Genomic DNA, 72,089 nt, shown 5'->3' on the forward strand with positions numbered 1-72,089 from the left:
TACCATCTGGTGAGCAAGATGTATGAAACAGGCGAAATACCCTCAGACTTCAAGAAGAATATAATAATTCCAATCCCAAAGAAAGCAGGTGTTGACATATGTGAAAATTACCGAACTATCAGTTTAATAAGTCACAGCTACAAAATACTAACACTAATTGTTTACAGACGAATGGAAAAACTAATAGAAGCCAACCTCGGGGAAGATCAGTTTGGATTCCGTAGAAACATTGGAACATGTGAGGCAATACTGACCTTACGACTTATCTTAGAAGAAAGATTAAGGAAAGGCAAACCTACGTTTCTAGCATTTGTAGACTTAGAGAAAGCTTTTGACAATGTTGACTGGAATACTCTCTTTCAAATTCTAAAGGTGGCAGGGGTAAAATACAGGGAGCGAAAGGCTATTTACAATTTGTACAGAAACCAGATGGCAGTTATAAGAGTCGAGGGACATGAAAGTGAAGCTGTGGTTGGGAAGGGAGTAAGACAGGGTTGTAGCCTTTCCCCGATGTTATTCAATCTGTATATTGAACAAGCAGTAAAGGAAACAAAAGAAAAATTCGGAGTAGGTATTAAAATCCATGGAGAAGAAATAAAAACTTTGAGGTTCGCCGATGACATTGTAATTCTGTCAGAGACAGCAAAGGACCTGGAAGAGCAGTTGAATGGAATGGACAGTGTCTTGAAAGGAGGATATAAGATGAACATCAACAAAAGCAAAACGAGGATAATGGAATGTAGTCGAATTAAGTCGGGTGATGCTGATGGAATTAGATTAGGAAATGAGACACTTAAAGTAGTAAAGGAGTTTTGCTATTTGGGGAGCAAAATAACTGATGATGGTCGAAGCAGAGAGGATATAAAATGTAGACTGGCAATGGCAAGGAAAGCGTTTCTGAAGAAGAGGAATTTGTTAACATCGAGTATAGATTTAAGTGTCAGGAAGTCATTTCTGAAAGTATTTGTATGGAGTGTAGCCATGTATGGAAGTGAAACATGGACGATAAATAGTTTGGACAAGTAGAGAATAGAAGCTTTCGAAATGTGGTGCTACAGAAGAATGCTGAAGATTAGATGGGTAGATCACATAACTAATGAGGAAGTACTGAATAGGATTGGGGAGAAGAGAAGTTTGTGGCACAACTTGACCAGAAGACGGGATCGGTTGGTAGGACATGTTCTGAGGCATCAAGGGATCACCAATTTAGTATTGGAGGGCAGCGTGGAGGGTAAAAATCGTAGAGGGAGACCAAGAGATGTATACACTAAGCAGATTCAGAAGGATGTATGTTGCAGTAGGTACTGGGAGATGAAGAAGCTTGCACAGGATAGAGTAGCATGGAGAGCTGCATCAAACCAGTCTCAGGAGTGAAGACCACAACAACAACAACGGATTATGGCTCGAAGGAACCCTGACAGCAACGCCACCATGTTGAATAATGATTTTCGTGCAGCCACAGGACGTCGCGTTACGACTCAAACTGTGCATAATTTTGTGGACAGGCAAGACAGCCAATCCACGAGGACGGGAGACCGAAGGGCACGCCTTTAAGCCCACGCAGGATGGCGTGAGGTCTGGAAAATGACAAGGAATTGAGACTAGCAAAAAAGGTACATAGCTGCTGGAATACTTAACTTCAATCCATAATTGGTGAACATCAGTCTGACGGTACATGCATCACAAGATAAATAGCAAATGATAATGGCGCCTTGCTAGGTCGTAGCAAATGACGTAGCTGAAGGCTATGCTAACTACCGTCTCGGCAAATAAGAGCGTAATTTGTCAGTGAACCATCGCTAGCAAAGTCGGCTGTACAACTGCGGCGAGTGCTAGGAAGTATCTCTAGACCTGCCGTGTGGCGGCGCTCGGTCTGCAATCATTGACAGTGGCGACACGCGGGTCCGACGTATACTAACGGACCGCGGCCGATTTGAAGGCTACCACCTAGCAAGTGTGGTGTCTGGCGGTGACACCACATTCCTCCCCCGAAAATCGGCGTACGGTTGTGCTATAAGGCTTCCGCCCGTCGTGGGGAGGACCCCATGTTGACGTATGCGACGAGGTGGGGAGCCTAACAACAGGCGAGGTTGTGCCACCCGCACCCTGCCATTCGGCCCGAGGGGAGCTAGGAAACGCCTGAAAACCTAGTCCAGGGTGCACGCCAACACGCGGTGTACGCGTCCGTAGAGAGACAGGAGGGGCCGAAGGGTCGACCTCCATCGGGTCGGGGCACCCGACGGACGAAGACGCCATGTGGTCCGGAGCGGGCAAGAGTTCCATGTCTGAAGACAACGGGTCACGGGAAGCTATCGGCGGCGCGTGACCCAGGGAGGCGCCCGGCGGTTGCAGCGACGCGTCCACTGCGGGCGTCGCCGGCGGGAGAACAGGCGGCGACGGCGGTGGCGGCGCGTCGCCATGGGGCAAAATGGAAGGCATCGTCGGTAACACCTGGGGATGAGCCAGTAGATGGGTCCCCAGGGCGCTGACCGAACGGCACCGTCGCTGAAAGCAGACGGGGAGCGGCAGATCTCATGCGACGACAGAGGCGCAGCTGATTGAGATGCCGACGCACCTCACCAGAGGCTCCCAAAACCAGATACATAGCGCGGCCGAGGCAGCGAAGAATGCGCCCATCGAGCCATCGCCGTGAACCTCGATAGTTGCGGTAGTAGACAACGTCGCCCGGAGCAAAAGCAGGCGTCTGCCGCTGCACAGGAACCTGATGCGGCGGATGTAGCAAAGACATCAAGGTTCGATGAGGACGACCGTGGAGCAACTCAGCCGGCGAGCGACCATCTCGGGGCTGAGAGCGATACGAAGACAAAAAGAGCAATAACGCGGCCTCCAGAGAATGCGACTCTCGCAACTTCAACATCTGGGACTTGAAAGTCCTGACCAATCGTTCAGCGGCACCGTTTGACTGCGGCGAAAACGGCGCGGACGTCAGATGTTGAATACCATTGGCCTTTCAGAATGACTGAAATTCTGCGGACATGAATTGTGGGCCATTGTCGGAAACAATAGTCTGTGGAAGACCTTCAATGCAAAAGATAGCGGATAACGCTTGGATGGTGGCAGATGACGTCGTGGAAGACATCCGGACAACAAAAGGAAAATTACTGAATGAATCTACCACAACCAACCATCGAGCATTCCAGAATGGACCAGCAAAATCGATGTGTAAGCGTTGCCAAGGGGTAGTGGCTTTCGGCCATGCAAAGAATTTCCGCGGTGGTGCGGATTGTTGTTCGGCACACGCCATGCAATAAGAGCACATATTCGTAATCGCAGCATCGATTCCGAACCAAGTACAGTGCTGACGAGCAAGTTGTTTCGTTCGCACTATACTCCAATGTCCTTGGTGGAGAAGCCGTAAGACAGAGGACTGTAACGAACGTGGGACCATGACCCTGGACTGATCATTATCAGAACGCAACAGCAAAACACCACGTCGAACAAAAAGTCTCTCCTTGTGAGCAAAAAATCGGCGAACCAACGGATCCTCGATCCGTGTCTTTGACAGGGGCCATTGCGTAGCAACAAAACGCAAAACGGTAGCAAGGACAGGGTCAGCAGCTGTGGCTGTAGCTACACGACGAAAATCAATCGGAAACGATTCGACCACGTCATCGGTTTCCGAATCAATGAACATGCAAGCAAGTTCGGAGGAATCGTATACACTATCCTCAGAAACAGGCAAACGGGACAACGCATCGGCGTTTCCGTGCTTAGCAGCGGACCGATACAAGATATCGTAGCGGTACTGCGAGAGGAAAATAGACCAGCGAATGAATTTCTGCGCTGTACGTGGAGGTACAGGCTTGTTCGGATGAAAAAGCGATGTCAAAGGTTTGTGGTCTTTGATGATGGTAAAGTGACGACCATACAAGAAATCATGAAACTTAGTAACACCAAATACGAGAGCAAACGCTTCTTTCTCGATCTGTGAATAATGTCTTTGCGCAGACGAGAGCAATTTGGACGCAAAGGCAATAGGGCGATCGTGCGAACCATCTTTGTGCGCAAGCACAGCACCAATCCCGAAATCCGATGCATCCACCATCAACAAAAGGGGCTTCCGGGGATCGAATGGCGTAAGGCAAGTAGTGGAAAGCAACGCCGATTTCAACTGGCGAAAGGCGCGTTCGCATTCCGTCGTCCAGACGAACGGAACACCTTTACGGCGTAAGCGATGAAGCGGAGCTGAAATGGAAGAGGCGTGGCGCACATAGCGATGATAATAATTTGTTTTTCCCAGCACACTCTGTAGCTGCTTCAAATTATGCGGCGAAGGCAAGTCTTGTATGGCACGGAGGTGCTCTGGACTGGGATGTATGCCTTGGGCATTGAGGACATGTCCCAGATAGGGTAAGTCCCGAGCAAAAAACACACATTTGTCCTTCCGCAAGCGAAGACCATTTTGTCGCAAGACCTGAAATAACGTTCTGAGATTGGCTAAATGTTCCTCTTCCGTCTTTCCGGAGATCACAATATCGTCCAGATAGTTTGCTGCAGTAGGGACCGATGCACAAACAGTTTGTAGATATTGCTGAAACAATGCAGGGGCGGATGCACACCCGAATGGCAGTCGTTTGATTCGGTACAAACCAAGATGCGTGTTAACCACTAAAACGCGCTGGGATTCTTCGTCCATTGGTATTTGCAAGTACGCATCGGCTAAGTCCAACTTCGAAAAATATTTACCTGGGCACAGTTTGTCAAAAAGATCCTCCAGGCGGGGTAAAGGAAAAGTCGCAATCACTGGTTGTCGATTCACTGTTCCCTTGAAGTCCACACAAAGGCTCAATTTTCCGGAAGGTTTTTGCAAAATTACTAAGGGTGACGCCCAGAGAGAAGCCTGCACACGTTCAATGACACCTTGTGATGCCAAGTCGTGTAATGTTTTTGCAACCTCATCACGCAATGCGTGGGGAACATTGCGCGCTCTGAAAAATTTCGGTTGCGCGTTTACCTTCAGTTCCAAATGTGCGGTATAGTTCTTAGCGCAACCAAGGCCCGGTGCAAAAATGTCTGCAAACTCTTCACATACACGAGAAACACTGTCTGAAGGCACAGTCTGGTTCACTGATAGGACCTGATTGACTATAGACAAGTTAAACAACTGAAATAAATATAAACCAAACAAGTTCACTGCAGAAGAAGAACGAAGGACGTACAATGACACAAATTTTGTTTGTCCCTTGTATGTTGCAAGAAGGCTGCACTGTCCTAACACAGGGATTGCTTGTCCTGAATAACTACTGAGCTTAACATTTGTGGCACGCAACGGATGTGTGCCCAGCTGTATGTACGTGTCGTGACTGATCAGTGAAACTGCAGCTTCGGTATCGAGCTGGAATGGGATCACTTTGCCGTTAATGTCCAAATCTACAAAAAGTTTATTGTCCTGCTGACGACAAGAGCGACTGTCTTGTGCAACGTGAACTGACACTGGTACAGAAGCACTTGCGTCGTGACGTGATTTCCGGCGACGTCGACGCACACTATTCGTGGTACGAACACAGTCACTGTTAGAGAGAGTGGCACTGGGCGGAGTGGACTGAACTACATGAATACCCATGGGCGAAGGTTCACGAGCCTGAGTATTCTTGGTTCGATTCCAGCGCGAAGCAAAGGGCCTGGAATGGTTGTGAGTGTCCGATCAGAGCTTTTTCTGGCAAACACTCTGAACATGTCCTCGTTTATTACAGAAAAAGCAAATAGCTTGGCGTGACGGGCAATTCTCATGCGAATGTCTAGTAGCACACCGCGGGCATGATTTTAGTACTGCATTTGCTTGCTTGCGTGGCACACGTGGCTGAGAGCTTGGCGGCAGCTGCACAGACGGGCGCGAGGGCTGTTTACTGTTCCGTGCAGCGCACCCGGCGGGCCGGTTAATGTGACACACGGCCGGTGAAGTTACAAATGATTCCTGAACAAAGTCAAGTGTGTCCTGCCGATCCAATATGTCTATCACTTGTTGAAGGGAGGGACTGACTAGTTTCAAAATCTGTTCCCTTATACGAACATCAGAAACGGTCTGTGCAATTCCATCACGTACCATAGTATTGGAATAAGGGAGGCCACATTGACACTCAAAAGCACAATCTCTAGTAAGGCCTTGCAAGGTTGCAACCCACTCCCTATTAGTCTGATCGGCCGTACGTTTTGTACGAAAGAAGGTATACCTTTTTGCAACTACATTGACTGATTCTTTGAAATATGCATCTAACGCAGACAAAATTTCTTTGTAGGACAGAGTTGCTATGTCGCGTCGGGGAAATAATTTCACTATCACACGGTACGTCTGGACGCCTACGGATGCTAACAAAAAAGGCTGCCGCTCATTACCTTGAATTCTGTAGGCGGCGAGATGGAATCCAAATTGGCGTGACCACTCCGTCCAGCTTTCCAGTGCCGCTTCAAAAGGACTAAAAGGTGGTGCAACAGCGTGTTGTGGCTGCCGTAGCGGTGGAGCGGCGGCTGCCGCATCGTTTTGCATTGCACGTTGACCCTGGACGAGCTGTCCAAGGGCATCCAATAAGGCCTGCGTCTGCTGATTCTGCAAGCGATAAAATTCGGACAGTACATCTGGAGATTGTGGCGAAGCCATTACACAAGTAAATCAGGGTAACAGCAAGATGAACGCAAAATCCTCGTCGCCAACTTTTGTGGACTGGCAAGACAGCCAATCCACGAGGACGGGAGGCCGAAGGGCACTCGTTTAAGCTCACGCAGGATGGCGTGAGGTCTGGAAAATGACAAGGAATTGAGACTAGCAAAAAAGGTACATAGCTGCTGGAATACTTAACTTTAATCCATAATTGGTGAACATCGGTCTGACGGTACATGCATCACAAGATAAATAGCAAATGATAATGGCGCCTTGCTAGGTCGTAGCAAATGACGTAGCTGAAGGCTATGCTAACTATCGTCTCGGCAAATAAGAGCGTAATTTGTCAGTGAACCATCGCTAGGAAAGTCGGCTGTACAACTGGGGCGAGTGCTAGGAAGTCTCCCTAGACCTGCCGTGTAGCGGCGCTCGGTCTGCAGTCACTGGCCTCGGGCATGGATGTGTGTGATGTCCTTAGGTTAGTTAGGTTTAATTAGTTCTAAGTTCTAGGCGACTGATGACCTCAGACGTTAAGTCGCATAGTGCTCAGAGCCATTTTTTTGCAATCACTGACAGTGGCGACACGCGGGTCCGACGTATACTAACGGACTGCGGCCGATTTAAAGGCTACCATCTAGCAAGTGTGGTGTCTGGCGGTGACACCACACATAATAGGCTGCATGATGCGCAACTTCACTCCCGACGTCCATGGCGAGGTCCATCTGTGCAACTACGACACCATGCAGCGCGGTCCAGATGGGCCCAACAACATGCCGAATGGACTGCTCAGAATTAGCATCACGTTGTCTTCACCGATAAGTGTCGCATATGCCTTCAACCAGACAGTCGTCGGAGACGTGTTTGGAGGCAACCTGGTCAGGCTGAACGCCTACACACACTATCCAGCGAGTGCAACAAGGTGGAAGTTCCCTGCTGTGGCATTATGCAGGGCAGACATATGCCGCTGGAGGTCATGGAAGGGACTGTAACGGCTGCACGATACGTGAATGCCATCCTCCGACCGATAGTGCAACCATATCGGCAGCATATTGGCGAGGTATTCGTCTTCATGGATGACAATTCGCGCTCCCATCGTGCACATCTTGTGAATGACTTCCTTGAATATACCGATGTCGGTCGACTAGAGTGGCCAGCATATTCTCCAGACAGAAACCCTACCGAACATGACTGGGATAGATTGAAAAGGGCTGTTGATGGACGGCGTAACCCACTAACCACTCTGAGGGATCTACGCCGAATCGCCGTTGAGGAGTGAGACAATCTGGACCAAAGCGCCTTGATGAACTTGTGTATAGTATGCCACGACGAATACAGGTATGCATCAATGCAAGAGGACGTGCTACTGGGTATTAGAGGTATCGGTGTGTACAGCAATCTGGACCGCCACCTCTGAAGGTCTCGCTGTATGGTGGTACAACATGCAGTGTGTGGTTTTCATTAGCAATAAAAAGGGCGAAAATGATGTTTATGTTGATCTCTATTCCAATTTTCTGCACAGGTTCCGGAACTCTCAAAACCTAGGTGATGCAAAATTTTTTTGATGCGTGTACGTGCATATGATAAACCCTTTCCCTTGAAAATTTCTCTCATTCATACGTTCTCTGTGTTACCACAGGTAACGTGTCACTGATCTCATTTGTACTAAGATTGCACGCGAAGCGCCTATTTTCTTCCACTGCCCTGAGTGGAACACTTAAGTTCTAATCAATGTCACCAACCTGTAGTCTTCTATAGTTGTCTCCTGCGCAGAAAACAGCACGTAGGTCGTGAATTCATTATGTTGAGGCTGTAGTAATCCCTTAGTGAGGAAATGATATTGTATAAATAATTAAATCTTCAATTAGTTTGTTTATACTGGATGCAACTTTTTTTTGTTAGCAGAACACGAGAAACTGCACAATTATATCCACTTTATGAATCACAAATTATCTCCATTCTTCACATTTTCATAGAAAACAAACAAATTAATGAACAGCGTATTTGCGTAGTAACACTCAAATTCTTCTCAATTACGTGTCCAGATAACCTGAGATTGCTAATTATGTTCTTCACCGGTGGCGACCGCGGCTGACAACAAGTCTGTCTTCCGTGGCTGCCGAACCAGTTCTGATCTTACAGCCGAACCGCTTCGCCCGCCATCCAAGTTAGGCGCGACTCGACCATCTCCGAAGTGGTTCGCCTGCCTTTTCGTTTAGCTATTGTTTATTATTTTGCTGGTTCTTAACACTTTTGAAGTGATAGAATAATAGCCTACAGTTAAGAGATGCTTTTATATAAAATGCAAGTAAATTCATTTTTTAGTTTTTCTAATATTAATAACAGAGGTTTATCACTTTTGCGCGCTACTTCCGAACGCAGCAGCCAATCGAGGAAAAGGACTACAACGTAGGTGGTCTCCCTAACGATACTCGCACCGAACAACCATCTGTCATCGTTACCTCACACCACATTACGTCATCTTTCCACTCCCTGCCTTCTGAGCTGCTCTAACAAGAGAACCTCCCCATCGCACCCCCCTCAGATTTAGTTATAAGCTGGCACAGTGGATAGGCCTTGAAAAACTGAACACAGATCAATCGAGAAAACAGGAAGAAATTGTGTAGAACTATGAAAAAAATAAGCAAATTTACAAACTGAGTAGTCCATGCGCAAGATAGGCAACATCAAGGAGAACAGATAGCGCACGAGCGCCGTGGTCCCGTGGTTAGCGTGTGCAGCTGCGGAACGTGAGGTCCTTGGTTAAAGTCCTTCCTCGAGTGAAATGTTTAATTTTTTTATTTTCATCACTTTTTTGGGAGTGATTATCACATCCACAAGAAAACCTAAATCGGACAAGGTAGAAGAATCTTTTTACCCATTCGCCAAGTGTACAAGTTAGGTGGGTCGACAACATATTCCTGTCATGTGACGCACATGCCGTCACCAGTGTCTTATAGAATATATCAGACGTGTTTTCCTGTGGAGGAATCGGTTGACCTATGACCTTGCGATCAAATGTTTTCGGTTCCCATTGGAGAGGCACGTCCTTTCGTCTACTAATCGCACGGTTTTGCGGTGCGGTCGCAAAACACAGACACTAAACTTATTACAGTGAACATAGACGTCAATGAACGAACGGACAGATCATAACTTTGCGAAAATGAAGAAGATAAAACTTTCACTCGAGGGAAGATTTGAACCAAGGACTTCTCGTTCCGTAGCTGCTCACGCTAACCACGAGACCACGGCGCTCCTGAGCTCTAAGTTCTCCTTGATGTTGCCTATGTTGCACATGGACTACTCAGTTTGTATATTTTGCTTATTTTTTCATAGTTCCACACAACTTTTTCCTGTTTCCTCGATTGATCTGTGTTCAGTTTTTCAAGGCCTATCCACGGTGCCAACTTATAACTAAATCTGAGGGGGGTGCGATGGGGAGGTTACCTTGTAAGAAGAGCTTCTTGTAGCTGAATATGATGGCTCTAAAGCCGAAAGTATTACATCACGTCGAACTACAATACTGTACAGTTTAGGGGCTCCTCCTTATAGAAACAGCTGATCGGCTCTAGTAGCCGTCTTGTTGTGGGAGATGGTCGGTCGCATGCAGGACTGCCGAACGTATCACCCGACGCCGTTGCGTGTTGCTGAAGGGTCGCGTATCCAGACGTCGCTCTCTTTCGGTCGCCTATGACGCTTACGTAGGATGTGGCCTATAACGGCCGCAGCAGTAACGCGGCGAGAGAACCAGACCTGTTTGGAAGTCTGTGTGTGGTAATTTTCTGAAAATGGCGTTGTAAGTTTGCGAGGAGGTTTACAAAATTTCTGCAGGTGAGCGAATATTAACGTACTAATTGAGTATATCGCGTTCAATGTAGAATCGTGTTACGAGAAGAGCATCGGGTTACACATATACACGTTTAAAGCAGACTGTACTTTCTGCAAGAATACTCGACTGAATAAAGACACTTGTTATCAACGGCAGGCGACTCGGCTGTAAGATCAGAGCTGGTTCGGCAGTCTCGGGAGAACACGCATGTTCTCTGTCTTGGTCGGTATCGGTTAAGACTTAATTAGCAATCTCTTGTTATATAGACACATAACTGAGAACAATTTGATGGTAAATACGCTGTTCATTAATTTGTTTATTTTCTACGGAACCGTGAAGAATGGAGATTATTGGTTATTGATAAAGTGGATTATAATCGTGCAATCTCTCATGTTCTGTTAATAAAAAAGCGATTGGCATCGCTTATAAACAAACTAATTGGAGATGTAGTTACATTACTGGCCATTAAAATTGCTACACCAAGAAGAAATGCAGATGATAAACGGGTAATCATTGGACAAATATATTATACTAGAACTGACATGTGATTACATTTTCACGCAATTCGGGTGCATAGATCCTGAGAAATCAGTACCCAGAGCAACCACCTTTGGCCGTAATAACGGCCTTGATACGCCTGGGCATTGAGTCAAACAGAGCTTGGATTGGCGCGTACAGGTACAGCGGCCCATGCAGCTTCAACACGATACCACAGTTCATCAAGAGTAGTGACTGGCGTATTGTGACGAGCCAGTTGCTCGGCCACCATTGACCACACGTTTTCAATTGGTGAGACATCTGGAGAATGTGCTGGCCAGGGCAGCAGTCGAACATTTTCTGTATCCAGAAAGGCCCGTACAGGACCTGCAACACGCGGTCGAGCATTATCCTGCTGAAATGTAGGGTTTCGCAGGGATCGAATGAAGGGTAGAGCCACAGGTCGTAACACATCTGAAATGTAACGTCCACTGTTCAACGTGCCGTCAATGCGAACAAGAGGTGACCGAGACGTGTAACCAATGGCACCCCATACCATCACGACGGGTGATACGCGAGTATGGCGATGACGAATACACGCTTCCAATGTACGTTCACCGCGATGTTGCCAAACACGGGTGCGACTGTCATGATGCTGTAAGCGGAACCTAGATTCATCCGAAAAAATGTTTTGCCATTCTTGCACCCAGGTTCGTCGTTGAGTCCCACCATCGCAGGCGCTCCTGTCTTTGATGCAGCGTCTAGGGTAACCGCAGCCAAGGTCTCCGAGCTGATAGTCCATGCTGCTGCAAACGTTGTCGAACTGTTCGTGCAGATGGTTGTTGTCTTGCAAACGTCCCCATCTGTTGACTCAGGGATCGAGACGTGGCTGCACGATCCGTTACAGCCATGCGGATAAGATGCCTGTCTTCTCGACTGCTAGGCCGTTGGGATCCAGCACGGCGTTCCGTATTACCCTCCTGAACCCACCGACTCCATATTCTGCTAACAGTCATTGGATCTCGACCAACGCGAGCAGCAATGTCGCGATACGATAAACCGCAATCGCAATGGGCTACAATCCGACATTTATCAAAGTCGGAAACGTGATGGTACGCATTTCTCCTCCTTATACGACGAATCACAACAACGTTTCACCAGGCAACGTCAGTCAACTGCTGTTTGTGTATGAGAAATCAGTTGGAAACGTTCCTCACGTCAGCACGTTGTAGGTGTCGCCACCGGCACCAACCTTGTGTGAATGCTCTGAAAAGCTAATCATTTGCATATCACAGCATTTTCTTCCTGTCGGTTAAATTTCGCGTCTGTAGCACGTCATCTTCGTGGTGTAGCAATTTTAATTGCCAGTAGTGTATTTATACAATATCCGTTCCTCGCTAAGAGTTTATTGCAGTCTCAGGATAACGGATTCACGACCTACGTGCTGTTTTGTGCACAGGGGACAACAACTATAGAAGACTGCAGGTTGATGAACATTACTTAGAACTTCTGCATTCCACTCAATGCGGTGGAAGCCAATAGGCACCTACGTGTCCTGCAATCTTAGTAGAAATGAGATCAGTGACACATCATCAGTGGTGACACAGAGGAGGTATGAAGGAGAGAAATTTTCGAGGGAAAGGGTTTATCATACGCACGGAAGTCTCTCTCACTCTAATTCTCTCATTTTCTACTTGCCTTACTATTTAATTAATGCCGGTATTTGGAATAAGACCACTGTTGGGCACCACAGGCCGGTTGATATGGGGAGGTCATCGGCTCCATCGGATTAGGGAACGACGAGGAAGGAAGTCAGACGTGCCCTTTAGAAGGAACCATTCCGGCATTTGCCTGAAGCGATTTAGCGAAATCACGGAAAATCTAAATAAGGATGGCCGAACGCGGGTTTGAAAACGTCGTCCTCCCGATTGCGAGTCCAGTGTGCTAGCCACTGCGCCACCTCACTTGGTGAGCACCACAGATCGTAGATGACTGGGTTGTTCGACGGCTGCGGCTTGCAACTGTTGAACAATTGATCACTGTATGAACCAAGCGGCTGACCACATTGTCTCCCCAACGAAAGTTCAGCGAACGTTGCTGCGTATGGGCCTGCGCAGCAGGCAAGAGCCTGATTCATGCGCTCATGCTGACTGCTTTTCATCGGCGACGAAGTCTGGAATTTGCACGCCAAAACCACAGCTGATCCCCTGAGGGACGACAGGTGGCCTTTTCGGATGAATGACGTTTTATGCTCCATTGCACATATGACCATTGCCATGTCCGGCATGATACGTCTGAACTCAAACATACTGCAACAGTTAAGATTTCGCTCCAATCCCTTGGTTATCTTGTCATTCTGGAAGGTACATGTATCAACACAAGCATCCATCCATCCATCCTCAGGGACTACGTCACCTGCTACATGGAATTTGTTTTTCCTCAGCACGATGGCATCAACAATATAACAAATTAACTTGTCAGGCAGTATATGTGCGTGGTTCAAAGAGCACTGGGATGAGTTTATCGTTCTCCCCTGGCCACTAGACTCCCCGGACTAAAAGCCAATCGAGAAACTGTGAGGCCACCTTGATCACACTGTTCGCACTTGTAATGCTCAACTGAGAAACCTAGCGCAGTTGGCTGTGGCACTCGAGTCGGTACGGCTCCACATCCCTGTCGGTACCTCCCAGAACCTCATTTGTTCTCTTTTTTGCACGTCTCGCAGTGGTCTGAGCTGCAAAAAAGGTTTCTGACAGATGGTCGCATTAATGTGCCTGGACATTGTACAATCACATGCATTCTGCATACAGTACTAAAAGATATTGTTTGATGTTGTTCAAGCTGAGATCGGGACAAAATTTTCAGTCATGCAGAGTCGAGTTTAAATCAGGTACATACCAGGTGTACCGGTATGAAATGAGCGTTAAGATACAAATGTGTTGATAGGGAACATTTGTTGTGAACGAGCCTTAATTTTTTTTTTATTGATACGACATCTGTCAAAGATATTTGGTATACATCAAGTCATGGAACAAACAACAACATATGTTTTCATTGCGTTAACAAAGTCGAATTTTGTACCAGAAAGTGATGATTTGCGGAAAGCATTAATTTTTTGTTTTCATTTGAAAAAAAAGTGCTGCAGAGTCGCATCGAATGCTTTTCGAGGCATATGGTGATCATGCTCAATCAGAAGCAACATGCGAAAGATGGTTTCAACGGTTCAGAAATAATTATTATGATGTAAGAAATGAAGAACGTGGAAGACGACCAAAAAAGTTCGAAGACGCCGAATTGCAAGCAATATTGGATGAAGATGATACTTTGAGTCAGAAGCAAGTGGCAGCAATGCTAAATGTTGCAAACAAACAATTTCTGACCGTTTGAAAGCTATGGGAAAGGTCCAAAAGTGCGGAAAATGGGTGCCACATGAATTGAATAAAGACAGATGGAAAACCGAAAAACCATTTGTCAAATTTTGCTTCAAAGACATGAAAGAAATTCAATTTTGCATCGAATTGTTACTGGCGATGAAAGATGGACTTATTTTTAGAATCCTAAATGGGAAAAATCATGGGTTCATCCGGGACAACCGTCACCATCGACTGCAAAACCAGATTGATTCGGCAAGAAGACAATGCTCTGTGTTTGGTGGGATCAGAAAGGTGTGGTGTATCATGAGCTCCTAAAACCCGGGGGAACTGTGAATACTAATCGCTACAGACAACAAATGATCAATTTGAACTATGCATTGATCGAAAAAAGACCAGAATGGGCCAGAAGACATGGCAAAGTAATTATTTTACACGACAATGCACCTGTACACAAAGCAAAACTGGTTCAGGATACAATCAAAACACTTGGCTGGGAGCTGCTACCCCACCCGCCGTATTCACCAGACTTGGCCCCTTCCGAATTGTTTTCATCAATGGGACACGCATTGGCTGAGGAACACTTAGATTCCTACGAAGAAGTCGAAATTATGGTGTCTGATTGGTTTGCTTCAAAAGACGAACATTTCTATTGGCGTGGTGTCCACAAATTGCCAGAAAGGTGGTCAAAATGTATAGAAAGCAATGGTCAGTACTTTGAATAAAATGTTTTTACTTTTCAATTCAGAATTAGTGTTTCATTTTCACAAAAAACGCTCATTCCGTACCGGTACACCTGTTAGTGCATAGTGACATTTCGTATTCCTGGACATCACATGTCCGTGTGCCAGTCGATACGCGGATTACACAAGCCTAGTCACGAGGGGCATCCGTTATCTGAGATTGCCCGCCTGGTGATGTACGTTCGAGGCGAGCGATAAGCTGATACGAGCCACCAGCTCACGATCACGCGACGTCACATGGACGCACCGCCCGCCAGCAGGTGTATAAGTGTGGCGTAGAGCAGCGGTGACGCGGTCAGACTGTCACTGCGAGACCTGACGCTTCACTGTGTGTACTGGCCGGGCGACGCGCTCACTGTCTGACGTCACTCTGCTGAGACGCCAGGGTGAGTAGGGGTGCCGCACAGTGTGCTTCTAGGTATAATGAGTAAGTACTGTTTACACTGTCACTGGGTAATTCCTCTTTCAACTTCAGACTCACAAGGCAACCGTGCCTGTTCGTCGTCATCGATTTCGTCGAAATTTATAATATATTCCTGGCTTGGCCAGAAATGAAAGTGACTGAGGTGGGAGGTCCAGATGGCCAAGCGATTAGAAAAAAATAATATTTTTGGCAAGGGTCGGCCGAGGCATGAGCCGTTAATGGTAAGGTGTCTTACAGCTGTTGACGCAGTGGAAAGAGTACTGAACAGTATTCCAAAGATCGTGGAATCGAGAGACGAAATTTTTCACGATGAAGAAGGGCTGCCATCGTACAGTGTCAAAGTGACCTCCCCCTCCCCCCCTCCCCCCCTCCTCAAAGGCCACCGCTAGTGCAACCCTGCGATGTTTACATCTGTATGGTCACCTGAGGGATTTGAACAAAAAGCTTCAAAATTGTTCTTTATTTCGTCGAGAGAGAAATGAAATCTGTGATTGTGTTACATCAATTACAAAATTGTAGCACATGTGTTAGTTAAATGGGAGGAATATCTCCAAGACTCGCTCAATACCTGACCTAGACATGGTCTGGGGTTCTTTTGTTGGAACATGAGAAGGAGTTGTTGTCTGACTGCAGCTGATGTTATAAGAGCAGAGAGACACAAACTGCAGCCGCAAAATGTCGTTGTTCGTTTAGAACAGGGCTTAACAACTGGCCGGTTTTGAGCGCGAGTAGTCGCGTCTGCTCAGGGACGTGCTCGCGAGCAGCTGCAAGGTCGTGGAGTAAGGAGGGAGGGGAGGGAGGGGAAATGCGCGCGCACGTTTGAATAGGGCCGCAGCGTGCCTATTGAATTCGCGCCGACTGTGTAACGTTTAAAGTACTACGATCAGCTCTAACAGTCGCTTCGCTGGTTAAGAATCATGTCAAGTCGCCGTTGTGTAACCCCAACGATGCTTTCACAGTTCAACCCCCATTGCGAGGAATTGTATCTGTTTACAGAAAAAGAGGGTGTTGCAAAATGTTTAGTATGTCACAAAACGCTGAATTCTTTTAGGAAATTTAATTTGCAGCGACATTATATGTCGTACCACGCGAAAGACTACGGAAGTGGAAAATGTGATGGACCAGATCGTGCACAGGAAGTTATTAAACTTAAAAGGAAGCTATCCGAAGAAGATCTGGAGCCCGTATCTCGTGGTCATGCGGTAGCGTTCTCGCTTCCCACGCCCGGGTTCCCGGGTTCGATTCCCGGCGGGGTCAGGGATTTTCTCTGCCTCGTGATGGCTGGGTGTTGTGTGATGTCCTTAGGTTAGTTAGGTTTAAGTAGTTCTAAGTTCTAGGGGACTGATGACCATAGATGTTAAGTCCCATAGTGCTCAGAGCCATTTGAACCATTTTTGAAGATCTGGATGACGAAGAAAAATCAACTGATGCAGCTCTCAGAGTGAGTTACAAAATTGCTTTGCTTTTAGCAAAATCCCTGCGCTCCTTCACTGATGGCGATTTAATAAAAGAATGTTTGGTAGCTGCAGCGGAACATTTGTGTCCATCTCAAGTTGAACAGTTTCGGATTGTGCCATTATCTAACATGACCATTATGCGTCGCATACAGGACATGGCAGACGACGTCCAGAGCCAGCTTACAAATATCTGTCAAGATTTTATGGCGTATTCCCTAGCTCTGGACGAAAGTGTTGATATCACTGGAACAGCGCAGCTTGCCATATTTATTATTGAGATCTTCAGGTGAGGGAGGAGCTCCTCGATGTAGTAGCCATGAAGAACACTACAACCGGAGGTGATATTTTAAGTAGTGTTGAAGAAAGTGTTGAAAATATAGGATCGTCGTGGAATTCTTTAGTTTCAGTGTCTACAGACGGTGCACCAGCGATGACAGGGAAAAAATCAGGTTTCGTTGCGCTGTTGAAGGAGAAAATGCAAAAACTGACCGTGCCGAATGAAATAAGGGGCGTTCACTGTGTGATCCACCAGGAAAACTTATGTGTAAAGAGTATTACTCTAAAAAATGTGATGAGTGTTGTTGTTCGTACAACCAATTATATAACGAAGCATGGGCTACACACACAGGCAATTTAAAAGCTTTCTTGAAGATGTAGAAAGCCGGTATGGTAGCCTGCCTTATTAAAGCGAGGTCCGCTGAGTTAGTCGTGGCGAATTATTAAATCGATTTTTTGCCTATTAGATGAGATAAATATGTTCATGGAAATAAATAACATGTGTGTTCCTGAACTGAAAGAGCCTTCGTGGAAATGTGATCTCGCGTTCTTAGATTTAACTAGCCGTCTGAATGCTTTGAACATTTCACTACAAGGTAAAGATCTGCTAATTACTCATTTCATAGATCGAATAAGAGCTTTTAAAATGAGATCGACACTTTGGGTGAGTCAGCTGGAAACAGGAAATCTAGCTCATTTTCCTAAATTATCATCCATGCAAGATGTTCACAAAGACTGTGAACGTTATTCACGTAGTTTAGTTGCCCTTAAGGAATAATTTGATCAACGCTTTCAAGATCTGACAGCACTAGAGAGTCATTTTTATCTGTTCTCCTCTCCATATTCAGCGAATATTGAAGAGATTCGTCCTGAGCTGCAACTAGAAATTATTGCCCTGCAGTGTGACAGAGAATACAGAGACAACTTTCAGAACAAGAAAAACATTTTGGAATTCTACAGACACTTCCCTCAGGATAGATTTCCTCGCTTGCGCAAACTGGCGGCTACAATAATATCAAAGTTCGGTTCCACGTATGTTTGTGAACAACTGTTCTCTGTAATGAAATGTAACAAGACGCGCCTGAGAAACGCATTGTCTGATCGAAATTTAAACTGCGTGCTCCGCTTACAATGCACACGAACAATTACTCCGAACATAGACGCAATTGTAAAGGGCAAAAAGTACAAAGATAACCGAGAATCCCACACATCAGTGACACCTTTCACTGTATAACAGTTCACAAATTAATTCGAATGTAGAGGCATACAACACTAAGCTAATAAAATTATGTGGCACGTGTACATTCTCCTTTATTTGTTTCATTTGTCGCAGTAATAATTCGTGAGTGATATCCCTGCAGGTGGCCGCGGATTTACATTGACTGGCGGAAGCTGTTGTGTGCCTCACGTGACTCTCCCCACTCTCCGCTCTGGTCCGGTAGTGGGGGTAGCGTGCTCGCGCTGCTCCGTGCTCGCGCCTTGCTGCTCACAGCTTGCTCCGCGAGCACGTATGTTGTGAAGCCCTGGTTTAGAACCTCTGTCAAAGTCTCTACAGTGTGATTTTTTTCACCGTGTACAAACTCTAGGGATTGATCGATGAGAGGATACGCAACAAAAAAGAAACTAATGAACTTATGTCTGGAAATGCACAGTTTCCATGCTAGAGACCATTTATTCAATCATGCTTTGTTACAGAGACTGTGATCTAATACGCGCTGTACCATGCACCCACAGTTACAGTATGCATGCTTTCCTCCTAGAAAGCAGTACTGTTCCGCATACGTCATGCGCTAGCGCTCTCTCGTGCCATAATAACTGGTCATGTTGTGTCCGATGGACTTCTCTTGCTGACTCACCTTGTAATGGCGTTGTACACAATGGTTCCGTATTCGAATCAAGAGCTTGCCAACGTGGTGTTTACTTTTACAGAAAGGCAAATGGCAGCAGGCAGCTGGCAGTAAGGTTGTATCAGGAGACGTATACCCACCGACAACAACCACAGCACTCAATGTTTGCAACACATGTTTCACCGTTTGTCTGAGACAGCGTCGTTTCAGGAAGCAGGAAATCATGAAGGACGTACCCGAAACGTTTGGACACCAGACTTGGAGGGAAAATGTGATTAACACTGTGGAAGGAGACCGCCGTGACAGTACCAGGCAGTTGGCCCGCCAGTACAGGGTAAGCCAGACGACCGTGTGGAACATTCTCCATGACAACTGTTACTACCCTTATCACTTACAGCGTGTCCAGGGCTTACTAGCGACATACTTTCCACATCAGAAGCAGTTTTATCACTGGTTTCTTCACCAAACCACAATTCCGGGATTTTTGTCATCCATCCTATTCACAGATGAATCCACCTTTATGCGGAATGATATCTTCAGCTTTCATAACAGTCATCTGTGGGATAGCATGGAGAACCGCTATGCAGAACTCCCATGGTATATGACAGCGAACCATCAGTATCGGTGCAGCCGGAATGTGAGGGCCAGGATAATTGCCGACCGTATACTGGGAACAGTCTTCATACACAAAGCCTAAAAGGCCGGAACTATCGGCGTTTCTTGCGGGTGACTTTGTCCCCTCCACTGGAAAAAGTGCCACTGATGATTCGAAGGGTTATGCGGCTGCCACATGATGGTGCTCCAGTCCACTTCGCTGTTAACGTCCGGAAGCATCTCAGTCGTGTCTTCCCTGGTCGATGGATCGGACGCGGGGGTACAGTTGCATGGCCTGCTCGTTCACCGGATCTCAGCCCATGTGATTTCTGGTTACGGGGCCATCTCAAAAGTATCGTGTGTGCAGAGTCCATTCCAGATGGAGACACTGGAGCAGCGTATTCATGCTGCTTTTCGACACGGTTCGGATGCAGCCTGCCGGTGTGAACGTGTGAGACAGAACATGCTACGGTGCATACACGCCTGTGTTGAGGAAACCATTTTCAGCACATACTGTAACTGTGACTGCATGGTACAGCGCGTATTAGACCGCTGTCTCTGTAAGAATGTATGATTGAATAAATGGTCTCTAACATGGAAACCATGCATTTCCGGACACAAGTTCATTAGACCTTTTTTGTTCCGTATCCTCTCATCGATCAATCCCTAGACTTTGTACACGGTGGAAAAAATCGCCGTCTTTAGGTTGTAACCTCCCCACAAAATAATAATAAAACAAGTATTATGGATAATGATTCTATTTTTAGTGTAACCTCCCCACAGAAATTCAATAAATAATAATATGAATATGATTCTGATTTTAGTGTAACCTCTGAACAAAATTGGTTCCCATTTATAACCTCCCTACAGGAATTCATTCACATTTAACCTCCACACAAAATTTGTTTCCCATTTAATGTACCCACAAAATTCTTTTCTCATTTAATGTAAGCTCGAAACAGAAAAGTTCCTAAACCTCGTAATAAAAAATAAATTCTGTAACCTGGTAAATTTTGGACGACAGCAGTGCTGCGTCATGGCCCTGTAAGATAATTTTGAATAAAAAAAAGAGGAAAAATTCTTACCTCAATAAAAACGGCGAATATGGCTGCACTTACAATAAATTTTTCCGGCACAGCTCTGTGCAATGCTGGCCGATAGATTGTCATTTATGAAAGGAAGCAACTGATTTTTCTTTTGCAACGATCGGAATGATCATGGATTGGAGAAATTAGTAAATTCTTTAAATTGAAATGAATGCTTATTAAAAAATTACTTTATATGACAAAGATTATTATTAGGACATTTTTTAAAACATTTACATGGGAGTTCAGATAACATTACTAAATATGCGCGAGGCTGCTTTTTACCTTATACAATAATACTCAGGCTCCGGCATCGCTGCACCGCGACCGACCAGCTAACACGATACACCATACCAGACCAGAGCAGACTCCAGACTAGCGCAGACTAGCAACATCTTACTGCTACAGCTACACAGTACCTACTGCAGTCAACACTGCTCTCTGGTCAGCGATTCTCTTATACTTTGCATATCGCAGGCAGCGCATGAGCAATACATAAAATTACATCTGCTCGGACCTCTTACAAGGTATTATCACTGTTCGGTTCTTGGAGGACATCTGGGGGTCTTTATTAGTAAGATTAGAGAATCCTTGACGTGGCCAATCCTATATCGGGATGTTAGGAAAATGGTGAGAGCCTGCAGGGAATGCAGTATGGCTAAGCCCAGTTCTAACGCGCGACGGGGGTTGCTTCAGTCTTCACGTGCTGAGCGTCGTATGGAGCGCCTCTTTATTGATTATGTGGGCCAACTACCCTGTACCCAGGCTGGGTACAAATATATTTTGGTGGTGGTTGATGCTTTCACTCGATTTGTCTGGATGTTTCCGAGCACCGGAGTCATGGCCAAGAATACTATTGCTCATCTCGAGAGGATTTTCTCCTTCTTTGGTCCGCCCAAGGTTTTGGTTAGCGATAATGCGCCTGGCTTTGTTTCAAAAGAGTTTTGGTTTTGTTTTCATCAAGCCGTGACTCATTTCACGACGACACCCTATTATCCGCAGCCTTCGTTCGCTGAGCGTTTTAACCGAAACCTTAAATCAGCCTCGATAATTTATCACGAGAAGAGCCGTACCAAATGGGATAGATCCCTCCCGTGGCTCAATTCGGCCTTCAATACCGCCCGCCATGACTCGCATCAAACCACCCCAGCCACTTTACTGTTGACCTATTCCGTAAATTCTCCGCTTGCTAACTTGTGGTCGATCTCGGACATGTTGCCAGAGGAGATATCAGCAGAAATTATCCACGAGAATTGGCAGAGAGCAAGAGCCAATATAGATCTCGACCACAAGAGGGAGGCGGCACGATACAACAAGGGGCGTCGTCCTGCTAACATCAGAGAGGGCGACCTGGTTTTCGTTAGGCGTGTGTCAGGACGGGGGAAAGGACATAAAGCGTCATCTAAAGTTGAGCCTCGCTTTGAGGGCCCATATCAGGTTCTTCAGGTCCTCACCCCGGTGACCTACCGTGTACGGCATCAACAATCTGGCCAGGAAAAAAGAGCGCACGTATCACAAATCAAGCTTAGCAATGCTGGGTAGTTGCCTAAGTTCCCGCTTGTGTAACCTTATCCCGGCGGTTTTATGTTAAGGAGGGGGGGGGGGGGGGGGCTGATCCAGATCGCTGGTCGATCATCAGCGATCGGCTTGTTATCTTTGGCGCGTCCCCGGGCATGATGATCTTTGCGTTTTCAGCTGGGGCGCGCGGGACGGCGAGAGGCAGTCGGTTTGGGGCGGCCGGTGAGACTGGCGGAGTTGTGGCTCGGGCGTAAGCACGTGTGTGATGCCTGTTACGCTGGGGCTGTTTGCTAATCGTGAAACTCCTGCGGCGGTTACTGGTTGCCTGGAAGGCATTTCATATAAACTCTGCCAAGCCTGGCAGTGAGAGGGGAGTCCGGAGTTAGTGTTGGCCTATATGTTTGTACAAATTGAGGTGTCTGTGTGAGAAGTACGGCGTGGGCCTGTCGGTTGCTTCGTCCTTCTGGCAGCCACCGAAAGCGGATGTTCTGCCGGAATGTCTACAGTTTGTGGTGAGCATAGTGTGAACAAGTTCTCGTAGGATGTGCTCCCAGCCTGACTCTTAGCCTGTGCTATTTGTGGGTGACGACCCCTTGTCTGTTACTGCTTCCGGGTATACTGTAAGATTTCACAGCAAAACTGTGTTTTTGTGGCATTCTGTGTTTCTGGCTCAACCTCCGCCTAGAAAGGGGAAAGATTTGGAATTCCTTAATGCTGTAATTTAATTGACTTGTGACGCACAAGTTTTATCAACTGTTGCTTGGCACAGGTTTGACTGCCCCCCCCCTTCCCACCCCCCCTCCCTCCACACACACACAGACACACATGTGTCGAGGGTGCTGTGTAGGGGCAAAGGGTTGATAAGTGAGAGCTTGTTTCAGGAAGAAGCACGATGGAAGCAGCTAAGGAGGCTGAGGACATGGGCGGTGGGGGCGGATCCGTGGCGTCGCTCGCGGCGGCCGCGAGGTCGGCAGCAGCGCTCACAGAGCACAGTCAGCCCAGAGAAGGCTTCTCCGCAGAAATCAGGTGAGCTTGAGGAAAGATGCCCATCTGCGTTTTCCAGTTCTTTGCGTGTACGTGCTTCCCAGTCTACAGTGTTTGCCACTGAGTTTCCTCACTGCTGTCTGTGCTGTGAAATGCACCTTCAGGACCGCTACTACACTACTGGCCATTAAAATTGCTACACCAAGAAGACTTGCAGATGATAAACGGATATTCATTGGGCAAATATATTATACTAGAACTGACATGTGATTACATTTTCATGCAATCTGCGTGCATACATCCTGAGAAATCAGTACCCAGAACAACTACCTCTGGCCTTAATAACGGCCTTGATACGCCTGGGCATTGAGTCAAACAGAGCTTGGATGGCTTGTACAGGTACAGCTGCCCATGCAGCTTCAACACGATACCACAGTTCATCAAGAGTAGTGACTGGCGTATTGTGACGAGCCAGTTGCTCGGCCACCATTGACCAGGCGTTTTCAGTTGGTGGTTGATCTGGAGAATGTGCTGGCCAGGCCAGCAGTCGAACATTTTCTGTATTCAGAAAGGCCCGTACAGGACCTGCAACATGCGGTCGTGCATTATCCTGCTGAAATGTAGGGTTTCGCACGGATCGAATGAAGGGTAGAGCCACGGGTCGTAACACATCTGAAATATAACATCCACTGTTCAAAGTGTCGTCAGTGCGAACAAGAGGTGACCGAGACATGTAACCAATGGCACCCCATACTATCACGCCGGGTGATACGCCAGTGAGGCCATGACGAATACACGCTTCCAATGGGCGTTCACCGCGATGTCGCCAAACACGGATGCGACCATCATGATGCTGTAAACAGAACCTGGATTCATCCGAAAAAATGACGGTTTGCCATTCGTGCACCCAGGTTCGTCGTTGAGTACACCATCCCAGGCGCTCCTGTCTGCGATGCAGCATCAAGGGTAACCGCAGCCACGGTCTCTGAGCTGATAGTCCGTGCTGCTGCAAACGTCGTCGAACTGTTCGTGCAGATGGTTTTTGTCTTGCAAACGTCCCCATCTGTTGACTCACTGATCGAGACGTGGCTGCACGATCCGTTACAGCCATGCGGATAGATGCCTGTCATCTCGACTGCTAGTGATACGAGGCCGTTCGGATCCAGCACGGCGTTCCGTATTATCCTCCTGAACCGACCGATTCCATATTCAGCTAACAGTCATTGGATCTCGACCAACGCGAGCAGCAATGTCGCGATACGATAAACCGCAATCGCGATAGGCTACAATCCGACCTTTATCAAAGTAGAAACGTGATGGTAAGCATTTTTCCTCCTTACACGAGGCATCACAACAACGTTTCACCAGGCAACGCCGGTCAACTGCTGTTTGTGTATGAGAAATCGCTTGGGAAGTTTGCTCATGTCAGCACGCTGTAGGTGTCGCCACCGGCGCCAATCTTGTGTGAATGCTCTGAAAAGCTAATCATATGCATATCATAGCGTCTTCTTGCTGTCGGTTAAATTTCGCGTCTGTAGCACGTCATCTTCTTTGTGTAGCAATTATAATGGCCAGTAGTGTATATATTATGACTTTTGAACTCTATTAAGGTAAATACATTGTTTGTTCTCTATTAAAATCTTTCATTTGCTAACTATACCTCTCGGTAGTTAGTACCTTCAGTAGTTAGAATCATTTATTTAGCTGGCAGTATTGGCGCTCGCTGCATTGCAATAGTTCGAGTAACGAAGATTTTTGTGAGGTAAGTGATTCATGAAAGGTATAGGTTATTGTTAGTCAGGGCCATTCTTTTGTAGGGATTATTGAAAGTCAGATTGCGTTGCGCTAAAATAATGTGTGTCAGTTTAGTGATGATCAGAATAAGTAAAGAGAGAATTGTCTGAGTACGTTGAGTTTTACTCAGCTGTTTCTGTATCAAATAAAGTAAAATGTTTACCAGTGCAGTCTTTCTTTACATTCAGAGGGCAAGTTCAACATTAATGTGAGTGGACCGTGTATCTGTAAAATGAACTCTGTTTATTAACAGGAATGTTTTTAACAAAAATCATGGAAGCGTCAAGTTTTTCCCAGCTTCACAAATTATGTTGACCTTCAAACAGTTCATCCTTTCATTCAGTGATTAGGTTTGTTAAACTGCATGTGAACGAGCAGTTGTTTTTATGTTATGGCAGTGAACCTTTCAACAGGACTCTGTGACCAGCAGGCGCTATTCTTGCCATGGACGAAAAGATGTGCTACATAACGTTACTCGGACACAGTGGCTGTTTGCAACCAAACAGACTACTGCTCGGACTGTTTCCAGCCTGATATACTGTAAACCCCCTTACACAATGCAGCCTTAAAATTCGTTTAGTATCTTTACAGTTGCTACACCTCGCTGCATAAAGAGAAGAAAAAGCTAGGTGCTAGGGTGTCGCTCATAATCAGCACCTGGAACAATATAGGATGCTGCAGCACTGTTCAAGGAGGATAGCAACATGTTTTCAGTTTTCCATCTATGATGTTGAAGAGCAATGAATACTGATTTCCGAAAATCTTTAGGTGTTGTAAAATAGACGGTAAGAGTAATAGCTATTCGCACATCATTTCTACAGCTTTGTGTACTGCGTAGTTTTCTTACCCTTTGTTAGTACATGTATGCGATGTGCCAGCAGTTCTACCAACACAATCATTTTTCTCTCCAAATCCTATACGAGAGAATTGGGATTATCTGTAAGGCACACAAGAAGAAAGAATATTCAAACTGGCGGAGGCTCTTGTAATGGTGTGGGACGCGTGCAGTCGGAGTGATATGGAACCCTGATACGTCTAGATACGACTCTGACAGTTGACACGTCCGTAAGCATCCTGTCTGATCACCCTCATCCATTTATATCCATTGTGCATTTCGACGGTCTTGGGCAATTCCAGCAGGACAATGCGACGCCCCACAGTCCAGAATTGCTACAGAGTGGCCCCAGGAACACTCTTCTGAGTTTAAACACTTTCTCTGGCCACTAAACTCCCCGGACATGAACAATATTGAGCATATCTGGGATGCCTTGCAACGTGCTGTTCAGAAGAGATCTCCACCGCTAGTACTCTTGCGGATTTATGGACAGCCCTGCAGGATTCATGGAATCAGTTCCCTCCAGCAGTACTTCAGACATTGTCGAGTCCATGCCACGTCGTGTTGTAGGAGCTCTGCGCGCTCGCGGGGGCGCTACACGATATTAGGCAGATGTACCAGTTCCTTTGGCTTTTCAGTGTATATTCTCCTTCACTATTTACAACACTCTGAAAACGCTGGGGTAACTTTTCGATTCCGCGGCTGTAGAAATCACGTCCGCGTGATGTTCAGAGCGCATTGTCGTCTGGAAAGGGAGTTCCTTCAAGGATGCTCGATAGAGAACAGAAAATGTGAAAATCTGACTGGTCAAGATCACATGACTAAAGTGAGTGTGGAATGACTATCAGATCAAACTCCCGTATAGCGTTTTTCGTCCGTCTAGCGGAATGCGGGCCGGCATTATTTTGCATTAGCATCACTTGAAGCAGTCTTCCTGGTTGTCGTTCTTGTATTGCGTCTGCACTTGCGTCTCAGTTGACAACAAACGTCAGCGGTGATGATTACACTTCGTGGAAGCACTTTGTAGTGTATCACGCCATCGATGTTCCACCACATGTATAACATTATCTTTTGTGAATGTACATAGCTCTTTCTACGGGGAGTTGCTACTATGTTTGGGATCAACCATTGTTGCCTTTTCCTCGTGTTAGCTTAAAGACACCATTCCTCGTCACCACTAACGATACGGGATATGCGTGATCGGTGTTGTTCACGAGCCAATTGATCACGAGCAATCAGAGATGCACCCATTGACTTTTGTGATTTTTGGTTTAGAGCATGCGGTACCCATACACACGGGTTTTGGACTTACACTGACGTGGGTCATTGCGGATTAATGCGTTTAAACGATCTTCAGCGAACTGTGAAGATCTTCCTGAATGTTTTGTGGAGTCATTAATGTCAAAATGATCCTCCTTAAAACGAGTAAACCATTTTCTTGGCGTACTCTGTCCAATGGCATTATCCCCATACACGGCGCAAATGTTTCTGGCTTTCTCCGCTGCTGTTTCATCTCTATTGAAGTCAAAGACGAAAATATGTCGGAAATGTTACGATTTCTCCACTTGGCACTCCGTTTTCTAGCGTCCACAACTCCACTCACTATCTCCAAACACCAAAGTGAGAATATGTAAACTCAAACAGCAGCAGTGAACTACAAATACAAAATCGCAATCGATAAGTAAACCCATAGCAACGGGAATATCAACATGCAAAACAGAAACGCTACGAATGCTACCAAACTAATATTTCACTTTCTGATACTCTGGTAAAGACATTTCCGTACAATAACATTTTTGCGAAAGGTTTCCTGCCACACTGTCTGCCTTTGAACGCCACATGCGCCAGAGCTCCCCGGGGCCCATTTACTGGCAATCGGCAGCGGCTGCCGCAGCAGTGCTGTGCTACCTGGCCTTCTGTGCAAAGTATCAGCTGTCGTCTGTCGCTTTGGAGAGTATAAAACGCTTCACTGCTATTGAATCGGGCTCCACAAAGACGTCTACCATTTGTATTTCACGTTCGAAAGCAACAGGGGCATACAATCGGTTTTAACATTATCAGTATTGTACACTACTGGCCATTAAAATTCCTACACCACGAAGATGGCGTGCTACAGGCGCGAAATTTAACCGACAGGAAGAAGATGCTGTGATATGCAAATGCTTAGCTTTTCGGACCATTCACACAAGGTTGGCGCGGGTGGCGACACCTACAACGTGCTGACATGAGGAACGTTTCCAACCGATTTCTCATACACAAACAGCAGTTGACCGGCGTTGCCTGGTGAAACGTTGTTGTGACGCCTCGTCTAAGGAGGAGAAATGCACACCATCACGTTTCCGGCTTTGATAAAGGTCGGATTGTAGACTATCGCGATTGCGGTTTATCGTTTCGCGACATTGCTGCTCGTATTGGTCGAGATCCAATGACTCTTAGCAGAATATGGAATCGCTGGGTTCAGGAGGGTAATACGGAACCCCGTGCTGGATCCCAATGGCCTCGTATCACTAGCAGTCGAGATGACAGGCATCTTATCTGCATAGCTGTAACGGATCGTGCAGCCACGTCTCCATCCCTGAGTCAACAGATGGGGACGTTTGCAAGACGAACCTCTGCACGAACAATTCGACGACGTTTGCAGCGGCATGGACTATCAGCTCGGAGACCATGACTGCGGTTACCCTTGACGCTGCATCACAGACAGGAGCGCCTGTGATGGTGTACTCAACGACGAACCTGGGTGCACGAATGGCAAAACGTCGTTTTTTCGGATGAATCCAGGTTCTGTTCACAGCATCATGATGGTCGCATCCGTATTTGACGACGTCGCGGTGAACGCACATTGGAAGTGTGTATTCGTTATCACCATACTGGCTTATCACCCGGCGTGATTGTATGGGGTGCCATTGGTTACACATCTCGGTCACCTCTTGTTCGCATTGACATCACTGTGAACAGTGGACGTTACGTTTCAGATGTGTTACGACCCGTGGCTCTGCCCTTCATTCGATCCCTGCGAAACTTTACATTTCAGCAGGATAATGCACGACCGCATGTTGCAGGTCCTGTACGGGCCTTTCTGGACACAGAAAATGTTCGACGCTGCCCTGGCCAGCTCATTCTCCAGATCTCTCACCAATTGAAAACGTCTGGTCAATGGTGGTCGAGCAACTGACTCGTCACAATACGCCACTCACTACTCTTGATAAACTGTGATATTGTGTTGAAGCTGCATGGGCAGCTGTACGTGTACACGCCATCCAAGCTCTGTTTGACTCAATGCCCAGGCGTATCAAGGCCGTTATTGCGGCCAGAGGTGGTTGTTCTGGATACTGATTTCTCAGGACCTATGCACCCAAATTGCGTGAAAATGTAATCACATGTCCGTTCTAGTATAATATATTTGTCCAATGAATACCCGTTTATCATCTGCATTTCTTCTTGGTGTAGCAATTTTAATGGCCAGTAGTGTATTAGTTGCCGCTCATGCAGCATACAGATAATTCCATGACAGTTCAACAAAGAAAACTGACATTTTCAACTCAACCATATCAGATTTCTTTTAGATTTTGTGCATTCAATGAACCACAGAAGATATGGAAAACTACCAATTTGCAAAAGTGTACGACATTGTGAAGAAACTTAAAGATCTGAAAAGTTTGGAAATTACCTGAGATTTACGTGCATGTGGCTAAACACAAATGGCTGCAAATCTCGTCCTAATCGAGATACAGCATTGAAACTTGTATTATTGAAAAGCTAATGAGTAAAGCTTTACATTGCTATTCAACATGACAAGTTTCTAAGAATTTTCGCATTCAGGGTCATTGACCTTTGGCCTTGAATATCTCAAAACTTCTCATCTTCAATTTTTTTGACAAAAATACTTTGTACTGCTCCAATATGTTACTATTAACATGGTAAATATCAAGATGGCACACTGTAGGTATCATGCCCAAACATTTATTTTTTTCACCATAAGTACACTAATAAAATTCAGAAGGCAGCACTTAGATATGAAAAACAAATTATTTAAAAGTGTAATTCAAAGCAATGTTGTTCAAAAATATGGTTTGTATCATTTAATGGTGTTATGAAGCATTTACAGCGTAACTTGACTGAAAAGGTAATAAAATGTGGTAAAATCTTGTCTCGCGATTTTCCAATTAAATTGTTAGTGTTTACCACATCTGATGCAGGGAGACAGTATCTCCTTCCAGCTGGTGTCCTTGGATCCAGCCTTATGAGAATGTCAAATCTTCTGATAACACAAGTCTCAGGTTTGGCAGGAAACATTGATGATGGTGCATGTGGATGCAAGAAGCTTGCCTGTACTTCATCTACTTCTTCATAAGTTTGCGACACATATACAACCCACCAATGACTGTCATACATACTGGTAACAAATCCATGTACACTCCTGGAAATGGAAAAAAGAACACATTGACACCGGTGTGTCAGACACACCATACTTGCTCCGGACACTGCGAGAGGGCTGTACAAGCAATGATCACACGTGCGGCACAGCGGACACACCAGGAACCGCGGTGTTGGCCGTCGAATGGCGCTAGCTGCGCAGCATTTGTGCAACGCTGCCGTCAGTGTCAGCCAGTTTCCGTGGCATACGGAGCTCCATCGCAGTCTTTAACACTGGTAGCATGCCGCGACAGCGTGGACGTGAACCGTATGTGCAGTTGACGGACTTTGAGCGAGGGCGTATAGTGGGCATGCGGAAGGCCGGGTGAACGTACCGCCGAATTGCTCAACACGTGGGGCGTGAGGTCTCCACAGTACATCGATGTTGTCGCCAGTGGTCGGCGGAAGGTGCACGTGCCCGTCGACCTGGGACCGGACCGCAGCGACGCACGGATGCACGCCAAGACCGTAGGATCCTACGCAGTGCCGTAGGGGACCGCACCGCCATTTCCCAGCAAATTAGGGACACTGTTGCTCCTGGGGTATCGGCGAGGACCATTCGCAACCATCTCCATGAAGCTAGGCTAGGGTCCCGCACACCGTTAGGCCGTCTTCCGCTCACGCCCCAACATCGTGCAGCCCGCCTCCAGTGGCGTCGCGACAGGCGTGAATGGAGGGACGAATGGAGACGTGTCGTCTTCAGCGATGAGAGTCGCTTCTGCCTTGGTGCCAATGATGGTCGTATGCGTGTTTGGCGCCGTGCAGGTGAGCGCCACAATCAGGACTGCATACGACCGAGGCACACAGGGCCAACACCCGGCATCATGGTGTGGGGAGCGATCTCCTACACTGGCCGTACACCACTGGTGATCGTCGAGGGGACACTGAATAGTGCACGGTACATCCAAACCGTCATCGAACCCATCGTTCTACCATTCCTAGACCGGCAAGGGAACTTGCTGTTCCAACATGACAATGCACGTCCGCATGTATCCCGTGCCACCCAACGTGCTCTAGAAGGTGTAAGTCAACTACCCTGGCCAGCAAGATCTCCGGATCTGTCCCCCATTGAGCATGTTTGGGACTGGATGAAGCGTCGTCTCAGGCGGTCTGCACGTCCAGCACGAACGCTGGTCCAACTGAGGCGCCAGGTGGAAATGGCATGGCAAGCCGTTCCACAGGACTACATCCAGCATCTCTACGATCGTCTCCATGGGAGAATAGCAGCCTGCATTGCTGCGAAAGGTGGATATACACTGTACTAGTGCCGACATTGTGCATGCTCTGTTGCCTGTGTCTATGTGCCTGTGGTTCTGTCAGTGTGATCATGTGATGTATCTGACCCCAGGAATGTGTCAATAAAGTTTCCCCTTCCTGGGACAATGAATTCACGGTGTTCTTATTTCAATTTCCAGGAGTGTATATCTGTTAACAGCATTTCATTCGCCATAGCAATGGTTGACCCTTCCCTGGTTAGTAACGAAGCAGAATATGTGTTTGCTTTTAAAATACCTTTGTTGATAGGTATTACACAGTGAAGCTTCAGGGCACCTGGAATCGTCCTTGTATTCTTGAAACGTTGCTTCAGTTTGGCAGTGTCTTCATCATAACAGAAAGCCGATATATAGTGAACGACACATGAAGTAAATGAAGTAACATTTTCTTTTCACCACTGAAACAACTGTTGTGGCGTCAAAATATGATTTTGATGAGGTCGCTTGAGGCTGGCAAGTGTGGCTAATCTCTGTACAGTCCCTGCAGCCTCAATACAAGGTCTTTTACCACGTGTTGTAGCATAAAAATGCCATTCTGTTGAAATATCAAAATCTTCCTGGCGGTACGACAGATTCTTGAAATGCTTTCCTTTTTTGTATTGGGTAGCACATCCATTAAAAAGTAATAAATGTGGTTTGGAGTTAGAAAGTGACATTTTAAGAAATTGATGAAACTGCGCTGGAACGATTACAAACACAATGTATCATGCTGAAGGCAGGCGGATATTTCCACATATGACATACGGTGTATTTCATTCGTATTTGTGTCTTTGTAGTAAGCAACAAAAGGGTGAATTGCAACCTGTTGAATTATTCTAATTCTCTACATAATCACACACAAGAAGATATTGACCTATTTCGAGTCCTTCTTTAGTGACTTCAAAGAACTGTGACCTGCTTGGTGATACACGAGTGTGCTAGGAGCTGTTACAGACTTGATGCAAACATCTCAATGAAATCATCTACTGATTTTGTTAATCTCTAGAGCTACCTTGGCTGTTTGTAACCAACTCTTATATGTAATTTCATCAATCTAGTTCGTATCAAACAGTCCAAACAGATAATCAGTCAGCCTTGCCACACTTGGACAATAGGGGCATGCATCTAAGAAACATGTTGGATGTGCAGGACTGCATGCAACAAATGATACACAGTGCTTGTGTGATGGTAATTTGTGGTCTTGACGCATCGTTACTTCTTTCAGTAACAGCCTTCAACCATTAACTTAGAATTCTGGTATGAAACACACAAACAGTATGTGTCCCACTGGCATTGACAAGAACGCAGTGATTTGGTCGCAACTCAAAATTGTGGGAATCCAATATTTACGTCTGGGTATGTATCTTCGAAATATGCATATAATTCCTGAAGACTGTGCAACAATAGCTGCTTCTGCTTATGTACTCTAACTCAGTTTTTCAGGTACATAGTCTTTTCTTCCTGGCATCACACGGCTGACATTATGATCACCGTAAAAGTCACGTACATGTTGAACGATTTTCTCATTCAATGTCTTACCTGGCTTTGCATTTGGTGTCACTAATATACGATGTTCTGCTGCTAATTGTTCTGCCCTTGGAACCACGTAAGCTGAAGCGGAAAATTCTTTCATGGTTTTTCTTATACTCCATCTCTTTGTAAGCACTGTCAAAATTTTTATATTCATACCAAAGCCCATTTGTGAATCTTCATTCAGCAGGATTACTTGAATAAATCAGAGTTTCTTCTTGATTTTATTTACACAGCTACGTAAATTAACACGGAAATTAAAGGTAATCAAGTGCGTGTTTCACTTGTTACATTCGATTTCCAATACAATTCGTAAGCCTCCTGGCAACCTCGATCAAATACCTCATGATCTGCTTCCCGAATAACAAGAAGCAACACACAAAAAAAGTCATTGGAAACATTCGAAGGAACCATCAGTGGCTTGGATAATCTGGGGACCTAGCAGTGCGGAAACGTTACGGAACCAATAAAAACGCTAGTCAGTATAGTTTTCAATGTGAGAAACATTTGATGGCTCAGACTTGCACATTGCCCACATTTACAGTATAGTTTGTGTGTTAACGAACATAATTATCAGTTTCTTCTCCTCTGAATCTTCAAATGAATTGATTACTCTGTGGCATCGAATATTTAGTTAAGTACGTTTCTTCTTGCCTCCATCCCCAGCAACAGACCTATGCGTTCTCGTGGTAATAGTGAAATTATGTTTGTATTTGGAACACAAGAGTGCACATAGACACAGTCGATTTCGAGGTGCAAAGTGTTCGATATACACTCCTGGAAATTGAAATAAGAACACCGTGAATTCATTGTCCCAGGAAGGGGAAACTTTATTGACACATTCCTGGGGTCAGATACATCACATGATCACACTGACAGAACCACAGGCACATAGACACAGGCAACAGAGCATGCACAATGTCGGCACTAGTACAGTGTATATCCACCTTTCGCAGCAATGCAGGCTGCTATTCTCCCATGGAGACGATCGTAGAGATGCTGGATGTAGTCCTGTGGAACGGCTTGCCATGCCATTTCCACCTGGCGCCTCAGTTGGACCAGCGTTCGTGCTGGACGTGCAGACCGCGTGAGACGACGCTTCATCCAGTCCCAAACATGCTCAATGGGGGACGGATCCGGAGATCTTGCTGGCCAGGGTAGTTGACTTACACCTTCTAGAGCACGTTGGGTGGCACGGGATACATGCGGACGTGCATTGTCATGTTGGAACAGCAAGTTCCCTTGCCGGTCTAGGAATGGTAGAACGATGGGTTCGATGACAGTTTGGATGTACCGTGCACTATTCAGTGTCCCCTCGACGATCACCAGTGGTGTACGGCTAGTGTAGGAGATCGCTCCCCACACCATGATGCCGGGTGTTGGCCCTGTGTGCCTCGGTCGTATGCAGTCCTGATTGTGGCGCTCACCTGCACGGCGCCAAACACGCATACGACCATCATTGGCACCAAGGCAGAAGCGACTCTCATCGCTGAAGACGACACGTCTCCATTCGTCCCTCCATTCACGCCTGTCGCGACACCACTGGAGGCGGGCTGCACGATGTTGGGATGTGATGTGAGCGGAAGACGGCCTAACGGTGTGCGGGACCGTAGCCCAGCTTAATGGAGACTGTTGCGAATGGTCCTCGCCGATACCCCAGGAGCAACAGTGTCCCTAATTTGCTGGGAAGTGGCGGTGCGGTCCCCTACGGCACTGCGTAGGATCCTACGGTCTTGGCGTGCATCCGTGCGTCGCTGCGGTCCGGTCCCAGGTCGACGGGCACGTGCACCTTCCGCCGACCACTGGCGACAACATCGATGTACTGTGGAGACCTCACGCCCCACGTGTTGAGCAATTCGGCGGTACGTCCACCCGGCCTCCCGCATGCCCACTATACGCCCTCGCTCAAAGTCCGTCAACTGCACATACGGTTCACGTCCACGCTGTCGCGGCATGCTACCAGTGTTAAAGACTGCGATGGAGCTCCGTATGCCACGGCAAACTGGCTGACACTGACGGCGGCGGTGCACAAATGCTGCGCAGCTAGCGCCATTCGACGGCCAACACCGCGGTTCCTGGTGTGTCCGCTGTGCCGTGCGTGTGATCATTGCTTGTACAGCCCTCTCGCAGTGTCCGGAGCAAGTATGGTGGGTCTGACACACCGGTGTCAATGTGTTCTTTTTTCCATTTCCAGGAGTGTATAATAACATAACAGGTGTCTGCAGATCTACGATATAAACGACATGATCGCTTCTTGCATCAACTGACAACTCGTCGTAATAAACCCGGTTGTCTGTCCCGTTACTAAGGAATATGAAATGAAAATTGTAGACTTTCCTGTGGAGCATCACTCAACAACAGTAAAGGATTTTATACTGTCCAGAGCGCTGAGGGGAAGCTGACTCTATCGACAAAGGTCGAGTGAGCGCAGTGCCATTGCCATAGTTGCAGCTGGTTGCCAGCAAATGTGCCCCAGAGAGCTTTAGTGCATGCGCCGTTCAAAGGCAGCTGGTATTTCTCAAAAATGTTATTGGACGGAACTGTTATTACCAGCGTGTAAGAAAGTGCAGACAGTTCTCCTTGGGAGTGTGTGTTCTACCCTTTACCTGTGTGTGGACAAACGTTCGGCAGTGGTGCCTGCAGTGTTGACCCCATGTGCACACACCCACATCTCTCTCTGCGTGCGGCATGCCAGCTGCTACGCATATGAGGCCCACCACCACCGCTGGGATCCCCTGCCAGCCCCACACCAGCCACAGGCCTGCCGCAGCCGCGCCATCCACCGTTGCCTGCCACAGCTGCACGCCCTACATGGTGGTGATGCCGTCTCTCCCTGTGGTGAGTTCCCTCGGTACACACAGTCACAGTAACATTATGTCGTAGTGAAAAAAGAAAATCTGGAAAAGGAAATTTAAAGGCCCAAACTAAATTTAATGGTGACCAGCAAAATGAAATGGAAATCAGATGAAAAATGTGGTGGTATTACAGCATGAGAAAACTGTGTCATGAGAGAAAGGTTAATTATAAGGGGCAGCCATATTAAAACAGAATAGCCACCATTGAGAAGTAATCATCACCTGCATTAAGACATTTATTCCACTGGGGGTCGAGACACTCAATTCCTGTATCATAGTATGTCGTCGGCTGCTGACAGATCCACAACTGCACCCACCCTTGTACGTCCTCATCCAGTGAAAACCAAAGTCCAAGTATGAACTATCTGTGTTGTACAGAAGATGTTCCATAGCCTTCATCCAACTTGCAGTGTGGGGTCGACTAGTGTCGTCATAGTGCTGCACATTGATTGTGCTTCCGCTCTCGAGGAACAGAAGGCCCCTGCAATCGAAGGAGGAGGTCATAATGACCTCACTGGAACTGTTGTAAGCAGCTTTGGATTTCTTTGGCCGGAGAGATGAGGGATGTTTCCACTGTTAGGTTTGCCACTTTCCCTTGGGCTCGAAATGGTTGCACCACGGCTTTTTTCTTCGAGCGTGGAACCACACTAAATGTCCAGCGTTATGACGATTCTTTGCAGAAACTGCAACACGCCATAAAGTCAAACGCCCAGGTATGCTATCAGATGGAATCATCCTGCTGTACGATAACCCCTGTTCCCACACTGCCGAATGGACGAAGGCTACACTTCAGTCACTTGTCTGGGTAACCCTGCAACGTCCTCTGTCAAGACAGGATTTTTCACTCTGTGATTGTCATATGTTTGGCGACCTGAAGAAAGACATTCGTGGACATTCAGTCAGATGAAGATGTGCAACAGTGGGTGAGGTTGTGGATCTGTCAGCAGCCAACCACAATCTACGAAAAATGAATTGGGAAAATTCGGAAATTTGTGGTAAGTTCCTATGGGACCAAACTGCTAAGTTCATCGGTCCCTAGGCCTACACGCTACTTAATCTAACTTAAACTAACTTACGCTAAGGACAACACATACACACATGCCCGAGGGAGGACTCGAACCTCCGACTTGGGCAGCTGGAAAAATGAATTTATCTTCTCATCTCCCAGTGAGATAAATATCTTGACACGTGTGGGGATTACTTTTGAATGGAACCATTCCATCACCCTATTGTGAACCAGTGTTTGGTGGCACGAGTAGTGAGTTATTGTGAAGAGTTCGGTGATTTGTTCTCATCAGAATCGCAAACCAACGTAAACAATAATCCAGTTACGTAGGCCAATGGCACATTTTGAAAAATCCAGTGAAAAGTACAGTGAGTATATGACAGCATGTAAAACGAGATGAACATATAATTATCATAGGGCATTGGAATGCTAGAGTAGGGGAAATGATAAAGAGATTTGTGTGACAGTATGGAGTCAGTAGTACCAATGAGAGAGGAGAAATAACGTTAAAGGCATACATTAAATTTCTATTGTAACCACAAATACACTACTCAAGAACCAAAACAAAAGCAAGTGTCTCAGAAGAAGGCTTGTTCTGCCTCAGCTCCCCAGGGTTTGGAGCACCTTAGTCATACTACCACAGGTTGGCGTAACTGTGAGTCCCGGGGATGACACACATGGATAGCAAAATCTCCGTCCATTGCAGACCAAGTGGCTGTTTCATCATCTCTCTCTTACCCCATGGAAGTTATTGTGTGATGTCTTAATACACTCCTGGAAATGGAAATGGAAAAAAGAACACATTGACACCGGTGTGTCAGACCCACCATACTTGCTCCGGACACTGCGAGAGGGCTGTACAAGCAATGATCACACGCACGGCACAGCGGACACACCAGGACCCCCGGTGTTGGCCGTCGAATGGCGCTAGCTGCGCAGCATTTGTGCACCGCCGCCGTCAGTGTCAGCCAGTTTGCCGTGGCATACGGAGCTCCATCGCAGTCTTTAACACTGGTAGCATGCCGCGACAGCGTGGACGTGAACCGTATGTGCAGTTGACGGACTTTGAGCGAGGGCGTATAGTGGGCATGCGGGAGGCCGGGTGGACGTACCGCCGAATTGCTCAATACGTGGGGCGTGAGGTCTCCACAGTACATCGATGTTGTCGCCAGTGGTCGGCGGAAGGTGCACGTGCCCGTCGACCTGGGACCGGACCGCAGCGACGCACGGATGCACGCCAAGACCGTAGGATCCTACGCAGTGCCGTAGGGGACCGCACCGCCACTTCCCAGCAAATTAGGGACACTGTTGCTCCTGGGGTATCGGCGAGGACCATTCGCAACCGTCTCCATGAAGCTGGGCTACGGTCCCGCACACCGTTAGGCCGTCTTCCGCTCACGCCCCAACATCGTGCAGCCCGCCTCCAGTGGTGTCGCGACAGGCGTGAATGGAGGGACGAATGGAGACGTGTCGTCTTCAGCGATGAGAGTCGCTTCTGCCTTGGTGCCAATGATGGTCGTATGCGTGTTTGGCGCCGTGCAGGTGAGCGCCACAATCAGGACTGCATACGACCGAGGCACACAGGGCCAACACCCGGCATCATGGTGTGGGGAGCGATCTCCTACACTGGCCGTACACCACTGGTGATCGTCGAGGGGACACTGAATAGTGCACGGTACATCCAAACCGTCATCGAACCCATCGTTCTACCATTCCTAGACCGGCAAGGGAACTTGCTGTTCCAACAGGACAACGCACGTCTGCATGTATCCCGTGCCACCCAACGTGCTCTAGAAGGTGTAAGTCAACTACCCTGGCCAGCAAGATCTCCGGATCTGTCCCCCATTGAGCATGTTTGGGACTGGATGAAGCGTCGTCTCACGCGGTCTGCACGTCCAGCACGAACGCTGGTCCAACTGAGGCGCCAGGTGGAAATGGCATGGCAAGCCGTTCCACAGGACTACATCCAGCATCTCTACGATCGTCTCCATGGGAGAATAGCAGCCTGCATTGCTGCGAAAGGTGGATATACACTGTACTAGTGCCGACATTGTGCATGCTCTGTTGCCTGTGTCTATGTGCCTGTGGTTCTGTCAGTGTGATCATGTGATGTATCTGACCCCAGGAATGTGTCAATAAAGTTTCCCCTTCCTGGGACAATGAATTCACGGTGTTCTTATTTCAATTTCCAGGAGTGTACATGCCCTATCATCCTGTTTCATCTTTTTATCAGTGTTTCCCACACATACCTTTTCTCACCAGTTCTGTGATTAACCTCGCCATTCCTTATGTTATCAGCCCCCCTAATCTTCAACAACCATTCTATAGCATGATACCTCAAACATTTTGATTCTATTCTCTTCTTGTTTTCCCACAGTCCATGAGTCATATCCATACAATGCTGTGCTCATGATGAATATTCTCAGAAATATCTTCCTCATGTTAAGGCCTATGTTTGACACTAGTAGCCCTCTTTGGGCGAGAACTATTGTCTTTGCCTGAGTTATTTTAGTTCTTATAAACACTTTGCTTCATCTATCATGCTTCCAAAGTAGCAGAATTCCTTCACTTCTCCTACTACATGGTCCTCAATTTTGACATTAAGTTCACTGCTAATTTTATTTCTGTTACTACCCACTACTTTCGTCTTTCTTTTCTTTGTGAATTCAAATTCTGTGCTAATCAGGTTGTTCACTTCATTCAGCAAATCCAGTAATTACTTCTCTCCTTTGCTTAGATAGCAGCTTCATTGGAGAATCCTATCACTTACATTACTTCGCCCTGAATTTTAATCCCATTCTTGATACTTTCTTTTATTTCCATTATTGCTTCTTCAGTGTTGATTTTGAACAGTTCTGGACAATGACTGAGTCCCTGGCTAACGTCTTGTTTAATCTTAGCACTTCCTTTTTCTCTTCTCATTCTTCCCTTTTGAATCTTGTATGTATTGTGTAAAATATCACTTTTCTTAAATATTGTGCCATTTTTTTCAGAATTTCAAACATTCCACCATCTTACGCTGCCAAACGTTTTTCAGAGATTTACTAATCAAATGAAGGTTTCTTAATTTTTCTAAAGTCTTGTTTACATCATCAAGTCGAAGCTCAGAATTACCTGTCTGGTGCTTTTACCTTTCCTAAATCAAAGCTTATCGTCCTCTAACAGATCCTCGATTTTCTTTCCTATTCTTCTGGTGAGCAAGATGAATGAATGAGCTGTTAAGCTGATTGTGCTATAGGCCTCACACTTATCTCTCCTCGCTGTCTTCTGGAATGTCTGGATAATATTTTTCTGAAAGTCTATTGATATGTCCCTACAGCAATAGTCTACACAGCAATTCGAATAGATTTTTGGTTGCCACTTGCACCAATAATTTCAGAAATTTCGAAAGAATGTTATCTTATCGTTTTGTCTTGTTTGTTCACAACACATTAATTATTAAACACTAAAACCGTGTCCCGTATGTCTTCCAGATCGATTTCCATTTCCTTTATCACATTGTCAAACAGTTCCTCCCTCTCATAGAGTCGTTCGGTGCAGTCTCACCTCCCATCCGTTCTCTCTTCTGGATATAACTGTGAAATTCCATTAATATTCGTGCATTTAATCTGAATGAAGGTTGCTTTTGTCTTTTCCATGTGCTGAACCTACGCTTCCGATGACCATGTCCTTTAGATTTCTTCTAATTTTTCCTGTAGCCAATTTGATTTAGCTTCCCTGCACTTCCTATTGTCCAAGTGAACTTGTGCGTGCATCAGAGGCAGGCAAAGGTGCTTCGCTTCCACTTGCGCCGCGCCACGCCTTGAAAAGTACTGCGGCAGTCAAAACGAGGACTGAGCCCTTGACTATGGCACAATCGTTTAGAATTCGCACTTTCATTCTCGCCTTTCGAGAGATGAAGACGCGTTTTTCATAACTAGTCGGGAGATTAAGATTCTCTTTGAGTGTATTAATGTTTTGACTTGATGAATTATTTGAGTTGAAAGTCATTTGTCACTTGTAAGAATTTGTTTTCGTTTGAAGCACATAGCATCACTATATAGCCTACATGTGATGTTTACAGAAAAAGAAACTGAATGTTTGGAAGAAGGATATTAGGTTTATCAGCTGCAATAGGTCCCTTGGCAGAATAAGGAAAGGACTGTTTTTATTTCTTTTTCGTTTGTATGTCTTTGGTATTCCTTCGATCATCCAACATGCAGTTTCCAGAACAGAGGGCCGAGCGGAGGTACCTCCGCGTGAAGTGAGGATAGCTGTCGGCAACTTGGGAAGTGTCAACGACGCTAATAAAACATTATTAGCGTACAATTATTTATTCACAATGTTCACAAATCGCCGTTCTTTCGCAGCAGCCTTGGCAGTTGCTCGTTCAGCTGCATTGGATTCCAACTGACGTCTGTTGAGTCAGCTCAGTGGCCAGGAGATGTCAGTGACCTTAGCGCCATGGTGGGCTGCCAGCAAACAGGCGCACCCGTTTCGGATGGGCTGCTGGAATACAGTCGGCCCCACTCTGAATTATGCAATAGCCTTTGAAGATCCATCCGCTGTGTACCCAGTGTCTGTAGTTGTGTGGTCATTTCATCTCCTCCCTACCCCTGGTAAGTTTCAGCACTTGATGGCGACTGGTTGTTGAACAGCAATGTGGACCTCAAGAGGCCCTGTTGTTCGAAATTCATCAGGTAAGTCCACCACCTCGAGCACATCTTCGGCTATTTCATGGACCGTGCTAGAGCATCTAGGACATAGATCCACTCCAATAAAGCAATCATGCAATCGAGTGTTATTACTGTGAGTGCCATCGATCCCAATGATATGATGAGAGCTGGAGCATTTAAAGGGAGCTGGCATGAGACTATGAGGCAAAGCAGTTCATAATGACTGCATGAGTCCTCCTTATTCTGCTATATTCACCTAACAGGCTGTTAACTGCTGGGTCAGTTCCTCGCTATGTGCTCTTGTGAAAGAGACAGAGTTTCTTGCAATATGTCTTGCGAGCTAAAAAAATATTCTTGTCCTACTTCCTTTAGTTTTCTGTAACAGTCTTCTTTCTGCTGAATGAGTATCCATATTTGGCACACAGTGTCGTCTTCCTGACCGACCTATGATATACCGGCTTGCTTCCTGGTTTCACCTCTGACTCTGGCGTGTTTCGAATTTCCCTGTGGGAGTGGGGGCGAGTTTTAATAATTTTTTTTTTTCTAATTTTTACATCTTGCTATTCTGTGCCAACACAGCAGTAAAGGACTACAGGTGTTCTCTTCTAGAGTGAGTGTAGTGAGGTTGTCAGATGCAAATGACACTGTGTTTTCCTCAGTACATACATCAGCAGCATGAGGTACACTGTGTGTTCAAGAAGCCAATGTTTGCTTACTGGAATATTTCTAACGACAATCTGGAGAACTGGTTTTACGCTTGTCAGCAGGCGTGTGACGGGTGGAAGAAGTATAAAAAGGTACGGCCAAACTTTCAGGAAACATTCCTCACACACAAATAAAGAAAAGATGTTATGTGGACATGTGTCCTGAAACGCTTAATTTCCATGTTAGAGCTCATTTTAGTTTCGTCAGTATGTACTGTACTTCCTCGATTCACCGCCAGTTGGCCCAATTGAAGGAAGGTAATGCTGACTTCGGTGCTTGTGTTGACATGCAACTCATTGCTCTACAGTACTAGCATCAAGCACATCAGTACGTAGCATCACCAGGTTAGTGTTCACCACGAACGTGTTTTTGCAGTCAGTGCAATGTTTACAAATGCGGAGATGGCACATGCCCATTTGATGTATGGATTAGCACGGGGTAATAGCCGTGGCGCGGTACGTTTGTATCGAGACAGATTTCCAGAACAAAGGTGCCCCACAGGAAGACGTTCGAAGCAATTGATCGGAGTCTTAGGGAGCACGGAACATTCCAACCTATGACTCGCGACTGGGGAAGACCTAGAACGACGAGGACACCTGCAATTGACGAGGCAATTCTTCGTGCAGTTGACGATAACCCTAATGTCAGCGTCAGAGAAGTTGCTGCTGTACAAGGTAAAGTTGACCATGCCACTGTATGGAGAGTGCTACGGGACAACCAGTTGTTTCCGCACCATGTACAGCGTGTGCAGGCACTATCAGCAGCTGATTGGCCTCCACGGGTACACTTCTGCGAATGCTTCATCCAACAATGTGCCAATCCTCATTTCAGTGCAAATGTTCTCTTTACGGATGAGGCTTCATTCCAACGTGGTCAAATTGTAAATCTTCACAATCAACATGTGTGCGCTGACGAGAATCCGCACGCAATTGTGCAATCACGTCATCAACACAGATTTTCTGTGAACGTTTGGGCAGGCATTGTTGTCTTGATTGGTCCCCATGTTATTCCACCTACGATCAATGGAGCACGTTATCATGATTTCATACGGGATACTCTACCTGTGCTGCTAGAACATGTGCCTTTACAAGTACGACCCAACATGTGGTTTATGCACGATGGAGCTCCTGCACATTTCAGTCGAAGTGTTCGTACGCTCCTCAACAACATATTCGGCGACCGATGGATTGGTAGAGGCGGACCAATTGCATGGGCTCCACACTCTCCTGACCTCAACCCTCTTGACTTTCATTTATGGGGGCATTTGAAAGCTCTTGTCTACGCAACCCCTGTACCAAATGTAGATACTCTTCGTGCTCGTACTGTGGACGGCTGTGATACAATACGCCATTCTCCAGGGCTGCATCAGCGCATCAGGGATTCCATGCAACGGAGGGTGGATGCATGTATCCTCGCTAACGGAGTTCATTTTGAACATTTCCTGTATCAAAGTGTTTGAAGTCGCGCTGGTACGTTCTGTTGCTGTGTGTTTTCATTCCATGATTAATGTGATTTGAAGAGAAGTAATGAAATGAGCTCTAACATGGAAAGTAAGCGTTTCCGGACACATGTCCACATAACATATTTTCTTTCTTTGTGTGTGAGGATTGTTTCCTGAAAGTTTGGCCGTACCTTTTTGTAACACCCTGTATACACTTAAGGGTGTCCCATTTATCTTGACCACCCTACGTAACTCTTTGTCCAGATGCAAATTACAAAATGTTTCAAGCAAATGTTTTTTAGCCCTCAGGGGGACATGAATCAGCATGATTGCCTTCATTGTAGCTTTGTTTTTTACAAAGATATGAACAGTGGTATGACTTTTTTAAATGGCACCCTGTATTTTTAATTCGGTAATTCATTTCCTCTCCTAAAGACCTATTCAAAAATGTATCACAGTGTACCATTCACTGAAACACAACGTTATTGATTACGTAACACAACATTGACTTTGAGCCCTGGATCACAAACTCGTCCAATTGCTGGAGTTGTCAGAAATCAAATGAAAAACCAAGTAAAAACATAACACAAAATTGACTTTGACTCTCCTATACCATTACCTAGGAGTAGAACATTCAAAAGTGCTCAGAATGGTGAACCTGGACGCCGATACACTGGTGCACTCGTTGAATGAATTATTTACTGCTTCCAGTGTTGCCTGCTGAAGAGAATTACAAACAAGCAAGATACGTTCTTGCATGTCCTCTGGAGTTATTGGAATAACGCGATAGGCAACGTCTTTCATGCATCCCCAAAGAAAAACGTCCAGAGGATCTGCATCAGGAGATCTATCAGGCCAAGTAGCTGTTCCTCCTCGACCAATCCATCTGGCAGGATACCTCCGGTGCAGAAGACGACGTGCACGCAGGGCATTATGTGCTGGACATCCATCATGTTGATACCACATAAAGCCGGTCGAGGTGGCCGAGCGGTTCTAGGCGCTACAGCCCGGAACCGCGCGACCGCTACGGTCTGCCTCGGGCATGCATGTGTGTGATGTCCTTAGGTTAGTTAGGTTTAAGTAGTTCTAAGTTCTAGGGGACTGATGACCTTAGAAGTTAAGTCCCATAGTGCTGACAAGGGAACCTCCCCATCGCACCCCCCTCAGATTTAGTTATAAATTGACACAGTGGATAGGCCTTGAAAAACTGAACACAGATCAATCGAGAAAACAGGAAGAAGTTGTGTGGAACTATGAAAAAATAAGCAAAATATACAAACTGAGTAGTCCATTCGCAACATAGGCAACACAAAGGACAATGTTAGCTGATGAGTGCCGTGGTCTCGTGGTTAGAGTGAGCAACTGCGGAACGAAAGGTCCTAGGTTCGAGTCCTCCCTCGCGTGAAAATTTTACTTTCTTTATTTTCGCAAAGTTACGATCTGTCCGTTCATTCATTGACGTCTCTGTTCACTGTAATAAGTGTAGTGTCTGTGTTTTGCGACCGCACCGCAAAACCGTGCGATTAGTAGACGAAAGGACGTGCCTCTCCAATAGGAACCGAAAACATTTGATCGCAAGGTCATAGGTCAACCGATTCCTCCACAGGAAAACACGTCTGATATATTCTTTACGACACTGGTGACGGCATGTGCGTCACATGACAGGAATATGTTGTCGACCCACCTAACTTGTACACTTGGCGAATGGGTAAAAAGATTCTTCTACCTTGCCCGATTTAGGTTTTCTTGTGGATGTGATAATCACTCCAAAAAAGTGATGAAAACATAAGAGTTTGTCACATAAACTGCATCAAATGAATGCAACAGTTTCAGAGTCGCACAGTTTTCCCTGTGCTCTGTCAAAACATATGTTTTTTCGTTTTCAAATGTTTCCGTGCGTAGACCGTCAAATTCTGTATATGTCCAAGCAAATCTGAACATGTCCAAGAATTTTGGAAAGCGAAGTTGATTATGTGTGAGTGCCTGAACTTTGATAATTATCTGAAAATAAAAAATTAAAATTTTCATCCGAGAGAAGATTTGAACCAAGGACCCGTCGTTTCACAGCTGCTCACGCTAACCACGGGACGACGGCGCTCATAAGCTAACACACTCCTTGTTGTTGCCTACCTTGCGCATGGACTAGTCAGTTTGTATATTTTGCTTATTTTTTTATAGTTCCACACAACTTCTTCCTGTTTTCTCGATTGATCTGTGTTCAGTTTTTCAAGGCCTATCGCTGTGCCAACTTATAACTAAATCTGAGGGGGGTGCGATGGGGAGGTTCCCTTGTGAGAGACATTTGAACCATACCACATAAACATCCTCGTTCTTATTGGCACTTCATCCATAAGAGGAGGAAGAATTCGTCTGAGGAAGTTGGCACACGCTGTGCCGTTTAGACTACCATTGATGAAATGAGCATCCTACACCAGACGTTAACTCCCCATTGACGCTGATATTCCACCTGTCTAAGCCATCGTGGGTTGCCGCTGGACTAATGATGCATGTTACTTACCTGTCCTTTGTTTGAGAAGGGACATTCGTTGGTAAAAAGCACATTGGAGAAGACATTCGGGTTGGCGAGGATTTGCTGCTGTGCCCACTGACAGAACTATAAACGATTCTGGAAATCATTCCCATGCAATTCTTGATGTAGGTGTACTTGGTAATGATGGAACCGGTGACGTGTAAGAATACGATGTTCACTGGTTTTAGGAATGCCAATCTCTTGTTCAGTCTGTCGTATGCGCACATGTGGATTCATAGCAATGGAGGCGAGAACAGTAACTTCGGCAGCTTCGTCTGTGCGAGCGCTACGATTGCGTTGTCGTGGGTTAAAACTTCTCGTTTTCTGAAGCGTCGCAACAAGACGAGAAAACATCCGTCGGGAAGGTGGGTTCTTGTCAGAATATCGCTCTCTGTACAGTTCCGCTGCCTCCGTAGCATTTCGCCTACCTTCAACAACAACAACAACAACAATAAAAGAAACGTTATGTCGATGCAGTTTGTAGAAAGGACAGCCTTTACTGTATGCCTACTCTACAAAACAATAATTAAAAGGCCTAAACAACTGTACTAAATATATAACTTACATTCCGCACAGATGAGTAGCATTCCTACCTTCTCTTCGTTGGTGTACATTCCACTCACACAACTCTTCACCTGACGATGGTTGACGGAATGAAGGGTGCGCGTTCTACTTATGTTTACATTTGTCCTCTGTCAACGTCAGCACTTGGATGTGTTCCATTACCCCGAGTACCTGCACTAAGCGCTGGGAGCGTCAACGTCAATGTTGTGTTATGTTATTAATAACGTTGTGAATTGTACTCTGTGATACATTTTTGAATAGGTCTTTAGGAGAGGAAATGAATTACCGAATAAAAAATACAGAGTGCCATTTTAAAAAGTCATCCGCCGTTCATATCTTTGTAAAAAACAAATCTACAACGTAGGCAATCATGCTGATTGATGTCCCCCTGACGGATAAAGAACATTTGCTTGAAACATTTTGTAATTTGAATCTGGAAAAAAGTTATTTAGGGTGATAAAGATAAATGGGACACCATACTTTACACTTCTGTTGTTTAAGTCTGGACATTTTGACGAGCCGCCCTATTACGGGTTTCAGTGTGTATTTATATGTCCCTAGGTAAATATGTCCGTGTTGTTTTGTGCGAAAAATTGACTTTCTCTGCTTTGCCACGCTGTGTCAAGGCCTTTGCCAATAAGTAAACTGAAAGTTTTTTGTCGCTCTGTCGGGGAATTGTGTTTAAATACTGGAAAAAAGGTTCGTTTTGTGTGTTGTTTTTGCAAGTTTCAAGAGGGATTACTGCACACAGAGGATTAGTATTGGCCACATGCAGCATCTGTTTCAATGGAGATCAACAAATTTATCACTGGGAAATGTGTTGAAGTCAAGTCTTTGTTCAACAGGAGCAGATAAAGAAACCCTTGCCGGCCGGAGTGGCCGAGCGGTTAAAGGCGCTACAGTCTGGAACCGCACGACCGCTGCGGTCGCAGGTTCGAATCCTGCCTCGGGCATGGATGTGTGTGATGTCCTTAGGTTAGTTAGGTTTAAGTAGTTCTAAGTTCTAGGGGACTTATGACCACAGCAGTTGAGTCCCATAGTGCTCAGAGCCATTTGAACCATTTTTGAAAGAAACCCTTTATAATTTCTGTCCATTTCCACTTTTTCCATCATTCTCGATAATTTTAGAAATGGTAATACACAATCAGATTATTAACCATCTGACAGCAAATAATATATTGACAAAGTCGCAGTTCGGATTTCTACAGGTTGTGATATAAAGAAGCCTGCCTACACATGCAGCGAGAATATTCTTAATTCATTACATGTGTTACAGGCTATTGGTATTTTTTGGGATCTGCCAAAGGTATTTGACTGTGTAAATCACAATATGCTGTTAAGTGAACTGGAATATAATGGTGCAACAGGAAATTCTGTAAAAGATTAAAATTCTGTATCACTGACAGGAAACAAATGGTTTCATTAGAAAAGAGACATGTGTTAAGAGACGAGTATTCATGCAGCTGAGAACAAATTACATGTGGTGTCCCAATGTTCCCTTACTTTTTGTCGTGTGTATATCAGTGGCCTTTCGTTTGCAACACTACCAGATGGTGAGTTTGTTTTGTTAACAGACGATAAGAACATTGCAGTAAACAGCATGTCAACTGCAGTTTTAGAAAGAATGGTTAATGAAATTTTCATGTATATTATTAAATGGTTCCTACACAACTTTCTGTCACTAAACTTTGAAAAAAAAACGCACTACCTGCAGTTTAAAACTTGTAAAAAGGTTCCAACCAGTATATGGCTAAATACTCGTATGATGACAAGCAGATAGAAGTTAATAGTGTTAAAGTAGTGCGGTTAAGCTTGATAATAAATTCAACTGGGGGGGGGGGGGCATACCACAAAACTGTTGATGCACCTAAACAAATCCCTTTTTGCAATGAAACTGTTGTCAGAAATAGACGTTACGAAAACAAAAAAACCTGGCATACTGTGCTTACTATGATTCCATAACGTCATATGCCTTTATGGGTAACCCATCAAGCCAAACTAATGTTTTCTGGGTCCTTTGTGATGTGATCTCAATAGAATCTTGCAAAGGGCCGTTTAGGGGACGAGAGATACCAATTGCAGTTTCCCAATATATTTTTTTCCTTACGAAATTAGTCATTAAAAATATATGTCTTTTTGAAACCAACACGCTCATACATGGAATCAATACCAGAAATAAGAGTAATCTTCACAAACATTGAAAATCACTTACTTTGGTCCAGTTAGATACAGATTATTCAGGAACACACATTTGCAATAACTTTCCACCCACCACAAATACCAATAACTTTCAATTTAAGACAAGCCTGAAGTATTTATTGGTGGCCATCTTCTTCCATCCATTGATGAATTTCTTAGTGGAAACATGTGTTGTATACAAATTCAGTGCAGTAATGTGACTATTAAAACAAGTGTTGTAAAATAGCTTCCCTATTTGATGATGCACAGCTACAATTGCCTAAGAATTATCATATGTACATAAATGTATTGATAATTCCGATGTTTTATTTTAAATAAAAATATGTTTAACATTATTTTTTATTTATTTCATATCCATGAGAACCATTTCTCTTGAGATCTGTCGAAGACACGTCAGCATATTTTGTTTGTTCTTTATAAATATTTATTATGATTTGTTATTTTTCTGACATGTTCTACAGTCCTGGGGATCTACTGACTATGGAACAATTGAAATGAAAAATACATCTAAATCTAACTTCTTTTGTAATATACACTGAGGCGACAAAAGTCATGGGATTGTGATATGCATATATACAGATGGCGGAAGTATCGCATACACAGGGCATAAAGGGGCAGTGCATTGTCAGAGCTCACATTTGTACTCAGATGATTCATGTGAAAAAGTTTCCAAGGCTGCATAATGGAAATTAACAGACATCGAAAGTGGAATGGTAGTTGGAGATAGAAACATGCGACATTCCATTTTGGGAATCATTAGGCAATTCAGTATTCCAAGATCCACAGAATTAAGAATGTTCTGAGAATACCAAATTTCAGGCATTACCTACCATCACCATGGACAACTTAATGGCTGACAGCCTTCACTTAACGACCGAGAGCAGCAGCATTTGCACAGCGTTGTCAGTGGTAATAAACAAGCAGCACTGCGTCGAATAACCACAGAAATCACTGTGGGACATACGACGAACATATCCGTTTGGACATTGCGGCGGAAGTTGGCGTTAATTGGATATGGCAACTGACAACGGTTGTGAATGCCTTTGCTAAGAGCACAACAGCATCTGCTGCGCCTCTTCTCGGCTCAGGATCAAATCGTTTGGACCATAGAGGACTGAAAAACCGTGGCTAAGTAGGATGAGCCCCGATTTCAGTTTGTGAGAGCTGATGCTAGGATTCGAGAGCGGCGCAGACCCCATGAAGCCATGGTTCCAGGTTGTAAACAAGGCAATGTGTAAGCTGGTGGTGGCTCCATAATGGTGTGTTTCACGGAATGGACTTGGTTCACTGATCCATCTGAACCACTCACTGAAACGTAATGGTTATGTTTGGCTACTTATAGACAGTTTGCAGCCACTCATGGACTTCATGTTCCCAAACAACGATGGAGATTTATGGATGATAATACACCATGTTACTGAGCCACAACTATTCACGATTGGTTTGAAGAACATTATAGACAACTTGAGTGAATAATCTGGCTACTCAGATCGCCCAACTTGAATTCGATATAATATTTATGAGACATAGACGAGAGGTCAATTCGTGCACAAAATCCTGTATTGGGAACACTTTCGTAATTATGGACAGCGACAGAGGCAGCACGGCTCAGAATTTCCGCAGGGGTTCTCCAGCGTCTTGTTGAGCCGACGTCACGTCGTGCTGCTACACTACACTGGCCAAGAGGAAGTCCGACACGATGTTAGGAGGTGCCCCATGATTTTTGTCACATCAGTGTAATTAAACATTTGTCACTGGACAGATGTGTTGTATGAACTGTTCACAGTCTCACATCTGGGATAGTTTCCTTTATCCAGTTTGTGTGTTTACAGCGAAGTGTGAGAAGTTTCGTGTTTTGTGCAGGAGACTTTCAGAAGAAGAGAAAGGCAGGAGGCTGATCCAGGCGGCACAGGAGGGGACAGTGGAGCAGTTGCAGGCGCTGCTGTCCGTGGGCGCGAATGTGGGGGTGACGGATGAGGAACGGTGGACTGCCTTGCACTGGGCAGCAGCCAGGGGACACGTGGAGGCGGCGAGGTGCTTATTGCAGGGTGGATCAAAGGTGGACGCCAGAGACTGGCAGCTGAGAACACCTTTGCACCAGGCTGGTGGTAAAGGTCATGCAGATATGGTGCGCTTGCTGGCAATGTTCTCAGCTGATCTCAATGCCAGGGATGAGCAGGAGAGTACTCCACTGCATGAAGCAGCAATGTTTGGCCACGCAGAGGCAGTAGCCGCCCTGCTTGAGGCAGGGGCCGACAAGAAGGCCGTGGATGAATGGGGGAGCACCGCCCTGGCCCTTTCGAGGCAGCATAACAATCAGCAGCTGACTGAGATGCTATCATGAAGCGTGCAGTGTAACACATGTCTGTACAATGAAATTGAAATAGTTTCTCTACATCGATTTTTGATATTGTTTCATTAAAGCATACAAAAAATTAATCCTATAGTCAGTCGTTTGTACCAGTCTCTAAGCTACATACTCACTTACTCCAGTAACTGTGGCAAAACTGGGGCAACAGTAGATATGACTAAACAAATTAAGAAACAAAAAGGCAATCTCTTTCTCAAGGAAAATGTCTCGAATACACTTCTAGGCTAAACTTTGCAGAAGTCAACAAGAACTGGATAACACACACTGTAACATGCGCGTCTGCTCTGTCTATTGAGTGATATCTCTACACTTTATTCAGATTTAGTTCAGTCAGTACCACACCCTGATGTTAATGTCTATATTACCAGATAGTCACTGTGATAGGATAAAGGCATATTTACTATTTACTCTAATAACATATTTTAAACTATGTATATTCTTCAATTTATCAATCAGAGATAGGCGTTCTCATGGTAAAGAACTAAAAGAAAAGAAAAAGAATTAATAGTTGTATATTACGAAGATTCGTGGATAATTAACGATGTGACAATCCCGAAGCGCAGAGGTGTGTTAGTCCTATATAAGTATAGTGGATTATCATTTGGGTTTCACTCATTGTGTTTGAGGTGTGATAATTGTTGTAGGTGAGATACAGAGTAATATCAGTTACACATTGCCATGAATTTTTATTGTTAGATACATGCTAGTAAGTTGTCTTCGAACTCTATTATTTAGAACAATTTGACATTGAATAATATGTGTGATCTGACATGACACATACACAAAAAAAATTATTTAGTGAACAGTGTGCACATAAGAACCTGACCAGCATCAGAGCACTTGTATGTAGTGAGACAATTCAATAGCTCTGAGATAGGACTTGCTAAGGGTTGTAAAACATCTTCCCCTTTTGAGAGAGTTTGTACTTTAAGTATTAATCTGGCTATGTGACTGGTACTAGAAGTGACGCTCTTGAATCACACGTGTTATTCAATGTCAAATTGTTCTAAATAATCGAGTGCAAAGACAGCTTACTAGCACGTATCTAAAAATAAAAATTCATGGCAATGTGTAACTGTTATTACTCTGTATCTCACCTACAACAATTATCACACCTCAAACACAATGAGTGAAACCTTAATGATAATCCACTGTACTTATATAGGACTACACACCTCTGCTCTTCGGGATTGTCACGACGTTAATTATCCACGATTCTCTGTAGTACACAACTAATAATTCTTTTTCTTTTCTTTTAGCTCTTTACCATGAGAATAACTATCACTGATTAATAAATTGAAGAAGATACATAGTTTAAAATATGTTATTTGAGTAAATAGTAAAAATGCCTCTATCCTTTTGAAGAACATTATTTCTTTGATTTTGTTTATTCAGTGATGTTATTAGGGTAGCTCACTGCTTCTGATATCATGTCAGTAATATCTGCAGCCGGTGAATGGGATTCTAAAATAAACTATGTAAAGTCAACGCTTTTGCCTTGTTACAGAACTTTACTTAATACTTCTTACTAACTATACTTTCATCTATAGCAACTTGGTTAGTCGTAGGTAAGGAGAATTTCAACTTTCTTCATATGCACCACTTTATGACGAACATACTTGTAAAAATCTTTTTCTTTCTTCGATTTTTTTTCTTCAACTATTGAGTGTAACTTCTAGCACCAACAGATCATACCATCTGAGATAATTTAATTATCATAGATGTCTTTCATTAATGAATGTGTGATATGACAAACTTTCAACTATTTCAAATGTTACCAGCCTCCATCATTAATGGAATACACACAGGGAATCTAATTACCAATTCAGAAAACGTTTTAGTTGGATAATTTTTTGTTTTAATCAGGGAATATCATTTTTTGTGTTTGTGATTCATACACTTATTAATGCGAATGTGACAGAGTGCCAACAAAGAAAACTAATTCCCCACTGTCAGATTCGAATCACGCAACAAAAACAAAATAAAAAACGTAAATGTTTTTTGCATTACAGTTATGTAATGCAAATCAATATTCAACTTCTTTAGGGATTGACAGATCACAAAACCACAAACAAAATCTAATTTAATGATGGCTAGTCGTCACACATTATATTTCCATATTGCAAAATAGCTACACATCGTCTCTCGTCACAGTTCCAAAGCTTTTGGGATAAAATTGCTATATAAGCGTATGCTAGCGTAGATATCAACATTAAAAATACCAAGCGCTTTATGCAGTACTGAAATACTAATGTTTCCTGACTACATCTTGCTAGCAACTGTCGTAATAACAATCTATTCACCTCAAGACATTACCTCGCTCAGCTGTGCCAAGTCAGCATCAATCTCCAAAGAGACATAAAGCACACACTCAAGTACCTTAGAGTGAGCCTACAGTTCCACTAGCTTTACTTACGGGAAACAATCAGAGCCTAACAATGTGACTCATGTATTCCCACACACCAGCAAATGAAATTTGATAGGTCTGCATAAGCAAACCCATTTCTTCAGTTTAATTATTAGCATTGTCGCTTAAATAGATCTCCCTAATGAATGCTAAAGCACTTCTCTGATAGCAAATACCCATTACCTATTTTCTTGTAATTCACCAGAGTCAGTGTGCTCATGTAGAACCTGCTGGACACAATCTCTCCATGCAGGTAGACTTACCATTCTGAGACGATTAGCCCCTGACCAAGATTCTCCAAGTAAGACGATATGTCTCGTGCCATGACCGACAGGGGGCTGACTATGTAGGGTAACTCTGGAAGAATTGGACAATTTTATTTCTTCAGCACAAAATTTCTGTGATTTTCAACTTTTTTTCACTTCTAGCAGCATGTTCATATAGAGTATCATATAAACTTACGTGAAATACGTTATTAAGGAAGTGCCACATAAAATACAAGAGATATGATAAAATGAAAATATATATGAGTGATCCATCTCATCCATACACCTATGGGTATGGGTGAAATGGACCAGTGTACTGCCAGTGATGGGCCATTTAAAGATGGCTATACATTTAAAAAAGAATCAATTAAAATTTCATAATTTTTGTTTGGAACATGTTTTAATGAAGACAGAATTATATTCTTTAATGTTTCAGTCAAAACCAATTTCATCAGTTTATTATAACTCTTGATTGAACATTGGCTTTTCTGATGAGTTGGTTTTATTCAAGCATCAGCAGCCTTTCTCTCACCTCAGCAGTTATACTTTTTATCAAAAGTTGACCGTCGTGAACAAGCAACATACAGAATTCAACTGTCATTTTTATTAGTTTCATAATAGATTTCACCACAGCCAATACATGCATCTTCATCTCATTCATCAAAGTCGTTTTCGTAATCTTCTACAACGTCTGCACCTGATGAACATGGTGCGCTATTTGCAGCATTTTTTTTCTGAGCTTCTTTGGTCTGTTTTCTCTTCACTAATATTTCCCTTTGATGATCCTTTTATGCCATTTTTCCCTTTCTTTTCTTATCTCTCTTTTTCTTTGCAGTTTAATTATTTTTAAGCAGAGTTTAGCCCTTTGGATACAGTTGCTGTCTTCCTCTTTAAATTCATGGATTTATCAATAGGAGGAGTTTTGTCTGCGTTGGCTTACGAGTAGTCAGTTCTGAAGCGGTAATCTTGAAAGTTTTAGGTTCAGTAAGAGTGGAGTCCGAAGTTGTATCAGTGAAGGAATTTGACCTGTGCACATAACTCTGCTCTTTTGATGTGCTTGGGATCAGTAGGTCTTTTGATGAGCTGTGAAGTGGTTCATTGGCCTGTGTGTGAGATTCTTCTCTTCCATTTGTTAGCACAGGCATATCTTCCGACAAATACGTATATTCTGAGACTATGGCCATTTTCAGTGGGAGTATTTCACATGCCTTGAAGCTAAGTTTGTGCTCCATGTCTCTCACATTAAAACAACTGGCCCATCTCTCTCGATTGTCTGGAAGAGACGGATCACTCCAACTTCTGGCAATGAACTCGGTGGTCATTTTAGGTTAGTTTCATGCCTACACATCGGTCAACACCGCAGAACACAAACTGTTTAATTATTGTGCAAGCTAAGCCTTAATACTAAAATCATGTAACTAAACGATAAATCTTTTCGGCTTACCAGGAGAGAAAATTTAATTTTTCTCCAGAGCTAACACGAAAATGACGACAACACTTTTGCATCATATTTGTCACACACACATCCTGCAAGACCAATTTTTAAAATTGACGGGAAAACTGTCTCATCTGTGAGCAACACAAAATTTTTACGTATACATATACAGCAAAACCTAAAATGGGAGACACATCTTAACCATGTAAATAAAAAGCTAAACACACTTACGTACGCAGTAAGAATCCTCGCACAAAATACAAGCCGTGCGTCTGTGATCACAATGTACCATGGCAGTATTCAGTCACTGCTGATGTACGGCATTATCTTTTGGGGGAACTCCGTAGGTACAAACAAAACATTTAGGCTACATAAAAAGATTGTTAGAATAATAAACCATGCTAAGTACAGAGACTCCTGTAGACCAATATTTAAAAATCTCAGTATACTGCCTCTTCCTTGCTTATACAGGGTTATTACAAATGATTGAAGCGATTTCACAGCTCTACAATAACTTTATTATTTGAGATATTTTCACAATGCATTGCACACACATACAAAAACTCAAAAAGTTTTTTTAGGCATTCACAAATGTTCGATATGTGCCTCTTTAGTGATTTGGCAGACATCAAGCCGATAATCAAGTTCCTCCCACACTCGGCGCAGCATGTCCCCATCAATGAGTTCGAAAGTATCGTTGATGCGAGCTCGCAGTTCTGGCACATTTCTTGGTAAAGGAGGTTTAAACACTGAATCTTTCACATAACCCCACAGAAAGAAATCGCATGGAGTTAAGTCGGGAGAGCGTGGAGGCCATGACATGAATTGCTGATCATGATCTCCACCACGACCGATCCATCGGTTTTCCAATCTCCTGTTTAAGAAATGCCAAACATCATGATGGAAGTGCGGTGGAGCACCATCCTGTTGAAAGATGAAGTCGGCGCTGTCGGTCTCCAGTTGTGGCATGAGCCAATCTTCTAGCATGTCCAGATACACGTGTCCTGTAACGTTTTTTTCACAGAAGAAAAAGGGGCCATAAACTTTAAACCGTGAGATTGCACAAAACACGTTAACTTTTGGTGAATTGCGAATTTGCTGCACGAATGCGTGAGGATTCTCTACCGCCCAGATTCGCACATTGTGTCTGTTCACTTCACCATTAAGAAAAAATGTTGCTTCATCACTGAAAACAAGTTTCGCACTGAACGTATCCTCTTCCATGAGATGTTGCAACCGCGCCGAAAATTCAAAGCGTTTGACTTTGTCATCGGGTGTCAGGGCTTGTAGCAATTGTAAACGGTATGGCTTCTGCTTTAGCCTTTTCCGTAAGATTTTCCAAACCGTCGGCTGTGGCACGTTTAGCTCCCTGCTTGCTTTATTCGTCGACTTCCACGGGCTACGCGTGAAACTTGCCCACACGCATTCAACCGTTTCTTCGCTCACTGCAGGCCGACCCGTTGATTTCCCCTTACAGAGGCATCCAGAAGCTTTAAACTGCGCATACCACCGCCGAATGGAGTTAGCAGTTGGTGGATCTTTGTTGAACTTGGTCCTGAAGTGTCGTTGCACTGTTATGACTGACTGATGTGAGTGCATTTCAAGCACGACATACGCTTTCTCGGCTCCTGTCGCCATTTTGTCTCACTGCACTCTCGAGCGCTCTGGCGGCAGAAACCTGAAGTGCGGCTTCAGCCGAACGAAACTTTATGAGTTATTCTACGTATCTGTAGTGTGTCGTGACCATATGTCAATGAATGGAGCTACAGTGAATTTATGAAATCGCTTCAATCATTTGTAATAGCCCTGTGTATGTATGAAATATTAAATTTCACAAAAGGAAGTATTTTAAAAGATGGAAATATCTTCTAGTATAACTGTGATTACCACCCTCATGATACTAGGCAGAAACATTACTTGCATGTCAATACACTAAGTACAAAATTTGTAAGAGAGGAGTGTATCATACTGGCATAATGCTGTACAATCACATACCATCCTATTTGAAACATATGCAAAATTTACAAAAGTTTAAAGTGAAACTGAAAGAGTACTTGCTTGACCACTGCTTCTATTCTGTTTCCGAGTTTTTAGAATATTAGAAAAGTGTAGTGTAATTGCTCAAATATTCTTAATAAGTCTATCATTTTATTGTATTATATTAAATTTGTCATCAATATTCGACATGTATTGAATAATTTTTAATTATTTATCCTTTCAAAATAACAATGTGTATGACGATGTATATACTGTACCAACCTGACTTGTCCTACATCGTTTGTGCAAAATATGTACCTAAACACGATTTACAGGACCAATAAAGAAATACAAAATACAAATCAGAGCTATCACTAATTTTTTGTCTCTGGCATCCATTACTAGGTCTCTGATTTAGTCTGCGTATGGCTGTATTTGATGGCTGTATTGGAAGTACATGGATGCTATAACCCATTTACGTTCCTATTAATTATCTCTATGGTAACCAAGTGTTGATTGCATGACTGTGTTACCTTAATTATGTTGTCAGTTCTATTTAGAATTACTATTGCAGCCTTACAGTCATTGCTGCCTGTTATTGTGGTAGCATGTTTTGGTAGACATAACAGTTGCCCATTTCTATTGTAAGCTTCTTGTAAGCACATGATGTCTGCCTGCAAGTCTTGTGCTATTTTAGAGATTTCTGCGCTGACTGTCGTACTGTTTTTGTATTATGTTGTAAGATACTCATTTTTTGTGTATGTGTTCTGGGTGTTTTACGTGTACAAAACATTTACTGCCGGTCTGTGAGTAATCGAAATATGTTCGTCCGTGTGCTCTTAAATGATCTGTATATACTGTATTTTGTCCAAGTCGAAAGATTCTGACCTGCTCAGGCAGACCTGGAGCATGAGGTCGAGCAGCGGCTCTGCTGACAGGAATATTTTCTGACCTTAGGATGATTCTGTCTGTTTGCTCAGTTACTGGGAAACAGAGAGAATCTCCCTTTGGATGGCACAATCTAAGTAGCATCCGCTGCGCTGTCTACAGTATTTTTTTATCTAGCCTACTTAAGAGTAAGTTAAAATCTAAATTACCATAATTAGGTGTAGTTGGCTTGCTGTTGGTGCTGGTTTCTGTTGCGGTCTCTGAGGTGGTACTAGACTGATTGTGGCTTGATGTTGGCCACTGATTGGGAGACATTTTAAGTCCTCTTTGGGATGTCACGCGGTTACATTTCGTTTTGCCACACGCTTCTTCACCGCTTTTTGCCTTCACACGTTTTTCACTCATGTTGATGGTGCTTGCTGGTGTGGTGTCGGCGATGGTGGTGATTTGTGTGGGACTGGCTGTATGTGTTGTGTTGTATTTGTTGATGTTTGGAATGGGGGTTGTTTCTAGACGCACGTTGACATCGTTGCAAATGTCACGTCTCTTCCTCAGATTTGACCTCATCTAATTTGTCTACTTTTATGAGTCTGGGTCCGGTAGTTCTGAGTTTTGTACTGGTGCCTGATAGTTTCGGTGTGTATTGATTCAGGGGCTACGTGCCTGTCTGTTCCTTGTTCCTTTTTCCCGGGGTGAAGAGTGCCTCCCGAGACAAATTTGACTGGTTTGATGCACTGTTCACATTTACGTGTGTCGTAGGGTTTTCCATGTGATGATGATTCTGGTTTGTGTTCATCTTGTGTATGTCTGATGTGATGTACTTCAGTTGGGAGAATTGTGAAGGAGCATGCCGGTTTTATTTGTACATTTTCTTGTGCTCATCTTCCAACTCATCTATCCTCTGCGTTAATGTTAAAATGGTTCAAATGGCTCTGAGCACTATGGGACTCAACTGCTGAGGTCATTAGTCCCCTAGAACTTAGAACTAGTTAAGGATTCGAACCTGCGATCGTAGCGGTCTTGCGGTTCCAGACTGCAGCGCCTTTAACCGCACGGCCACTTCGGCCGGCGGGGCGTTAATGTTATTTGGAAGTTTATCCAGTGGTGTAATTGTCTTTTAATTTGCTTTGCCACCTGGTAGTGAATGGAGCCACCGATTGCCATGTCGTCTATATAGTCTATCGTATAAATGCAGCTATCCTGTAACGTCATTGAGTGTGTTAGGGGAGGGATGGGTTCATTATCGTCGTAATTCTCCGGCAGGAAGTTTCATTTGTCTTCTCCAGGAAATTGCTCTTTCATAGCTTCTCTGTTATGTTGACGGTGGTTTGTATTTATGTGTTTTGGGTGATTGGCTTTGGGCGTTCGTGTTTCTTGTGTGTGTGCTGATTTTGGCTGCCATAGTCTATAATGTCCAGGAGCCGGTCATGCAATTATTTATAGGTCTGACAATCACCTTCTTTTGTTTTATTGCAGACGCGGCCTCTGTATTTGCAAGGGATGCAGACGCAAACCGCGGACGTGCACTCACTGCGCTTGTGTCCTTGGTTGCCGCACTTGGCACACGTAACGTCTTCCTTTCTGCAGGTTTTACTCGTATGTCCTAGGTCACAACGCTTAAAACACTGCTTTACTACTGTATAGTCTTTCACAGAAAGTGATTCGAAGTCTATGTAGACTCTCTGTCTTCGTGTAAGGACTCTGTACAGGTGTGGGCTGACCTCCAGTATCTGATGACTGAAACCCCTTCCCTTAGGCCCTGTTTTAAACCTTCTTTTGACTTCTCTGTCGAAGTCTTCTTTCGTTGTGTCACCGCTTCGATTCTGGTCGTAAAGGCTTTCTAGGAACTCCTCGTCGGTAAGTGTACCTGGCACGTGATATACCGACACGAGTGGCTTGCGTTGCAGTCCTTCACAAACAATGGTGTGCAGGTCTTCAGTTTTTTCTGTTATTTTTCGACAATCCTCCTGTGCTTCCGTTTCTACTATAATTGCAGTCTGGGTGGTTCTGATTGATTTTATATGTATATTTTCTTTCCTGGGATTTATGTTCTTGGTGATTGTCTGTCGAACAGCTTTGGCATCTCGATTTGCTGTCGACTTGATATATAGGGTTGTGGCCTGTTCTGTTTTAGCCTGTTCTGTTCTTCGAGCCTCTTTGGTTTTGGGCTCTATTGTTAAGGCGGCAGCATATGTCAGTGTCTGTGCTTGTTGTGTGACTTTATTAGTTAGTTCTCTAATTTGTTGTTGCAAGTCTTGGTTCGCTACACTCAATTCCCTATTTTGGTCCTCTAATTTCTCAGCCTATTCTCGCAAAGTTTGTATTCTACATCTACATCCATACTCCGCAAGCCACCTGACGGTGCGTGGCGGAGGGTTCCTTGAGTACCTCTATCGGATCTCCCTTCTATTCCAGTCTCGTATTGTTCCTGGAAAGAAGGATTGTCGGTATGCCTTTTGACTCCTCCGTGAAGGTATGTTCTCGAAACTTCAACAAAGGCCCGTACCGAGCTACTGAGCGTCTCTCCTGCAGACTCTTCCACTGGAGTTTATCTATCATCTCCGTAACGCTTCCGCGACCACCAAACGATCCCGTAACGAAGCGCGCTGCTCTCCGTTGGATCTTCTCTATCTCTTCTATCAACCCTATCTGGTAGGGATCCCACACTGCTGAACAGTATTCAAGCAGTGGGCGAACAGGCGTACTGTAACCTATTTCCTTTGTTTTCGGATTGCATTTCCTTAGGATTCTTCAAATGAATCTCAGTCTAGCATCTGCTTTACCGACGATCAACTTTATATGATCATTCCATTTTAAATCACTCCTAATGCGTACTCCCAGATAATTTATGGAATTAACTGCTTCCGGTTGCTGACCTGCTATATTGTAGCTAAATGATAATGGATCTTTCTTTCTATGTATTCGCAGCACATTACACTTGTCTACATTGAGATTCAATTGCCATTCCCTGCACCATGCGTCAATTCGCTGCAGATCCTCCTGCATTTTAGTACAATTTTCCACTGTTACAACCTCTCGATATACCACAGCATCATCCGCAAAAAGCCTCAGTGAACTTCCGATTTCATCCAGAAGGTCATTTATGTATATTGTGAATAGCAACGGTCCTACGACACTCCCCTGCGGCACACCTGAAATCACTCTTACTTCGGAAGATTTCTCTCCATTGAGAATGACATGCTGCGTTCTGTTATCTAGGAACTCTTCAATCCAATCACACAATTGGTCTGATAGTCCATATGCTCTTACTTTGTTCATTAAACGACTGTGGGGAACTGTATCTAACGCCTTGCGGAAGTCAAAAAACACTGCATCTACCTGTGAACCCGTGTCTATGGCCCTCTGAGTCTCGTGGACGAATAGCGCGAGCTGGGTTTCACACGATCGTCTTTTTCGAAACCCATGCTGCTTCCTACAGAGTAGATTTCTAGTATCCAGAAAAGTCATTATACTCGAACATAATACGTGTTCCAGAATTCTACAACTGATCGACGTTAGAAGTATAGCTCTATCTGTAAGTCTTTGACTGGATTCGAGGCTCTCTGTAGTTAAGTCTTAATCGCCTATTTTCATCGCTTAGGCAGGACAGTTTAGCTTCAAGGCTAGTTATTTGGAAAGCTAAGGGAAACACTTTGTCTCTAATGATGGTTAACAGAACAGACGAAACATGCTTAGCTTTTAACTCTGCTCCTATTTCGCTCAATATTTTGTCTATGGCTGCTATCTTTTGACTGCGGGACAAAGGCACAATTTCTTCCTCCGTGTGTTCCATTCTGGGTGTGACGTTGATGGCTCGAGCTAGCGTCTTACCCCATGCTTTCCGCCTTCTTCCGTCGGCCTCTGGTGTGGTGGTGTAGCTGCTTCGTCTGCTGGAGTCCAGAGTCGAGCGTAGGCAGGCGGTTGTTATCAATAGCAAGGAGCTCAGCCGGTGGCCGCTACTTCTGACGTCGACGGCGGGGCGCGGGGCAGCCGGTGGCCGCTGCCGACGCGTCGGATTCATGGAGGTAGAATAAAGGGAGATGGCGCTAAAGACATACGCTGTACGTTGTTTTGAAGCCTGTGGCCGGGGTCTCCCGTCATCTTGGATCCCCCAAAACATTAGCAGACGCGTGTTTACAATTGCTTCTTGTTCGTTATTTCTGTCGTGTGCACACGATATTTCTTTTATATAGTAAATGTTACACTGTTTTAGTGAACGACACAGTCTAAGGAACGCAACTTCAAACGTTTTTCTGGTCTTAAATGCGTATTAGATACAGTAATATGACACGAAAATATGACACTTCTGGCCTCAGTACTTTAATTCCTTTCTGTTTATACACTTCGAATAACCGAGAAGAGAAGTATGTGCTATGAAAAGCGTGCTTTTGCAATCCATTTCTGTTCACTTTCATTGTGTTTGTGTCGATAATTGATAAAGCCAGAACTCCAAAATCAGTGATTGATAGTTTAGAGGAGGGCTTCACAACATACGCGCTCGCGGAGCAAGCTGTGAGCAGCCAGGCGCGAGCACGGAGCAGCGCGAGCACGCTACCCCCACTACCGGACCAGAGCGGAGAGTGGGGAGAGTCACGTGGGGCACACAACAGCTGCCGCCAGTCAATGTAAATCCGCGGCCACCTGCAGGGATATCACTCACCAATTATTACTGCGACAAATGAAACAAATAACGGAGAATGTACACGTGCCACATAATTTTATTAGCTTAGTGTAAGCCTCTACATTCGTATTAATTTGTAAACTGTTACACAATAAAAGGTGTCACTGAAGTGTGGGGTTCTCGTTTATCTTGTACTTTCTGCCCTTTACAATTGCGTCTATGTTCGGAGTAATTGTTCTTGTGCACTGTAGGCGCAGCGTGCACTTTAAATTTCGATCAGACAATGCGTTTCTCAGGCGCGTCCTGTTACATTTCATTCCAGACAACAGTTGTTCACAAACATATGTGGAACCGAACATTGATATTATTGTAGCCGCCAGTTTGTGCAAACGAGGAAATCTATCCTGAGGGTAGTGTCTGCAGAATTCCAAAATTTTTTCTTGTTCTGAAATTTGTCTCTGTATTCTCTGTCACACTGCAGGTCAATAAGTTCTAGTTGCAGCTCAGGACGAATCTCTTCAATATTCGCTGAATATGGAGAGGAGAACAGATCAAAATCACTGTCTAGTGCTTTCAGATCTTGAAAGCGTTGATCAAATTCTTCCTTAAGGGCAACTAAACTACACTCCTGGAAATTGAAATAAGAACACCGTGAATTCATTGTCCCAGGAAGGGGAAACTTTATTGACACATTCCTGGGGTCAGATACATCACATGATCACACTGACAGAACCACAGGCACATAGACACAGGCAACAGAGCATGCACAATGTCGGCACTAGTACAGTGTATATCCACCTTTCGCAGCAATGCAGGCTGCTATTCTCCCATGGAGACGATCGTAGAGATGCTGGATGTAGTCCTGTGGAACGGCTTGCCATGCCATTTCCACCTGGCGCCTCAGTTGGACCAGCATCCGTGCTGGACGTGCAGACCGCGTGAGACGACGCTTCATCCAGTCCCAAACATGCTCAATGGGGGACAGATCCGGAGATCTTGCTGGCCAGGGTAGTTGACTTACACCTTCTAGAGCACGTTGCGTGGCACGGGATACATGCGGACGTGCATTGTCCTGTTGGAACAGCAAGTTCCCTTGCCGGTCTAGGAATGGTAGAACGATGGGTTCGATGACGGTTTGGATGTACCGTGCACTATTCAGTGTCCCCTCGACGATCACCAGTGGTGTACGGCCAGTGTAGGAGATCGCTCCCCACACCATGATGCCGGGTGTTGGCCCTGTGTGCCTCGGTCGTATGCAGTCCTGATTGTGGCGCTCACCTGCACGGCGCCAAACACGCATACGACCATCATTGGCACCAAGGCAGAAGCGACTCTCATCGCTCAAGACGACACGTCTCCATTCGTCCCTCCATTCACGCCTGTCGCGACACCACTAGAGGCGGGCTGCACGATGTTGGGGCGTGAGCGGAAGACGGCCTAACGGTGTGCGGGACCGTAGCCCAGCTTCATGGAGACGGTTGCGAATGGTCCTCGCCGATACCCCAGGAGCAACAGTGTCCCTAATTTGCTGGGAAGTGGCGGTGCGGTCCCCTACGGCACTGCGTAGGATCCTACGGTCTTGGCGTGCATCCGTGCGTCGCTGCGGTCCGGTCCCAGGTCGACGGGCACGTGCACCTTCCGCCGACCACTGGCGACAACATCGATGTACTGTGGAGACCTCACGCCCCACGTGTTGAGCAATTCGGCGGTACGTCCACCCGGCCTCCCGCATGCCCACTATACGCCCTCGCTCAAAGTCCGTCAACTGCACATACGGTTCACGTCCACGCTGTCGCGGCATGCTACCAGTGTTAAAGACTGCGATGGAGCTCCGTATGCCACGGCAAACTGGCTGACAGTGACGGCGGCGGTGCACAAATGCTGCGCAGCTAGCGCCATTCGACGGCCAACACCGCGGTTCCTGGTGTGTCCGCTGTACCGTGCGTGTGATCATTGCTTGTACAGCCCTCTCGCAGTGTCCGGAGCAAGTATGGTGGGTCTGATACACCGGTGTCAATGTGTTCTTTTTTCCATTTCCAGGAGTGTATGTGAATAACGTTCACAGTCTTTGTGAACATCTTGCATGGATGATAATTTAGGAAAATGAGCTAGATTTCTTGTTTCCAGCTGACCCACCCAAAGTGTCAATTTCATTTTAAAAGCTCGTATTCGATCTATGAAATGAGTAATTAGCAGATCTTTACCTTGCAGTGAAATGTTCAAAGCATTCAGATGGCTAGTTAAATCTGCTAAGAACGCGAGATCACATTTCCATGAAGGCTCTTTCAATTCAGGAACACACACGTTATCTATTCCCATGAACATATTTATCTCATGTAATAGGGAAAAAATCGATTTAATAATTCGCCACGACTAAGCCAGCGGACCTCGCTGTAATAAGGCAGGCTACCATACTGGCTTTCTACATCCTCAAGAAAGCTTTTAAATTGCCTGTGTTGTAGCCCATGCTTCCTTATATAATTGGTTGTACGAACAACAACACTCATCACATTTTTTAGAGTGATACTCTTTGCACATAAGTTTTCCTGCAGGATCACACAGTGAACGCCCCTTATTTCATTCGGCACGGTCAGTTTTTTCATTTTCTGCTTCAACAGCGCAATGAAACCTGATTTGTTCCCTGTCATCGCTGGTGCACCGTCTGTAGACACTGAAACTAAAGAATTCCACGACAATCCTATATTTTCAACACCTTCTTCAACACTACTTAAAATATAACCTCCGGTTCTAGTGTTCTTCATGGCTACTACATCGAGGAGCTCCTCCCTCACCTGAAGATCTCTATTAACACCTCTAATAAATATAGCAAGCTGCGCTGTTCCAGTGATATCAACACTTTCGTCCAGAGCTAGAGAATACGCCATAAAATCTTTACAGATATTTGCAAGCTGGCTCTGGACGTCATCTGCCATGTCCTGTAAGCGACGCATAATGGTCGTGTTAGATAATGGCACAATCCAAAACTGTTCAACTTGAGATGGACGCAAATGTTCCGCTACAACTACCAAACATTCTTTTATTAAATCGCCATCAGTGAAGGGGCGCAGGGATTTTGCTAAAAGCAAAGTAGTTTTGTAACTCATTCTGAGAGCTGCCTCAGTTGATTTTTCTTCGTCGTCCAGATCTTCTTCGGATAGCTTCCTTTTAAGTTTAATAACTTCTTGTGCACGATCTGGTCCATCACATTTTCCACTTCCGTAGTCTTTCGCGTGATACGACATATAATATCGCTGATAATTAAATTTCCTAAAAGAATTCAGCGTTTTGTGACGTACTAAACATTTTGCAACACCATCTTTTACTGTAAAGAGATACAATTCCTCCCAATGGGGGTTGAACTGCGAAAGCATGGTTGGGGTTACACAATGGCGACTTGACATGATTCGTAACCTGTGAAGTGACTGTTATAGCTGATCGTAGTACTTTAAACATTACACAGTCGGCGCGAATTCAATAGGCACGCTGCGGCCCTGTTCAAACTTGCGCGCGCATTTCCCCTCCCTCCCTACTCGGCAACCTTGCACCTGCTCGCGAGCACGTGCCTGAGCAGGCGCGAGTACTCGCGATCAAAACCGGCCCGTTGTTAAGCCCTGGTTTAGAGGCACCTATTTGTAATCGTCGCTTTTTCAAGTCAAATGCAAATTTTAAGTGTTCAAGTGTGCAAGAAACTTACCTTATTTCCTTTGGTGTCCCGTAGATATATGCAGGGATGATATAAACAAGCCAGCTGTCATGTCAACAAAGTAAAAGATTCGTGAAATTACGAAGGAAAAGAACTGAATTTAAGCTTCTCAGGTCCATTGTAGTTTACACATCTGCTTTGTTTTTAAATTGTACCTACCAACTGACATTCAGTGTGGCAGATAACAGCAATTTACAGGGTAACACGACAGCACAGTGGTTAATGTAATGATATAGATAGCCTGGACTTAGATAGGGAACTTTGCTTTAACAAATATGTAAAGCTTTACGAAGTGTTGCTAGAAGAGGCCGAAATGCACGCTTTTAAGCTCACGCAGATTGGTGTGAGGTCTGGAACAAGGTAAAGTAATTATCCTATAAAGAAAAGAACGTAGTTCTTGGAAAACTTAACTTTAATCCACAATTGGAGAACATCGCTCTTGTTTAGACAGTATTACAATCTCAATATAAACTGGTAATGGCGCCTTGCTAGGTCGTAGCAAATGACGTAGCTGAAGGCTATGCTAACTATCGTCTCGGCAAATGAGAGCGTATTTGTCAGTGAACCTTTCCTAGCAAAGTCGGCTGTACAACTGGGGCGAGTGCTAGGACGTCTCACTAGACCTGCCGTGTGGTGGCGCTCGGTCTGCTATCACTGATAGTGGCGACACGCGGGTCCGACGTATACTAACGGACCGCGGCCGATTTAAAGGCTACCACCTACCTAGTGTGGTGTCTGGCGGTGACACCACACTTTAAGTACTTATAATTCAATCACTGTAACAGGCGTTCACCCAGAGAGCTCTTCGCGTTGGACTGATAGGAAATCTAAAGTCAAATCACAGAAATAAAACCATATAGTAAAACTTTATAGTGCATCAGAATTTCAAGTATATATAAGAAAATAGCGCTTAAATAACTCCAATTACGAATGAAATGTGTTTTGTTTACACTTTAGACTACAATCAGAATGATTAGTACACCCGTAAGCGACGCAAGCCGGCATTTTTTTTTTTTTTTTTTAATATCAAAACAGTTTACGACTACACGGAATCAAACGACCAGAAGCGAACTTGTCGTATATCATGATGTGCTTTGCTGTACAAATTGTATGATCTACAGGACCAATAATAAATCAAATCAAATCAAATGTTTTGGGGTAGTTAACATGGCAGACCTTCAGTTGGGTCGACTTCAAGTTTGTGACGTCATGACAACTCCTCTTATTTTTACCTCCATTGTCGGATTCCGCTGCCATAGAGTAAATATCTCTGGAGTGAGCATTCACATGCGCAGAACAGATTTTGTGTTGTCATACATACATTGCCGGCGTGGTCACGTGATCTCGGGACGTCGTGTGTGTGTCCGTATAGCGCCCTATGTATTTAGAATGTCACTACATCTATTTACAGACGGATTCTTTTCGTACGTGTCGTGGATTATTTATATATGTTGCGCAGACATTTTAACAGTATCCATTTGATACCGGGAATAAACCAGCTATGTAACTTTTAAGGGCAAGTGATATTACATTCGGCTTCTTTGCGATAGGTGTCACAGTTCAGATGAACTCGATTTTTGGTAGTTTTCGGTATGATACGGCACTTTATAGTATTACAGAGCCTGACGTACATTTTTGCAGTGATGGCCTTGCAAAACGACTTGACAGTACGCTAGTACTTCTGCAAGTGTCCGAAAAACACCGAATTTGCCACACATTAGCGATCATATCCCTGCTAATTCGTCCTTTTTTCTTGTATTTATTTTCTCGTTTTTGCGACCCAAAGCACAATTTTTCTTACTGGTGGCACTTTGAGGCATTTATTTAACGCATTTTAAGTACTTGCTCCCAGCTTATTAAATAAATAGTAGACTGAGTAATCTATATACATAATCGACAATTCACTGATAAATGCATGGAGGATAGTATTTACTGAAACAACTAACCATTCCCTTTCCTGTTCCACTAGCAAATTTACGAGAGGAAGCGATTGTTTTTAAGCTTTTGTACGAGCCGTAATATCTGTTATATAGTCATAAAATCGTAGAAAAATAGGTCTACAGAACCAAGCCTTAATCACACGGCGTCTCGAAAATTTTTAAACATATACAGTGTCTCTTACTAATATGATAACTATAATTAGAGCTACATGGTATGTACCCATGAAAAGTTACTATCCCTCCTTTCACATATTTTTCTTTGCATCCGTAGCAACAACAGTAATTCACCCTCGCTATTACACTATCAACAAACGGTGAAACACAACAAAAACTCTTGATATTATAAACTTCAAACGCTGCAGGAAGCACACACGCACAGCGAAGTCCCGAAAACACGTGACAATCCTGGTTTAATGTTGACAACATGCGCAGAACGCAATGCTCACTCCAGAGATATTTACTCTAAGTCCGCTGCCACTAATGTGTCGCAGCGCAAGGCACTGGGTGCTGACATGCGAGAACCGGCGCGGCTGACTGGCGAAACCGACACGCGCTCGTTCAGCGGGAGGGCGACGGCCTCTCCGTCGACGCGTTGCACACGACGAACGCACTAGAAGCACTCTACATCTACATCCATACTCCGCAAGCCACCTGACGGTGTGTGGCGGAGGGTACCTTGAGTACCTCTATCGGTTCTCCCTTCTATTCCATTCTCGTATTGTTCGTGGAAAGAATGATTGTCGGTATGCCTCTGCGTGGGCTCTAATCTCTCTGATTTTATCCTCTTGGTGTCTTCGAAAGGTATACGTAGGTGGGAGCAATATACCGCTTGACTCCTTGATGAAGGTATGTTCTCGAAACTTCAACAAAAGCCCGTACCGAGCTACTGAGCGTCTCTCCTGCAGAGTCTTCCACTGGAGTTTATCTATCATCTCCGTAACGCTTTCGCGATTACTAAATGATCCTGTAACGAAGCGCTCTGCTCTCCGCTGGATCTTCTCTATCTCTTCTATCAACCCTATCTTGTACGGATTCCACACTGCTGAGCAGTATTCAAGCAGTGGGCGAACAAGCGTACTGTAACCTACTTGCTTTGTTTTCGGATTGCATTTCCTTGGGATTCTTCCAATGAATCTCAGTCTGGCATCTGCTTTACTGACGATCAACTTTATATGATCATTCCATTTTAAATCACTCCTAATGCGTACTCCCAGATAATTTATGGAATTACTGCTTCCAGTTGCTGACCTGCTATATTGTAGCTAAATGATAAGGGATCTTTCTTTCTATGTATTCGCAGCACATTACACTTGTCTACATTGAGATTCAATTGCCATTCCCTGCGCCATGCGTCAATTCGCTGCAGATCCTGCTGCATTTCAGCACAATTTTCCATTGTTACAACCTCTCGATATACGACAGCATCATCCGCAAAAAGCCGCAGTGAACTTCCGATGTCATCCACAAGCTCATTGATGTATATTGTGAATAGCAACGGTCCTACGACACTCCCCTGCAACACACCTGAAATCACTGTTACTTCGGATGACTTCTCTCCATTGAGAATGACATGCTGCGTTCTGTTATCTAGGAACTCTTTAATCCAATCACACAATTGGTCTGATAGTCCATACGCTCTTACTTTGTTCATTAAACGACTGTGGGGAACTGTATCGAAAGCCTTGCGGAAGTCAAAAAACACGGCATCTACCTGGGAACCCGTGTCTATAGCCCTCTGAGTCTCGTGGAGGGATAGAAACGATGAGCACTTCGCCACGAAGCTGACATGTGACGCTACAGGTAAGGCAAAAATCGAACATTTTTACTGAACAGTTTCTATAAAATCGTCTGAGAAAGATTACAGGGTGCGCGCCCTTCGGTTCTGTCAGGCAAGACTCAAGTTTCACACGGAATTTGCAGTCTCCCCTCCACAACGGCCACAGGCCGGTCACGTGATTCCACCTCCACACGGACAGGAGGTGGGGCGTTACAGCCATTAAAAACACGTCTCAATATGCGCAGAACCTGTGCGATATTTGCGGAAAGTGCACATCGCGCTTTACTATTGTGTCGCGTCATAAGTGGTACACACTCCTCAATTTGCGCCTAGCCTTGCTGTGCTACCCTGCAAAAGCGTGGCGCTCTGCGACTTCACACTAGGACTCAGCAACGCTTTAAACAGCAACGTGTTGACACATGCGAAAGAAACGACAGAAAATTTCATGTGAGGTGTAACGTGCATTAATGGTATCATATTGACACCAAATTTCACCACAATTCTGCTCAGCGCCATTGAGGAGGGAAAACCATCTCATCTCCTCTCACTCATTTCACCCCTTCTTTTGACGCCTCTGTGATAGAGATCAGAACTATAATGCCCAATTTTGAAATCACACAGTTTTCGTATGGGAGGCCCAGGAAAACATTTCAAACGCATCACCGCTCAGAATCGAAACGAATAGGCTCTTAGTAGGCGGCACGAATGCTGTTAGTGAAACAACCCTTTGATTCCCACACATTTCGTGGTCGAAAACGACAGTTCACACCGAGATGAGCAACAGGACGTCGTTCTTGGCAACCTTTGACGCTGTTGACACCCCCCGCCCCTGCCGCCCCCCAGCCGATTCAACCCTTCTCTATGGACATCGTGAGGCAGCAACGCCATTGAACGTTATCGCACCTCTTTGGAGTGCAGTATGACCCCAGTTTTGTGGTGCTCCTAGGGTGGACAGTTCAAAACCATTCGACGAAATTTGAACGTGATCCAAAGCAGAATATGTGCCTGTGGTTTTTCATCCCTCTTTATCGCCCTCTTGTGGCATGATCACAGAGGGTGTGACATCAACATTGTGTCAATGAAACGACACAGGGGGCCTCCAAAACCCCTAATTTGTTAACATTTTCAGTTGGCCTTTGTTGAGAACTTTGAAAACGTACCTGTCCAGAGAATAATTGTGATGCGAGTCCTAGGCACCTGCAGATAAGCTCCATTGCTAGTAAAAATGTTCAAATGTGTGTGAAATCCTATGGGACTTCCAGAATGAGATTTTCACTCTGCAGCAGAGTGTGTGCTGATATGAAACTTCCTGGCAGATTAAAACTGTGTGCACCGACCAAGACTCGAACTCGTGACCTTTGCCTTTTGTGGACAAGTGCTCTACCATCTGAGCTACCGAAGCATGAGCCACGCCTGGTCCTCACAGCTTTACTTCTGCCAGTATCTTGTCTCCTACCTTCCAAACTTTACAGAACCTCTCCTGCGAACCTTGCAGAACTAGCACTCCTGAAAGAAAGGATACTGCGGAGACATGGCTTAGCCACAGCCTGGGGGTTGTTTCCACTTGCCCGTGAAAGGCAAAGGTCCCGAGTTCGAGTCTCAGTCGGTGCACACAGTTTTAATCTGCCAGGAAGTTTTTATGGGACTTAACTGCTAAGGTCATCAGTCCCTATGCTTACACACTACTTAATCTAAATTATCCT

General features: G+C 44.9%; 1 protein-coding gene across 1 annotated transcript; it reads left to right on the top strand.

Annotated features, from left to right (window-relative positions):
• Positions 1–23,149: 23,149 nt before the first annotated feature.
• Positions 23,150–51,440, top strand: LOC126234798 (GA-binding protein subunit beta-1-like). Its single transcript, XM_049943547.1, has 2 exons — positions 23,150–23,260; positions 50,865–51,440. Exons 1-2 carry the CDS (start codon positions 23,154–23,156, stop codon positions 51,343–51,345), a joined length of 588 nt encoding a protein of 195 aa, XP_049799504.1. The 5' UTR covers positions 23,150–23,153; the 3' UTR covers positions 51,346–51,440.
• The last annotated feature ends 20,649 nt before the right edge of the window (positions 51,441–72,089 follow it).

Source organism: Schistocerca nitens, chromosome 2 (genome assembly GCF_023898315.1).
Source record: "Schistocerca nitens isolate TAMUIC-IGC-003100 chromosome 2, iqSchNite1.1, whole genome shotgun sequence".
Taxonomy (NCBI): domain Eukaryota; kingdom Metazoa; phylum Arthropoda; class Insecta; order Orthoptera; family Acrididae; genus Schistocerca; species Schistocerca nitens.

Coding starts and splice junctions, on each gene's coding strand:
- LOC126234798 (XM_049943547.1), top strand. CDS start 23,154: ATGGGCGGTGGGGGCGGATCCGTGGCGTCGCTCGCGGCGGCCGCGAGG. Junction 23,261..50,864: donor GGCTTCTCCGCAGAAATCAG/GTGAGCTTGAGG, acceptor TGTTTTGTGCAG/GAGACTTTCAGAAGAAGAGA.